This window comes from Salarias fasciatus (genome assembly GCF_902148845.1).
Source record: "Salarias fasciatus chromosome 23 unlocalized genomic scaffold, fSalaFa1.1 super_scaffold_20, whole genome shotgun sequence".
NCBI classification, from domain to species: domain Eukaryota; kingdom Metazoa; phylum Chordata; class Actinopteri; order Blenniiformes; family Blenniidae; genus Salarias; species Salarias fasciatus.
The window spans coordinates 2,489,408-2,541,410 of NW_021941230.1; the positions used below are offsets into that span (position 1 = coordinate 2,489,408).

The 52,003-nt window shown below is 44.3% G+C and overlaps 5 non-coding genes across 5 annotated transcripts; 3 read left to right on the forward strand and 2 right to left on the reverse strand.

Annotated features, from left to right (window-relative positions):
- Positions 1 to 22,801: 22,801 nt before the first annotated feature.
- trnaa-ugc (transfer RNA alanine (anticodon UGC)) lies at positions 22,802 to 22,873 on the forward strand. Its single transcript has one exon. It is a non-coding gene; the product is annotated as a tRNA-Ala (tRNA).
- An 828-nt stretch (positions 22,874 to 23,701) lies between these two features.
- On the reverse strand, positions 23,702 to 23,773 carry trnap-cgg (transfer RNA proline (anticodon CGG)). The gene has a single exon. It is a non-coding gene; the product is annotated as a tRNA-Pro (tRNA).
- A 492-nt stretch (positions 23,774 to 24,265) lies between these two features.
- On the reverse strand, positions 24,266 to 24,338 carry trnak-uuu (transfer RNA lysine (anticodon UUU)). Its single transcript has one exon. It is a non-coding gene; the product is annotated as a tRNA-Lys (tRNA).
- Positions 24,339 to 26,296: 1,958 nt separating this feature from the next.
- trnan-guu (transfer RNA asparagine (anticodon GUU)) lies at positions 26,297 to 26,370 on the forward strand. The gene has a single exon. It is a non-coding gene; the product is annotated as a tRNA-Asn (tRNA).
- A 2,822-nt stretch (positions 26,371 to 29,192) lies between these two features.
- trnaa-agc (transfer RNA alanine (anticodon AGC)) lies at positions 29,193 to 29,264 on the forward strand. Its single transcript has one exon. It is a non-coding gene; the product is annotated as a tRNA-Ala (tRNA).
- The last annotated feature ends 22,739 nt before the right edge of the window (positions 29,265 to 52,003 follow it).

Sequence of the window (52,003 nt, forward strand, 5' to 3'; positions counted from 1 at the left end):
ATACTCATTCCTCCAGCGGCCCCAGAATTCATTTGCAAGCGCCTGCACCTGCTTCCACTGGTTCTTGAGTAGATCTTTGGCAGTGAAATCTCCTGGCGGAGGAGGCACATGTTGCTTTTGGGTCAAGAGCATTGCTGGGCAGAGCAAGAATGGAGATGACGGATCTGTTGAGATGGGAACTAGAGGTCTCGCGTTGATGATGGAGGATACCTCAGCCATTAAGGTACAAAGCACCTCATGTGTCAGACGGGTGTGTTTGTTCTGCAAAAGCATAGAGTCCAGTATTTTACGTGTCACCCCGATCATCCTCTCCCAGACACCTCCCATGTGGGACGCATGAGGAGGGTTAAACTCCCACGTGCAGCCGTTGGTGTGGAGGTAGTTGAGGATGTTTGGCTGATTGTCGTTCGATTGCGTCATGCCGAGTTCCACGCTGGCTGCAATGAAGTTTGTGCCTCTGTCTGATCGGAGTTGCTTTGCTGGCCCTCTAATAGCAAAGAATCGGCGTAATGCGTTTATGCAGCTGTTGACATCCATAGACTCAATGACTTCCATGTGGACACCTCTTGTAGTCATGCATGTGAACAATATGGCCCATCTCTTGCTGTCAGCTGCACCGCCTCGTGTGCGTCGTGTGATGACCGTCCATGGACCGAATACATCCAGACCGACGTAGGAGAAAGGTGGGGAGGTGTCGAGTCTTTCAGGGGGGAGATCCGCCATTTTTTGAGTCTCTAATTTGCCCCTGAGTTTTCGGCATGTTACACAGTGGTGGATAATGGATGACACCAGTCTTTTACCAGCCACAACCCACAGTCCAGCTTGTCGAATGGCTCCCTCTGTGAACTGTCTTCCTTGGTGCATTACCATTGTGTGGTAGTGTTTTGCTACCAGCTTAGTGACATGGTGGTTGTTAGGGAGAATGACAGGGTATTTGACCTCTGTCTTCAGAGACGAGTGTCTGAGACGGCCCCCAACTCTGATGAGGCCTTCACTCATATAAGGGTCAAGAGGTAAGATGGTACTTGAACTCGTGACAGGTTTTTTGGCTTGGAGAGCAGCATACTCCTCAGGATAGGTAGTTCTTTGAACAGACTGGAGAATGAGCTCCTGAGCTTTTTGCAGTTCTTCAGGAGTGTGTGGCTTGTTACACTGATGCCAGCCTTTGCACGAGTGATGAGATGAATTGACAGTTGAGTGAGAGCAGGCTTGATGAATGAGAAAGGCAATGGCACGCACTGATGACTTCCATGTCGAGAAGCGGTTGAAGCGTTCTGGTGTGAGGCCCTTTTTTTGAATGTTTGTGGCAAGAGTAGTGACTTGTCTGATTTCGATGTCTTTTTCAGGGTGCATGAGATCAAAGGGCTGAAATGTCTCTGGTTCAGGAGGTTTGTGGAGGAAGTCAGGCCCTTTGAACCACATAGTGTCCATGAGCTGTGACGGGGGAACAGATCTGGTCGCTAGATCTGCAGGGTTTTGCTCTGATACGACATAGTGCCACTGTTCAGGGGTAGTAGTCTGACGTATCTGGTGGACACGGTTGTGGACGTACACGTAGAAGCGCTTCGCCTCGTTGCAGATGTAACCGAGGACCACTTTGCTATCACAATAGAATTTGACAGCATTTGGTTTGTGATCCAGTTCATCCAAGATGAGCTCAGCTATCTCGACCCCGAGAACAGCTCCACATAGTTCAAGGCGAGGTATTGTGGGCTCTGGGCGTGGTGACAGTTTTGCTTTTCCAAGCACAAATCCGACTTCACAATGTCCTTGTTCGTTGACTGTTCTTAGGTATGCCACTGCTGCAATCGCCCAGCTCGAAGCATCAGAAAAGATGCACAGTTCAGTGTAGGTGGACTCTGAGAGCGAAGTCGGTACATAGCAGCGTGGGACTTGAAGACTGCACAGATCTTGGAGGGACGTTTTCCATGCTTCCCATGTGTTCTTTTTGTCCTCGTGAAGAGGAGCATCCCAATCTTGAACACCGTTGGCAAGTTCACGCAGCAGCAGTCTGCCTTTTATTGTCACAGGTGCTGCTAATCCCAAGGGGTCAAAGATGCTGTTAATCACTGAGAGCACGCCGCGGCGGGTGTAGGGTTTGTCATTCACCGCTACCTTGAACGTAAAGGTGTCTGAGTTTATGTCCCAGCAGAGGCCCAAGCTTCTTTGTGCTGGTAGAGTGTCGTCGTCAAGGCTTAGGTCTTTGATACCTGTGGCTAGATCGTCGGGCTCAAATGCTTGCATGACCGAAACACTGTTTGAGGCGATCTTGTGGAGCTTGACATTAGACTCGGCTAGGGATGCACATGTGCGCTTGAGCAGGTCTATTGCTGCAGACTCAGTGGGAAGCGAAATCAACCCGTCGTCCACGTAGAAATGTCTCTCAACAAAGTGCCTTGTGTCACTTCCAAACTTTGGCTCGCCCTTCTGGATCGCTCTCCAAAGGCAGTGGATTGCTACTGCTGGCGATGGGCTGTTTCCGAAAACGTGTACGCGCATGCGATACTCCTGCACTTCTTTTGATAGGTCGTGGTCCTTGTGCCATAAGAACCTGAGATAATCCCTGTGGTCGGGTCTCACAAGAAATCCATAAAACATTTGCTGGATGTCGGCCGTGATTGCAATAGGCTCCTTCCTAAACCGAATGAGTACACCGAGCAAGGTGTTGTTGAGGTCTGGGCCTGTCAGTAGCACTGAGTTGAGGGACACACCAAACTGTTCGGCGCTGGAATCGAAGACAACCCTTATCTGACCGGGTTTCTGGGGGTGATATACCCCAAAGGTAGGCAGGTACCAACATTCAGCATCATCATTGATGGGTGGTGCAATTTCTGCATGCTTGTTCTCAAACAGCTTTTCCATAAACTCTGAGAACTGTCGTTGCATCTGTGTGTTTTTTGTTAGGTTGCGTCTTAGGGAGCTGAGTCTCGACACTGCTTGCTCTCTGTTGTTAGGGAGTGGCAAACGGGGAGACCGGAATGGCAAGGGAGCAACCCAGTTGCTGTTTTCATCCTGATAGACCTCTTTCTCCATTATTTTTAGAAAGGTCTCATCCTCGAAGGACATGGCACATTTGTTATCACTCTCTGTACGTTCGAAGACATTCTGTCCAAGCTTCTCTTCAGCTGTGGGTGTCTTTCGAATGTGTTTAGAGAGGCCTGTCCCATGCTCCCCGCCGTAGCATGATTTCTCTTTGATGTTGATGCTGTTATGGCAAGGAGTGAGGTGAGATGGACGGCCGTTAGGAAGCACGTGAGTTTTGTACACACTGACAGTTGGTTTATGAGCACTGACACATACTTCACCCACGATCACCCACCCTAAGTCCAGTCTCTGCGCAAAGGGGGCATTGTGGGGCCCGTTGACGTGTTGCCGCACCTTGTGGACTTGAATGATGTCTCTGCCCAGTAGGACTGCTATCTGGGCATCAGGATCGCGTTTGGGAATGTGGGGGGCCAGATGTTTTAAGTGGGCATGTGCAAGGGCGATTTCAGGTGTTGGTATTTCATCTCGATTAAACATTATTTCATCACATTCGATGAGAGGGGGAAGATCCAGACGTAAACCTCCGTTGACTGGCTCGATTTGGAACCCCACTGCCTTTCTGCCAAGCATTTCCCTTAGACCAGTACACGTCCTCATATTGTATGTTAGCGGGCTGCCTTTTATGCCAAAGAGTTCAAAGAATTCTGGGTTCGCTAATGAACAATTGCTCTGATCGTCAAGGATCACATACATCTTGACAGAGCGTTCTGGGTGGTCTTTGGGGAACACTTTGACTAAGCACACCTTAGAGCAGGAACGTGGAGGGCTGCCTTCACCGCAGATCTCAGTGCACCGTGATGTCACCTCAGGTGGAGCGCTTTCATGGGATTCTGCCTCTAGCTCAGGTGTGGGTGGTGACTGAGGTTGTTGGGTTGTGTCGGGGTGCAAGGCAGAGCAGTGTTTTTCACTTTGACACTCATCACATTTAAGTGTTATTTGACAGTCTCTGACAGTGTGATTGGGAGAGCAACATTTGAAGCAGCGCCTGTGTTCTTTGAGTATGTTGCGTCTTTCTTGTAATGGTTTCATCCGAAAGGCCCTGCACTTGTTTAAGGGATGTGGTTTCTTGTGAACTGGGCAGTAACGTGTCAGATCCTCATCTTTGTTACTTGTGGCAGTGGTTGCATTGATGTCAGTTTTGTGGACAGAAATGGGTGTTTTGTAACTGTTTGGTTTGAATGGAGCTCTCTCACCTTTGCTGTAGGGTTGGCTGTTGTATGTTAAGGCAAAACTTGGGTCGTTTCTGGCTTTGGCCTGCTGCTGAATGAATGTCACGAAGAATGAAAAAGGGGGGAATGTGACCTCATAAGTTTGCTTGTATTTTGAGCCTGTATGGACCCACTTATCCTGTAGGCTTGGAGGTAGTTTTTCAACAATTGGCCTGATGCCACGTGGTGTGTCGAGATAAGCCAAACCTGGAAGATAGCCCTCATTTTTAGCAACCAACAGCTCCATAAGCAAATCACTGAGCTCCCTGAGTTTTACATTGTCTCTGTTTGTAAGGCGAGGGAAAGCGTCGAGCTTTTTGAAGAGGGCATTTTCAACAATCTCTGGAGTCGCATAGCACTCATGGAGTCTGTCCCATGACATTTCTAATGCAGCTTTGGGGTCAGTGATGTAGACAGCTCGAATTCTTTTAACATGGTCAGAGGACTCTTTACCGAGCCACTTGACAAGGAGGTCTAACTCCTCACTGTATGTGAGCCCCGCTTCTTCAGTTGCATTTAGGAAAGATGACTGCCACGCTCTAAAGTTCTCTGGGGTGTCGTCAAACTTGAAAAGTCCCGTTGTGATTAGCTCTCTGCGTGCGAGGAATTTGGCAAAGTCCACCATAGGTGAGTTGTTGCGATCATTGGGATGAGGGTTGTGTGGACTTACTTTGTCTCTTTGTTGGCTGAAAGACTGATTTACTGTGGGTGTCTCATTGTACATTGGGGGAGAGCGGCTTTGTGCAGGTGTCATCGATGGGAATGTCAGCAGTGTTTTTGGAGGGGGATTTTCATCATGTTGAGGTGCTTTATCTTGTGGCGGTTCAGCTGGAGCATGCTGATTTTGATGCTGCACATACTCTGCTGTTCTTTGTTGGATGAGTTGTGGTGGGACTGAACTACTTGAGCTGCTTTGGTCATCCTGTTGTGCGACTGCTTCCAAGAATTCGGCTTTTGCTGTTGCAGCTGCTGCTTCCTTTTTAATTTCTAATAATTCCATATCTGCTTCCAGCGCTGCCTGTTGTTGTTTGATTTCTAATTGCTTTTTGATGTAGGCTGTTTTGGCGAGTGCAGCTTCTGCTGAGGCCCGGGCCATGGCAGCTGCTTCAGCCATGCTGGACTTTGTAGAGGATGAGTGTTTGGACTGAGCTTTAGATGCTGCCTTCGATGAAGCTGGGCGGGTCTGTGCGGCTTCAGGGACAGCTGATTCCTCTTTGTGACTGCTTGCTTGATTGTTGTCCATTGCTGCATCTCGATTTTCACCTTTCGCCAACTGCTGGAACGGCTTTTCACTATACTGCTACCACTACGTGTTGTATACTCCGTGTATGTTAACGCAGATGAACAGCAAGCCAAACTCGTTGTCACAAGCCAGGATCTGAGCGTCTTGCTCCTTTAATACAGTCTGCTGAAGACAGCTTACAATACAAATTGTGGCTTGAAAGGATCGAGTGAAACTGAAATACATGAAATGGAAAAGAAAAAAAACACATCAGTTTGTAATCAGAAAAATAACACATAATGAGCATCAAACAGTGCATTAAACTTAATCAAACTGCCATCCTCAAAGTCACAGATTCTTTCAACAGCAAGATCGATTCATTCATATGCTAATTAGATCGTCAACACATGAGAAAAGCTGCATTAACATGCTTCAGCATTACAACAGGCTAGAGAATGAATGGGCTCTGTCTACTTCCTGGTAACACACAGCAGAAAAACGATCTCTAGCAGAGCTTCCACAGCTTACAAAGATAACACATTCTCATTTCTTTAATTATTAAACACTTTTTTAACTTACAGCCGTTGTTTTCGGAGGCTTAGATGAGCTTTGAGACACAGGAGAAACTCAGATGATAGCAGACAGACTGATAGTTTCCTAGGCTGAGCTTCTGATTCCCACAATGCATCAACTTCATTTCAAAATAAAAGGCAGATAAACACACATTGACTGTATAACATTTTCTTCTTTTTAGCATGTACTTTTTAATATGAATTTCAACAAATGAACTCTGAAATATTTATTAGAATTTATGAACTTTTTTAAACTTATTTATCAGACACATTTTACTGAGGGCAGAACAGATGGGTAAATTAATGTAAATTTAAAATAATTTGTTGCAAACAAGTTGTTTTAATCATAAAGTTAAAAAATAGTATTGCTTTGCTCCATTCCAGATAGCTGTGACTAAATGATTTGCACCTTTTACAGATGAACTGTGATCTTAATGTGTATGTGTTAAACTGAGTCCTAATATTGTTCTTCTTAAGACATTCCAGCTTGTTCAAATTGTTGCTCAAAAAGACCTGAGCCACCTGGGATCAAATGGGCTTGTATGTGGCCCCTGAACTAAAACTGGTTTGACATCACTGCATTAAAACTGAAGTGAAACAACCATGAAATCAAGACTGAGGAGGGATTAGTGACTGCTTGATGGTCAAAAACAAGTTTCACTCTCAAATAACAGCAATCAAGTACGTGATCGATGTCAGCCTGTAAGTCAAATGCCAGCAGTGTGTGCAATTTACTTCACAAAAGACTGTCATTAAGCACATGAATACCACCACTTGTGAGTTCCTGCTCCGGTTCTGCATTTTTTCAGGTGATGCTCATTGTGTCAATTCAGGGACCGATGATGATCACTGAGGTGGAGTGTGATAATCCTTATTCTGTTGATATGTAGAGAGCATAATAGGCTATTGCAACAACACATCATCAGTAGGGTAAAACGAACCTGTCTCACGACGGTCTAATCCCAGCTCACGTTCCCTATTGGTGGGTGAACAATCCAACGCTTGGTGAATTCTGCTTCACAATGATAGGAAGAGCCGACATCGAAGGATCAAAAAGCGACGTCGCTATGAACGCTTGGCCGCCACAAGCCAGTTATCAATTGTGTGAATTTGGTTGAATGGACAAGTACAATTAGAATGCATATGGATTGAAGTGTAATGCATTTGTAATGCTTTGTGTGTTCTATGTCAACCATGCTCACCACATAAAGGTTTACTCCCTCATCCCCCTCTGAATCAGATTCACTGGAGTCAAGAAAAAGATGAATGCTTTGGTCATCTGCGATGTCATCTGAAAAAAAAAGAAACACATAAGAAGTTCTGTAGGGACACATCAAATTAGATGTTAAACATTTGTGACTCGCTAATACACCAATTTGTAGGTGCATCTGTGTTATATGCTGTGCTTTATTCTCAAATATGTATATTACTTTTTAGCAGTGATGGCAAGTAACAAAGTACAAATACTTTGTTACTGTACTTAAGTAAAATTTTCAGGTACTTTTTACTTTTAGAAGCATTTATTTTTCTGACAACTTTTTACTTTTACTCCCTACATTTTGAATACGAATATCTGTAATTTCTACTCCTTACATTTTCCCAAAAAGCTTGTTACTTCTTTAAATATCTATTATTTATTTATTTATTTTTGGCTGTGACGAAAACTGGTTTCCGCTGAAATGCTGAAAGACGCGGCTGACATGGCGGCCTTCACGCCAGTCAGTCACAATTAGAGCGTCTGCAGGATGAAGCCAGAAGAAGTATAGAAGATGGACAGCAGAGAGGACCGTGAAGGACAAAAGAGTGTGTTGTGTAACTCAGGTTAAAAATATGAAAAAACAAAAATTAGTTCATTGTGAATTAAAAGAGATCTCTTTGAATTAATTATATTATTTTGTTAAAAAAGAAAGCTGTTTGAATTACACAGTAAATCATTGCATTTTATGTTAATCTTATTTCATTTTGTTAAAAAAAAAGCTGAATTAAAAGCAAATGCTTTAATGTTTTTGTTAATTATAAACATGTACATGGTGCATTGACGTACTATTAAAAAAAGTTGAAGGGTTCGGTCTATGAGATGAGTTTTGACACTACAGTTTAGAAACCAGGTCCATCTAAGTTTCATGAGTCAATATTCATACAACGTTGAAATGGTTTCTAACTTTGTAGTGAAGCGTGCAATAAAAATACTTTTTACTTTTCATAATTCTTTTGAGTACATTTCAGGGCCTGTACTCTTTACTTTTACTTGAGTAGATATGTGGACCAGCACTTTCATGTTTGCCAAAGTAATTTTTGACACAGATACGTTTACTTCCACTCAAAGAATTGGGGTACTTTTGCCATCTCTGCTTTTTAGTATCAGTATCCAGTGCTACTTTTGAACACACTATTATGCAGTAATGCAGCGTGAAATTGTGTAGCAAGCTTACCGCCGTCTGAAGGGTCAGTTGATGGTATTTCGTCCACTGCATCTCTCTCACCGACAACATTAATACTCTGGTCCTCTGTGGTTTCATCTAAAGAAAATCACACAAAGACATGCAGGAGATCATGACGGTGGCCATAGGCCTTGAGAATTACTATTCTCATCTCGACAACATTAAAAATATAAATATGTACGATGTCGCACGTTTACATTTTCAAGAACAGACCATTGTTACTCGGAGGGTCACTCTGAAGGACGCTCCAAAGGATTTCCTATCTTCGAGAATACGTCTCATAAATGTAACTAAAAGTTGAAATAAATTGAAGTTGCGTAACTTACTGTTGTCTGATGGATGATTATTCGGTTCTTCACCTCCTCCGACATCATCATTGGACAAGACGGGGTCCTTCACAGAGTCTGGGCCAGCCCTTTTAATATTTTTTTTTCCCCAAACTCCGTTTTTAAAATAGAATTTTTTGTGCAAAAAATACGTGCTATGGCCGAGCTCATTGTCAGAATGCCCACAGAGGCGACAAGGCCTTTTCTTCTTGGGCCCGGAGACGTTCATCTTCAGCTCAGTGAAACTCTGTACAACTGAGGGAGCCGGCATGTTTGTTTACTTCTTGATATTCGGCGTCACTCACATCATTACGTTGCAGTGTCCGTCCCTATGGTCCGTCCAATCACATGTGAAGTCACGATCACATGGTAGCCTCGCGAGACTTCTTAACCGCGCGAAACGCAGATAAACAAATAATTTTGGAAAGTGTTCCTGCAATGGCTGCGCGTTATCTTCCATTCGACTCGCCACAAACTCGATCGGGACGGGGTGATTTTGTTACGGTCAGTCCCGCGACAGAGACTGAAAAACATTTGGATCTGTATCAGCAGGCCGTCTCGTCAGGTCTCACAGACTGAGGCAAAGCTGGAGGAGAAGCTGGAAACGACTGTCGCAGCATCGCAGCTCAGGCTGCAGGAGCGAATAGACGGCCTGGAAGCCAAACTGAACAGCTTCTCCTGCGGGCAAGTGGTGAAGCGTAAAAGATGAGCCCACAGTCCGAAAATTGCGGTAAGAATGAACCAATTTGAAGGATGTTTTTAATCATTTTTACTGCAATGATATCAAATGGCAACGTTAAGTAGTGATATCATGTAGTCCTCCATCTTTGCTCACAAACATGCCTTTTTCTCTCTCGTACTTTTAGGAAACCGTTTGTAGGCTTCACAACTCGGAAGGAAACGTCTTGCTTTACGAACCGGAGCAAGGGTGAGACTTTTTGAAAATGATTTATACAACTGTAAGATTCTGCTTTGAGTGGAGAATGAAAGTTCTGATCTGTTTTCACAGACTGGGCTCGCGTCACAATGAGGCCGTGACTACATGTTTGGTGAAAACCATCATCACAAGTCCAGATTTTCAGGATGTGCACTCAGATGTAATTTTATGTAAGTAGCCAGTTTAAAATGGGTTTAGACCCCCCCCCCACCCCCCCTTCGAAAAAAAAGGGTTCTAACATCTTCGTTTTGCCATTTACAGCTGCCTGTAAAACATATTTTGAAACTCTACGGAGGAGCTTCCGCCTCAGCCAACAGGACAGGGCAGATCAGAAGGACGCCATGAAGTCTGCTGCACGGAGTCGTCAGCAGTGGTGAAAGTAAGATAAGATTCTTGCAGGAACTGTGAAACTCAAAAAAATGTTTTAGTTTGTGCACAAAGCGTGCGAGCATCGTACAAAACAGATATTGATAAAGCCTGCTCTTTTTGACATCCTTGAAAGCATGATGTTTGTTTTTTAATTGTTCAAATATTATTTTGAATGTTTAAATATAACACATATTGTGACGGCGGCCTCTTCACGACGGAGGCAACAATCGACGAGGACTGCTGCGCTTCAGCTCAACTAAAGGTTTTGTTGTTGTTACAACTAATGTATACTGGGAGTATGTCGCTCACATCAAACAATGTCGGCACAGAGGCCGGGTCACTCTCACACCGACCCCTGTAACTGTTGGTCCAACATAACGTAAATGAAACTTAACATGAAAAGACCGGAAAAACGGCATCAACACATAGAAAAACAATAACTTAACACATCTATAACAAAACGAAGTACATTTTAACACATTTTAACACAAAATACATCTTGAAACGGGCCGAACAATCCCCTCCCATGATGCCTTGCGGCACCAAACAGTATGGCGGCCCCCAGCGGCGCCTGCCACCGCAACAATATGTATAATATATATATAATAAATGTTGTTTTTAGTTAAATTTTTTTTTTTTCTTTGCATTTTTGACCTGTCCTGGTTGTCTCTTGAGACGGGGACGGGGGAAGGGGTCCTTACATCACCTAGGCAACCAGCCATCCAATGAAAAGAACGCATTGCGTTTACCTCACTTCCACGTGTGCTTGTTTGCGGAAGGAGTGATGCTGCTAGCATGACAGAGAGATGGAGAATATTTTACGACGCGTGAACCCTCACAATTTATTACTTGTGGTTTTATGTTGTTTATTTTGCAAAAATGACGACCCTGTTGTCTGCAAAAAACACACAACAGTGGACATTGGATTAACGTTACGCTACAGCGAGTGACTGCCGCTACAAGCTGCAACCTGTCACGGTAAGCGAGTACTCCAGTGCTCGTCAGGCACATTAACCTTGTTCAACACGTCACAGAAGATGTAGTCTGGAGATGAGTTTTATGTATTCATCAATTTTACACTTATTCCGGTAAAATTTGCTTGAAAAAAGAAAGGGCTCGCTTTGTATGCATGAGTGAAAGTTGCTTTTCAGAGGCGTTCCGGAGCGTTCCTGTAGAAGAGGCCAGTATATTTCTTACTGGCACGGTGTTCCGGTGCGTTCCGGCTTACTTTCACCTATGGTCGTCAGAGAAGACAGAGAGTAAGATATTTTAATTGAATTCATTACATTGTGTGTTTTGTATACGATGTGGTTAGAATACTATTGCTGGTCCCTAAGACTTTATTTTTCTGTTCCAGCTGTGAAGCATTGACTGGTATTGATCTCCGAATCTTGAGTTTGTTCAGCTGAATAAAAGCTCTTCTTTTTCAACATGTCTGCAGCATTTTGTCTCTCTGAATACATTCTCATGATCTGTAGGATAGCTCATTGTTTAATGGCAAGTATGAAGGTGAAATAATTGTACGTAATTTACATGGTTCATATTATTTTTTATTGGTGATGACTGGAGGGGGGTCGGGGGGGGGGGGGGGATGAGCGTGGGGAGGGGGGTGGCGGGATGAGGGGGCGGGGGTCGAATTCAGATAATTCATGAGCCGAAGTTGACCAATAGCAACAGATCTCTTAACCAATCAGGACACAGGGTTTTTTGTTACCCTGTGTCTTTCCATCCAATGGGTGTTCAGAATGAAGCTGGACAGGCTGGCGGAGTGCTAATCAGTTTTTCACACCTCTCCGGTGCGGCGTGTATTCCCCGCTTCCCTGCTCCGCCCGCCCCCCGTCCCCTCACCCCTCCCTCTCCTCCACACAAGAGAGCACCTTACCAACAATTAATGCCACAGGCAAAGGAGAAGTGCAGAACCTGGAGACGCACATACATTGTCGCAAACGAGGCACGTTTACAACGATGTAAAGACCCGAATATCTGGCTTTTCATGCAGTGATGTCATTTATCCTCATTTTGAGAAAAAACATCCAGACCAGAATTTTCTCACTGCCTGAGTTCAGCTGGGAGCCAGAGAGAGAAGTGGAGCCCCGGCCTTGGATTGGTCTTCCCCTTATAGACAGTCCCATCAGCCTCCGTCCAATCCGTGGCCAGCCTGAACCTCCTGCTTCACACACATAACATGAGCAGAGAACCCTGACCCAGGAGGGAGGGGAAGCGTCACACAGCCATGAGTCCTGCTGGCCGCTGTGCTGCTGAGTCCCTCACATCCTAAATGAAACCACTGGAGGACTCAGCTCTGCTTCTCTCCAGGAACCATGTCCTCCAGCTCTTCTGTCTGACAACACTGTTTTGGTCTGCTGCCTGAAAATAAGGCCGTTTACACTGCAGAGGCTTCAAGAGGAAACACTGAACTCTCACTGTGTTCTGGTGTCTGTTTACACCACAACAGTGCTGGAGACACTGAAAACACTACTTTTTAGAAACTGCTCCAAGGTGGAACTTTCTGAGAGCTCTCAGGCTCCGTCTCCTTGTTGACAGTGGAAATGCTGCTGCTGGTCATGAACATGAGATCAGACAAACCTCCAACACAAAGTCAGAGAAGCTTCTCCACCTTAACTCTAAGGGCTCGTCCGGGAATTGAACCTGGGACCTCTCACACCCAAAGTGACAATCATACTCCAAGACCAACGAGCCGACATGTTCATCACACTGAATCAGGCAGGTGATCCAGACTCCTGACAGCCTGGACAGTGCTCATAAAATGACGACATCCTGACTGAAAGAAATGAAAACATGAGTCATGATGACTTGAGTGATGGTCAGTTTGACCTTAGACACTTCAAACAGTCCTCCAGGATGTAAACAGGCCGTTAATGAGTCCCAGGGCATGCTGGGAGAGCTGAAGAAGCCACAGTCCTGGGAACAGAGTTCCAGCAGGGGACCAGTTCACCTTTTCGTAGCCACATCTCTGTGAGGAAAATCACGTTCAGCTCATGGGAGTCAAAGAAGTCATTGAGGAAGACTCTCTCCTAATCAGCAGAACCTCAGAGATTTCTCACACTTCAAGGCCATCTGCAAGTAGAATTAGTTTGAACAGGGATCCTATCAACACAGGGACTTGAACCCTGGACCCTCAGATTAAAAGTCTGATGCTCTACCATCTGAGCTAACCAGGCCCGGTTGCAGAGGTCTTGGTGTCTGTATAGCACTCACTTATGAGTGAGACAGAGCGAACAGCTTTCCTGTCCACCATGGCTGAGAAACTGGAGCCTTGTGATCACGTCCTTATTCTTGGGGACTTCAACATTCATGTCTGCTGCCCTGGTAAACCTCTGGTAAAGGACTTCTTAACACTCACTGACTCTCTCCGTCTGGTTCAGTGTGTGTCTGGTCCCACACACGAACGGGGACACACACTCGGTCTTGTTCTCTGTGATGGTTTTTCTGTTAAAAATCCGGAGATATGCGACAGTGTTTTCTCCGACCATCTGCCTGTGGTATTTGAAGTCGGGTTGTTCTGTGCACCAGTTAAAAGCTGCGTCCCTGCTCGGCGCTGTTGGACCTTTAACCCTTCCACCGCTGCTCTCTTCTCTGCTGCCTTCAACCAGCTCTGTGCTCCCCTGATCTAACGGGTCCAGAGGAGCTCAGCTCATGGTTCCACTCCTCCTGCCAAACAATCCTGGACTCAGTGGCTCCATTAAAAACCAGGCAGCCCAAAGCCAAACCTGAGCCCTGGTTCAGGCAGAGAACTCGGCAGCTCGGAGGGAGTGTCGCAGAGCTGAGCGCAGGCGGAAGAGGGACAAGCTGCACGTTTCTTTTCAAATTTTAAAAGATGACTGGCGCAGATATCAGAACACCACTTTGTTTCCCAGAGATCAGTGTGGAGAAGCTTCCTGGACGACGCTGAGGAGAAACTGGACGTTTCCTTCCTGCTTCAACTGTCCAGAAACCTAAACTCAACATCTGAAGGCTGAAAAGCTTCATTCCTCCTCATCACATCATGAAACCTGCTGTCCAATAACGCTGCTTTTGGAGATCCAACACTCGCTGTCAATAAAGTACAGCTCACTCCACATTATTAACATGTTACTGCTGCTTACTGGTCAAGTTACTAGCCTGAGATCATATTTTGGCTGAAATACATCAAATACATGGATTACTTAGTCCTGCTGATCATGTTTTGTAACAAACCCTGAACATTACGCTGGGCTCACACTGGTTCCAGTCCAGCTCCAGTCCTGCTCCGGTCCTGCTCCGGTCCGGACGCTGCAGCTAATCAGTAGTCATGAAATTAATGTGGCGGCTCCCAGCAGCCACGGCACGGCTGCGGTCCGGAATGGTTCCACACACCGGCAATGATATGTGTCTGCAGCGCGGAGACGGCACTGTCAGGACCTCACCCTGAGCACCGCACTTTAGCGCCCCCTATCCAGACCAAGTGGAAGAGCCGAACAGCACTGTGAGAACCGTTCTCTTCATGGACAGAGTCCCCTGCTCTGTTCAAGACAAGTGTCCTACATGATTTACCGTTTTAAAGGATGATTTAGGTTTATTATTCTGTGGAAAGATTTCATTCACAATAAACTCAAAACATTACTGTTGTACAGTCAAAATGTACTGTTTAGAAAGATAACTGTTTTAAGGAGGATTTCACTCCAAATAAACCAACACCTGCCTCTGCTGCTTGGCTGTCAGTGTTCCTGTGTTTCTGCCGTTTATATTTCTCTGGTTTTTCGGACTCTGCTCGTTGTTTTGACCCGGCTCTGGATTTGTCTTCCTGTTCTCCTGCTTCCTTGTTCAGGAACTCTGTTCTGGATCGGCCTCTACCTCCTGGTTTGTTCCTGTGATTCTGTGGCTTTGGCTCTAATTAAACCCTGTTAACCAGATCCTCCTGCTTTTGGGTTCCCCGATGGTCCTGACAGAGCTAACTGTCCTGGGACTGACAGCTTTCCTAATGACTGGTATGAATTGTTGAAAGAAGATCTGGCTGAGGGACTGCTGGAGTCCTCAGCTGTGAAATCAGTCTTCACTGTCGGCAAGGGCAAAGAACACTGTGAATCCTATTGCCCAATTTCTAGATTAAATGTAGACTACAAACTATTTCCATCTCTGATCTCTAAAGGAATGGAACAGAGTTCATCACTGAGGATCAGACTGGGGTCATGAAGGGTCAAACACAGGGTCACATCAGGAGAAGCACACACCACCCAACAGGCCGGATGCAGAGAAGGCTTTCCAGAGTCAGCTGGTTTTTCTGGAGAAAGTGCTGGAGCGGTTTGACTTCAACGATCAATGAACAGATGTTTGTCTGAAAGCATCACACTTGATCACTAATTCAGTCACCATTGATACTCAGTCAGTAGGATTCTTTGACATGAATTAATTTATTCATAAGTTTTGAGTGAAACAAGGATTTAACCAGTGAAGGGCGAAGCTGAGATGCTCATTAAATCTGTCTCTCTCTTCAGGATGTCAGCCCCTTTCTGTGTGTATATCTATCTGCCAAAGTCTGTCTATCTACCTATCAACCTACCAAAATCTAACTACATTAAAAAAACTAACTACCTACCATGGCCGTTTCTTCCTATAGGCGAACTAGGCGAATGCCTAGGGCCCCCAAGCCACCAGGGGGCCCCAAAGCTGCATGTTCAACCTCTTCTGAAGATAATTAAAATGTCCTGTTTTTATCTGTAGCTAGCTCTTGTGTTTATTACACCTCTTATATGCTTAAAAATAAACGTTGGATATAATAAACTGCAGTGATAAGCTGTGGCTGGTGCTTTGTGGCATTATTAGTCTGTTGGACTTGGACCGCACTGTCACACAGCAAGTGACGTCACGTAGCAGCCGCAGACAGGTACCATGGGAATGATTGACAGCTCCCCGTCATTAGCAAGAGGATTAACAAAACAAACCATAATGGCATCAACAAGAAATTATACCAGCGGCAAGGAAAAACGGAAGAAAAAGAAGACCGAGGAAGAAAAACGTTCAAAGGATAAAGGTAAGTCATTTTGTTGGTGATGTGGGCTGGAGAGGTGGAGGTGACACAAAGTTTGTTTTGTTTTGTTTTGTTTTTTTGCAAGTTTGTTTATTTGTCCCACTTGCCAGCTAGCTAGCGTCGGATAAATGTTAGCCTGCTGCTGGCTATTACCTGTTCGTCACAAACTCAGCTTTAAGGTTTGTCTCATGAAAGTTGGCCTGTCTTGCCGGGAATGAGTGGCTGACTCCGGACCGTAGAGCCGTTTATTCAGATTATAAGGAGGGAGGGCATGTTGTTGTAGTAGTCTGCTCTGTCATTGTTCAGTGGAAGTTGTCTCACATATTTTACATGTTATTTTATGATTAGTTAGAATTAATTTACTAAGTTTAGTGTTATTGTATCGGGCTCTAATTAGGGACCGAGCCTGGAGGGCAAGGTCTCTACATTGTTCTTAAAACTGCTACTGTTTTGTTTAGTTTTTAATTTAAAGAACTGTTTTAAAGGTTTGTTTTTAATCTATTAATCAATCAACATTTATTTAACAGAGCCCTTTACAACACATACAGTGACCAAAGTGTATTCTACGGTGGCCGACAGGTGCAAACGCGCTGCAAACACAGAAAACACATGCAAGAAAGAAACGCTGCAAGAAAAAAACGCCGCAAACACAGAAAACACCTGCAAGAGAAAAATGCTGCAATCACAGAAAACACATGCAAGAAAAAAAAACACTTGAAAGAAAAAAAAAAACACTTGAAAGAAAAAAAAAAACACTTACAAGAAAAAAAACACTTGCAAGAAAAAAAAAACACTTACAAGAAAAAAAACACTTGCAAGAAAAAAAAAACGCTGCAAGAGAAAAAACCGCTGCAAACACAGAAAACACTTGCAAGAGAAAAATGCTGCAAATTCAATCCACAACGGAAGTGCGCCAGGTCGCTCCAAGAAGAAGAAGAGAAAAGTACGGAAGCCCTACAAGGACATGGTTAAATACTTTTTTTTTTAATTTCCTCCGCTTTGCCGTGATAACGAGTTAATTTCAGTGGTTTATCGAGAAGTCGACTTGTTTTTCCACGTTGTCTCGACAAAACGACAATACGGTGAACCGGGAGTCCCAGTCTTTCACCAGACAGCGACGCTCCGCTCCACTGACCACAGACAGAGGTGAGTTCAGCCTGTTTATGAGTTTTTTGTACTGTTACTAATTTCTGAATAACTTATATGATGCACGCAAATGAAACAGCTGTCTGTCCAGCATTTGCACAGTGGAACTGCGATATTCAGCCTCCTGATGCAGGACCTGTGTGTTTTCTAGTGTCTGACCCAGACTGTGTCTGTTCTGGAGCAGCTCAAAGAACTGCAACAACCTCATCAAATTCACCAGGTCAGCTTTTCCATGCTGCTTCATGCAGACAGACATGTGACTTGTAAGAAAAATAGTGGAGCAGTGAGTTAAAAGTGGATGGCGACAAAATCAAAGACAGCAAGCAGACTGCTGGAGAAACCTGTTGCAGGAGTTCTAATCAGTGTAAAACTTAAGTGGGCATGTGGTTGATAAGGGTCTCATTCAGTTCTGCTTTGTTTCATTTTTTCCCACAATACTTTTATTGATTTTCAAGTTTTATAGTGAAAGATAAACAAAAGATAGCATAAGAACAAAGCTCAAAACTCAAACACACCCATTCACACCTGGTAGACCTGCACCAAATGACTCTTATATGCACATACATGTACACACACACACACACACACACACACACACACACACACACACACACACACACACACACAAAACCAAGTGGCATGCACAGAACACTGATAATGGCGAGAAAGAAAATAGTAGTAGTTTGAATGTCATGTCCAGTTCTGCTGTAACGTCTCCTTTCATTAACTCACTCACATGCTCACTAACTCACTTTCATTTACTCACTTATTCACTTTTACTGACCGATGTCTTGTGTCTTTTTTATTTTACAGAAGGAGCTGGACGTCGTGATGACAATGTGGAACACCGGGATCCAGCCAGGCACTAAAAGATACGATCCCTTCCATGGAAAACCTTTCCTCTGTATCATGTACCAGAACTTTACTGAGCACAGGACGACCTCCAGCCAGTGGACAGAGGGAACATTGTCTTGGAGGAGGACATCTGTCTTTGGAAAACTGACTTTGTCTGTGATCCAGATCTTCACCAGCTCTGCCTTGTGGTCATAAATAAACTGAGTCTTGAGGCAGGTCATCATGCTGCTGAGGCAACCAGACTGTACAGACAGCTGAAGACTTAATGAGAACACAGCTGTCAGTCAGATTAACCCCCACCTACCAAAACTGTTGCCACAACAGCCAATGTTAAAAACTTTAGCCTACCGCTTTGAGCACACTTCCATTTCCAGTGTTTTATACACCCGTTTTCTGATTTTTTTCATTTTTTACAGTGTTAGTTTGTATGAAACGTATCATGGATGCACTGAAACAATTAAATGTGTTCAGTTTTAATGTGGGATGTTTGCATGTCCTCTAAGTCCAACTATGCTTCACACATATCCATTTTCTTAAAGAAAAAATCCATTTAATATGCTGAACTTACACTGTCGAGACAACGTGGAAAAACAAGTCGACTTCTCGATAAACCACCGAAATTAACTCGTTATCACGGCAAAGCGGAGGAAATTAAAAAAAAGTATTTGACCATGTCCTTGTAGGGCTTCCGTACTTTTCTCTTCTTCTTCTTGGAGTGACCTGGCGCACTTCCGTTGTGGATTGAATTTGCAGCATTTTTCTCTTGCAAGTGTTTTCTGTGTTTGCAGCGGGTTTTTCTCTTGCAGCGTTTTTTTTCTTGCAAGTGTTTTTTTTTCTTGCAAGTGTTTTTTTTCTTGCATGTGTTTTCTGTGATTGCAGCATTTTTCTCTTGCAGGTGTTTTCTGTGTTTGCGGCGTTTTTTTCTCTTGCAGCATTTTTTTCTCGCAGCGTTTCTTTCTTGCATGTGTTTTCTGTGTTTGCAGTGCGTTTGCACCTGTCGGCCACCGTAGTATTCCAATAAAATTAAAGCATATGAATAAAAATAACTACATAATTTAAAGACAATAAAGCAAATAATAAAACAAGATTAAACCAATAAAAACAAATACAAGAAATGTATTTGATTATTGTGTTTTAATTGATGTATAAATATTATTCAAGGCGTTATATTCTTATTTCAGACTGTTGTGGCAGTGGTTTATTTGTCTCAGTTTTATTACTTTAGTACAATTTGTAAACTATTGCAGAAAACCCTTAAAAGTGGCAACTTTGTAACTGGATACAAACTTTAAAGGGACACTGTACATCACAATGTTTAATATAAAAACAGATTACCAGTAATTTTAATTTTCTGTATTATTGCAACAACACTAATAATAAAATAGAATATGTACTCAGGATCTATTTTTTGCTTGATAACCTAATGAGTTTCGTCTTTGCAGGAGCAATTCTAAAATATTTCGGAGCTCCAGACATCGAGCCTGCATTGTCTGAACATCCTGACCAGGAAGCCCCAGGGCCATCACGTGCCTCCGAACCTCCTTCTGTCCAGGAAGCTCCAAAACAATCACTAACATCAGAACCTCTTTCTGCCCAGGAAGCATCGGAGCAGAGGAAGATACAAATACAACCTCTTAGAGCAACTCCCTGTGTTGTGTCTTCCTTGGCAAGTGTGCTCACACCCGGTCAGACCCCTTTCATTGATAGAGAACTTCAACCAGGTCAAATTTTTCCTTTACTCACCTTTCCATAACCCCACCTCACAATTTTAAGCGGTGGTTTGTTTTGATTGTTGCACTTTAAAATACATGTTGATTTGTTATGTTTTCTTATTTAAAATAAACGTGTTTCTTTTTATAAACACTCAATCTGTTTTATTTATTGACATATAGAGGATGGTTTTTCTCATATTATAGTTTTATCGGTTTCACTTGCCTGAGTGGCTCAACTCTTAAGACGTTTGATTTTAACTGTAGGCTTAGTAGACCATCTAAAGGGTTAGGAATCTCTTCTTCACAGTCTGACAAAATAGGGGCCCCCAGACAATATCTGGCCTAGGGCCCCCATGAAGCTAGAAACGGCCCTGCTACCTACTAAAGTCTAACAATCTAAAATAAACTAACTGCCTATCAAAATCTAACTACCTTAAAAAAAACTAACTACCTACTAAAGTCTAACAATCTAAAATAAACTAACTACCTATCAAAATCTAACTACCTTAAAAAAACTAACTACTTATCAAAGTCTATCTACCAACTAAAGTCTAACTCCATTAAAAAACTACAAAAGTCTAACTCCATTAAAAAACTAACTACCTACCAAAATCTAACTACATTAAAAAAAAACTAACTACCTACTGAAGCCTATATACCTACTAAAGTCTAACTACATGAAAAAAACTACCTATCACAATCTAGCTACCTTAAAAAAAAACAATATACCAATATACCTAAAAAAACTACCTACCTACCAAAATCTAACTACATAAAATAAAGTAACTAACTACCCAAGTCTATCCATCTCTCTCCTTTCTGACTCCCTGCTGCCTCTCCTCACCCCCTCCTCGCCCCTCCTGGCTCCTCCTCTTCAGGTCTTGTCTCCTGTGGAGGATCTTGTCCTCCCTGGCGTCCAGGTTCCTGGGCCTCCATTCACTGTTTTTCTTTTTAAGCTGGAATGAAAATAGTGAAAATGGTCATTGAGGGACTTTCTAAACCGCTCAGTGGCCTGGAACTCATGGTTCCAAACCAGTTCTTATCCAAACCACATAACAGAGCTGAGGTTGATGGAATGTTGTCAACAGAAAGGGGTCTGTACCTTGATGAGCTGGGCCTGGTTCTCCTGGTGGGCCTCAGTCAGAGGCAGCCTCTCCAGTCGGTGCTGCTCTTTAAGAGAAGCCCCCTCTGCTGCGGCAGAACACCTCTCCTGGCTGTCCTGGGCTGCCTTCAGCTGTCTGGAGAGCGCCTCCTTCTGGGCTCTCAGCTGGACCACCTGCTCCTCATGTTTAACCAGAGCTGCCTCCTTCTCAGCAGAAGAAGGGAAGCGTCCAGAACGTTCTGCTGCTGCTGCTGGCTGACGCTGCCACCAGGTGAAACTTGATCAGACGCCTGAAGTGATGGAACAGCTGAACCATGGGAACGGCGGCGGGGGCCTCACTGAACCACTTCCCAGACTGGCCCAGGAAGACGGGGGTCCCACATGGAGGGCCGGGTCACTGTGTGTGGCTGAGAGGAAGACATGAGACGTTTTCAACCAGGAGAAGCATCTTTTCAGAGTCACAACAGGAGGAAGTGAAGCCAAAACTCTCATTTCATCTCTCTCCTCTCCGGTCTGAAGGGAAACCTGTCATTTAGAAAGACACTCTCAGGACTGACGTGTGGCGTCACTGTGGTGCTAACAGGACCTTCAGAGGAGCTTCATGCTTTTCCAATGATTGAACCACAAATGGATAACATGAAGGAAACTGACTCCTTCTCTTTCCCCGTGTCAGACATGTCGGATATCAGGAGAACACAGAGCAAAACACTGTTCAGCATGGCGAAATCCTCCAACTGAGAAAAGGGAAAAAGCTTGTGGGGGTCGTTTTGTGTCTGCGTTTATTACTGAGCTGTGCTTTCAGAGGAGGAAGATCAGTTATCAATTCCATTCCTGTAAAGTCTCCTGATCCTCTCTGGATCCTCAGCGGTTCATGAAGCTTCATGAAGCCTCATCTGCCCATCACGAGATAAAACATACACAGCCCGAGAAAAAAAACCCTTTTCTTTTTAATAAAAATTCTGTGCCAGGATATATATGATTATCATGATATAAGATGAGCTATATCGAGATCTAAAATTTGTTTAATATCACACAGGTCCAGTACCTGGTACCAGGCACTAACCAGTGGAGACGCTTCCCGTGGAGTGCTGACTTTGTCAGGATTCTGTTCAGGCAGGCAGCGGGCAGTCTCTGTCTCCCTGGGTCCGTCTGATTGCTGATTGCCACTCTTTACTGTGACTGATTGGTCAGTCAGCAACATTCACCCTGACTGGACTCACCGTCCACCAGATACACCCCCTCCTCCTGGAGCCCAACCAGGCTCTCCAGCCACACCTGGGCACCCGCTCTTAAGCACCCTTTCTCAAACTAAACCCTCTGAACCCCCACCCCATGTCCAGCCCCTGGTACTCCAGAATCTCCACTCAGTCTTTTTTTTTTCCACTCTCCACTCATGATCTTTATTTTACTGTAAAATGTGTTTTGATAATAAAAGACAAAACACTTCAACATAATAGATGTCTTGATGAAACTCAACCTCCTGGTTATTTAGCAGACAGTAACCCTGCTGTCACTTTCCAGATGTAGTAACTGACTGATGATGTTTGGAGCCAGGACCTCCTGTTGATGAGACAGGCTCTCTGAGCAGCTGAGCCACAGCGCCTCCTTCAGCATGGTTTTAGTGCTGCACTACCTGGCTGTCAGATGGACCATCAACCATCAGACCCCCATGAACAGAAAACACCTGACCTGGACCAGTGATGGATCCACTTCCATCAATACTGACCTCCAGCAACCAGCCACACTCCACAGTCCAGACTGTCCTGCTGAGAGAGGAACAGGCTTCTCAGGAGTTTTCCTCCTGGACTCACTGAGCTGATTCACTTCAGTCGTAATCAGCAGAACAGCTGAAGGAAACAGGGGATGTAGCTCAGTGGAAGAGCGCCTGCTTTGCATGTAGGAGGTCCTGGGTTCAATCCCCAGCATCTCCAGACTTTATGTCTAACATCAATATCATCAAGCTCATGAATCAAGGCTGAGTCTGTCTTGATGGCTGTGAGATAAAATCAATCTCTGAACATCCCAGAGGATTCTTCCATCAAGATCGAACACAGAACTGTTGTGGAAGTCTTTCTGTCGTTGGCATAAAGAACTTCTGAAAAATCATATTTCCCTCAACAAGTCAATGTAGAAGTTGTTGAAATTCCTTCTCCTTGTCTTCTCTGCCATGACTGAGAGTAAAACTCCAGCGATCAGCAGCTTATTGAGATCAAATCTTCCTGAGGTACTTTGACCATTCATGGTAGAAAGTGTGTGTGTGGAGGGTGATATGAGGTGAATCCACCTGCACAGCCTTCCAGCTGGACTGGATTTATAAAGGGAAAGAGCTGCATGGTTTATAAATCAGAGGATGTTTCTGCTTTTGGTGCTGGTAGACTTTTAGTGTGGATCCTCCACAGTGTGTGATCAACGAGGCCCCTGGCCTGCAGAGTCCAACATCTGGTTCTTCCTCCTCTGAGTGAGCAGCATGGAGCCGGAGCTCCTTCAGCAGCTGTGTCACGTTGGTAAAGCCAGGTGTGGCTTCGTTCAGCAGTCTGAACCTGTGCTGACGCTACGGGGTTTCCCTCCACGTCACTGGGGGCCGGTCGCTCCTCCACCAACCAGATCATCACTCTGAATCTGAGGAGGGTTTCCACACTCGTTACCCTCACTTTGAACTGGAATATATCAAATTAATCACGTTATTTTCCTCTGGTGGACAAACTTCTTCTTTAAACAAACCTGAAAACCATTGGTAGAAGAGAGTAATGACAATTGAAGGGCTCGTCCGGGATTTGAACCCGGGACCTCTCACACCCGAAGTGAGAATCATACTCCTAGACCAACAAGCCCACATACTAATGAAACAAAAAGACTCAACTGATTGTCATGAATCAGGCAGGTGATCCAGACTCCTGACAGCCTGGACAGTGCTCATCCAATGACCACATCCTGACTAAAGGAAATGAAAACATGAGTCATGAGGACTTGAATGATAGTCAACTTGACCTCAATCACTTCAAACAGTCCAGAAAGACAGAAACGGGCCCCAAGTGAGCCCAATGGCATGCTGGGAGAGCTGAAGAAGCCACAGTCCTGGGGACAGAGTTCCATCAGGAGGCCAGTTCACCTTTAAGCAGCCACGTCTCTGTTAGGAACATCACATCCAGCTCATGGCAGTCAGAGAAGTCACAGAGGAAGATGGTCTCAATGTCAACAGAGCCTGTGAGACTTCTCGAAAAACGGCATCATCAGGACGCAAATTTTGTGTGTTTTGGCCATTGACACAGAGCAGCACTGTGTCCCTCTGCTGTATGGATCCATACATAAACCATCCCTTACTACACCTGGGCAGGGATTTGAACCCTGGACCCACAGATTAAAAGTCTGATGCGCTGCCATCTGAGCTACCCAGGCCTGACAGCAGAGGGTTTGGAGTTTCTATACCACTCATTTATGATTGAGACAGAGCTGACAGCTTTCCTGTTCTCCATGGCTCAGAAAGTGGAGCCTTGTCTGACTGACTTACGTTTATTGACCAGGAGTGATGCAGACTTCTTCCTAAAGTTAATAAGATGATGTACAAGAAGCACTGTGGTGGAAAAACACATTGTGAGTTTTTATCTACATTTAACAAAAAGTGTCATGTCCACAATTATTCACTCTTCTCAATAATCAATAGTAAAGCCTTCATTCACTATTACAGTGATCAAACTCTTCCTATCATTGCCGAGCAGCTTCTTGCATGTCACCACTGGGATGTTTAGCTATTTAGATTCAGCAATGAACTCTTTTTTGTGTTCTTTTTATGCCACAAAAACTTTTAAATAGTTTTCGTGGCAGCATTTTGGGTCCCAGTGGAAATAATGAACGGCAACCGAGTGACAGGAAAGACAAGGACAATATGTAAGAACTGTCAGAGAATAGTCCTGAACACCGTGACTAACAGGAGCACTGTGCTCTCTGCACTGATAGAGGAGGACTTTGGTTACAGTTTTACATCTGGTGTTTGCACTTTAATAAAAATAAAAAATCATTTGAGGAAAGAAGTTCATGCTCATGCTGAGGCCATGAATGGATGCAAATGATAAAACATTTCAAAATGCACCTTTATTGTTCAGTGACTGTTTCATAAAAAGTCTGTTTTTCTTGTCATATATTTTGTCATTTTAATTTTCTGAAAAGTAAAGTGGAAATCTGGTCTGATCTCATGATGGTGAACCAAATGCTGTGTCTCGTCTCATGAGCTGAGTGTCTCGTCTCACCCCAAGAAAAGAAAAATTAATCAACCCAGCAATTGTCCTCTGGGCTGGGCCTGTCCTGACAGACAGGTTGGACTTTATTCCCACCTGGACAGTTTGGTATTGAGGTCAGCTGCCAGCCGAGAGCTGAGATCATGATCAGGATGTTTGAGACGTTAATGTGTGAGTGCTGATCTCCCCATTTACATTTTAGCAGAACATCCTACGAGCTTGTGTGTGTGTGTGTGTGTGTGTGTGTGTGTGTGTGTGTGTGTGTGTGTGTGTGTATGTGTGTGTGTGTGTGTGTGTGTGTGTTCTGATGCATCTATATGCCTAAATGTGTCATTCTCACCAAGTCCCTCACAGCTGTATTCAGTTGATGCTTCAGCACCATGGACAGCTCTATCAGTCCTTTTCCACTGGTTCCTTCTCAGCTTTACAATCAGACAATCAACCCTGAACATGAACAATACATGTGTTATGACAGTTAGGGTCGAACACCAATGTAAGAAAAAGACAATGATTAAGCTAATTTGTTGACATGATGTCAGTTTTGAACATTGGGCTTCAGCAGTAAACCACTTGTTAGAGTCACTTGTTGTTTGTGGTAAACTTCTCTTTCTTTCAAAGCTACAGGACTCCAGATGTTCAGTTAACCTACTCTAGTACAGCATTTTATGAAAGTCAGTCAAAATCATTGGTGGCACCATCATCACCAGTGGCAGCAGATGATCCAGACGACTTTAATTGAATATCATGTAAAATAGAGCAAGTCCTGGAAACAGTGGTTTCATTATCAAACTCATTATCAAACCTCATTTATCAAACGGTAGTACGACGGTATATGGGCGTACGCCCGTCGTACGTTGACATGTACGCGCAGGGGGCAGGTCGAACGGCGAAAGGATTTGATTGGTTTAAAAAAAGGTGTCCCCTCAAGACTATTGGTTGCTGTTTTTCCCGTTTTACTCCTGCTGGAGATAGCAGATATTTTCCGCTCTACTTTAAAAACACGCTATGAATTGCTTCCCATCGGGTCATAAAGATCATTTTAATAAGTATTTTTAAAAATGTATCTTATTCAAATCACCTTTAAGTTGGAAAAATGGGCCATGCCTATTCTATCAGTCAGCTGTCTCTGTGGCGCAATTGGTCAGCACAGTCGGCTGTTAACTGAAAGGTTGGTGGTTCGAGTCCACCCAGGGATGGGGAGGTTCTTCTTCTTGGAACAACTTGTGTTTAAAAACCACTTACCTTTGATGGGGGTGAAGTTCAGGAACATGACGTCACATGAGGGCATGTTCATACCATCTTGGGTGGAGCCAGGACCCCTTTCTGGAAATAATTAGGTGCGTTCGACATGAGAAAGCCAGAGGCAGACCTTTAAGACTTTTGAGCCGCCCCGCCCAGATTTGGCCCGGCGTCACTGATACGTAGGACCTACGTAGGGCATCGAAAACTCACGAGACCCAAACGAGATCGGTCACAGAGGAGCCGCTGTGAGCTGCTGGAGAGCAACTCACCGCGGCTACCTGGCCCACCTCTCTGTTTCATACAGGCAGGGGATTGGACCCGAGCCCACTCCTCATCAGTTTGATGACAACAGGCTTTATTTGCATAAATAAACATCCAGTCCCCGCTCCAGCCCAGTGTGTGTGTGTGTGTGTGTGTGTGTGTGTGTGTGTGTGTGTGTGTGTGTGGGGGGGGGGGGGGGGCATTGGTGGCAAAAAAGTAACGGAGCAACACAAAAACGGCATCCACAGATCAGATCAACCACAGTTCTACCGTGTCCAACAACGTATGATCATTAACCACATTGCTAAAAAGCACAAATAGTAAAAAAACAAATGATAAAATAAGCAGCTCTCACCTTCAGCAGAGCTGCAGTCTCCTCTTTTTTGGAATTTTGAATAGCACAACACTTCATATTGATTTGACCCAACCAGCCGAGTTCGCTGTTGTTTTTTAAGGACATAATAGACTGAAAACTTTTTTTTTTTTTTTAATGAAATACTATATTTTGACTGAGGGGGCGAGGCAGTCTGCCCCCCCTTGACGCCTGGTCTGCACTTGCAGCAGCACGCACGCGTCACATGACAGAAGTCGAAACGTAACTTAAAATTATTGGTTTTTTTACATTTTATTTATTTCAGTTAACTGAATATTAATTAACACAATGTGACACACGAAAGAAATTCTTTTGTTTTTAATAAGAAAAAATAAATTACCCTCTGACAGCCAGGGGGGGCAAGGAGGCACAGGCGGGGGGGCATTGACACCCCGGACACCCCCCACTGTGGGAGTCATGAGAAACACGACCATGGAGAACAAAGCTTTGTCCGAGTTGGAGGCAGACTGATAACTCCGCCCCATGGCTGCGCCGTCTGCTTCGTCTAGCTCCGTCTACCTCTGGCTTTCGTGAACACACCTACTGAATCGTGTTCTCACCGTCGAACCAGAAGGGTGGAGCGGGATGAGCTATGACTCAAATGACATGGTGGGGGGCGTCATGGCGTCACGCTGACGTAATGGTCACGTGCTCGCGTTCTTCACCGCGAGCGCCAGACTATTTCAAGTTTTCAATTTCTGGGTTGAAGCTCAGAGCAGAATGTTCGGAAACTGAGGTCTCAGTCAGAAAGGAGTGTTTTACTGATCCAGACAGTTTGAAGCAGGATCCTGGGTTGACGACCCTCACTGTGGATGATTGACAGACATTTACTGTTATCTGGTGGAAACACCGGGACACTTTACTCTCCATAGTTTAAAGGTTCTCCTGAAGAACGCTGAATTTCTTTACGCTCTGGAACACTCTCAACATGTTTTCTCACCTCAACCTCCAGTGTTGTGCTGAGTTCTGCCTGCTCTCAGAGATCTGCTGCAGGTTTCAGGACCAGTGGAAACTTCATGAGACCAGACTTTATGTGGAGTTTATCAGGAACTACTAAACACCCAGAGTTCACAGTGAAAGTCTGGATTTCTCAGCATTAGAATTCTCATTTTACTGGAGCTTCATCTGAAACAGAACTTTTACTGTTGCTGATCAGTGTGTTTCCACAGACCACCCAGATTAGCTTCTCCTGGTTTCTGCATGCAGATCTCTGTGTGCAGACTTTACTGGACACAACACTGTTCTCCCTCCATCTCTTCTGACTGAGTTAGAGTCTCCCTCTAGTGGAAGCAGAGAGATCCAGCTGAGCTCCCCGAGCAGCAGAAGAAAGAACAGAGTGAGGAGCAACAACCAAGCTGGACAACATGAACCTAAACACACACACACACACACACACACACACACACACACACACACACACACACACACACACACACACACACACACACACACACACACACACACACACACACACACACACACACACAGAGTATCTATCTATCTATCTAACCATCATGTTCCTCTAAAGCTGTTGTAAACACATGTATCAGAACTCAGGCTGTCAGTGTTGATGCGTTATTCATGATTAGATTAATTGAGAACACATTAAATATTTGAATTGCATTTTAATCACAAGCCTTTTTGTCCCTTCTATTCACCCGTAGTCGGCTGCTAAAAAAACAAACAAAAAAAAAAAACAAATCTTGTAAATCGAGATGTATCACAACCATAGTAGTGACTTACTTTATCGCTGATGGCCACTCCTCCTCCCAGCTTGCTGTGCTGATCATTCAACCAAGCCTGTGTGACCATCTGTTGGCTTCTCCTCATTAGTCTCTCAGACAACGTTTTTTTTTTTTTTTTGTGTTTAAATGAGGCAGTTTTCTCATTATAAAGAGCTTTTACAGTTTTCTCATTACAGTTCACAGTAACAACAGTCCAGCTTGGTGGTCTGTCCATACGAATGTCCAATCCTCCCATTGTTAACAGTGAACCCAGAGCCTTCCACCAATACACACCTACAGCAACCAGACACACAACACAATCACACCTTTGACAGTGAATGGTGAAGATCTGCTTCTCAGGAGTTTTCCTCACTGTGAGCTCATTCAGTTAAAGAGGAAATCCAAGAATGGAAAGACAGGGGATGTAGCTCAGTGGTAGAGCACATGCTTAGCATGTATGAGGTCCTGGGATCAATCCCCAGCATCTGAAAGCTTTATGTCAGTGTATGACTGTAAAACATCAGCAGAGGAACTCACTCCAGCTCAGCATCAACTCTTCCAGCTCTCCACTGACAGTCATTCAGCAGCAGAGCTCTGGAGAAGATCAGTCTTCATTCTGGTTCTCAGGAAGCATGAACCCAGGTCAACAATGACTTCAGACCAGTGGCTCTCACCTCTCATCTTCTCAAACCACTGGAGAAACTGTTAATTCAGGAGCTTCATATGGAGCTGGAGCCACATCTGGATCAACATCAGTTCACATACAAAAGGAACTGGAGGACGAGTGAAGCTGTTTTAACTCTAATGCAGCTGCTTTAAAACAGCTGGAAAGTCCCTCTGCATACGCCACATTAGTCTTTATTGATCTGCAGAGGACGGCTTTGCTGACTGGAGTGATGCTCACCAGCTGCAGATCAACAGAGGAGAAGCAGTGGAGATGCTGGAGGAGTCCAGGACAACGGGAGACCACAGCTCTGTGGACGGACATGGGGACAACACTGAGCAGGTCCGCTCAGACATACAGCCAGGTGTGCACATCCACAGTGACTGAAGCTGGAACACACAAGGGCCAAGTGTGTGTGTATGTGTGCATGTGTGCGTGTGTGTGTGTGTTCTCGTGTTTCTATCCTTGTTGGGACCAAATGTCCCCACAAGGATAGCAAAACGTGGAACGACGTGCCTTGTGGGGACCTTTTTCTGGTCCTAAGTAGGAGAAACAGTGTTTTCTTGACCATGTTGTTGTTACTGAAAACAGTAAAAGTGCAAAAACATTTCTTTAGGGTTAGGCTTTGTTGTGGTGTGGGTTAGGGTTAGGGGCTAGACATGAATGGGAGTCAATGGAAGGTCCCCACAAGGATAGAAATACGAGACTGTGCGTGTGTGTGTGTGTGTGTGTGTGTGTGTGTGTGTGTGTGTGTGTGTGTGTGTGTGTGTGTGTGTGTGTGTGTGTGTGTGTGTGTGTGTGTGTGTGTGAATCCACCAGCAGCTGCATCTCCTCCGTCCTCTCAGGCTGTTTGCTGTCTGTCAAGACATGAGGCAGATTTTTGACACAGCAACAGCTGAGTGTTTGTTGTGATCTGGTATCAACTCCAACCCATCAAGCTGAACAGCCTCATAAAGCTGTTGGCAGATTTAAAATTTGACTGCTTCCTTTTGCTGGTCTGTGACATTTTCCAGCTCGTCATCAACAGCAGAGCCACATCTTGTGTTTTCAGGCTCCCTGTAAGAGTTTTTCTCCTTTTCTAGATTTTCTAGTCTCTTTCAAACCAAATCTTCAGTACTCTGCAGCTTCTCCCCTTTTTTCTGTATGTCTTTCTCTGCAGTTAGAAAAATTGGAGGTGGATGGAGTAGAAACTGTTTAAATGAGGGGGCGTGGCAGCTGAGTGGGCGTGGCTGCTGATGGGATCATGGTTGCTGAGGGGCGTGGCTGCTGAAATGATGTCACTTTCCTCAGGCAGACGCATTCAGCATAAAACAGGTTTTAGAGTCACCAAAACAACTGACTGAGCAGTGAAAAGTTTCTCTTGGCCTCTGTTCAGACTCTCAGCCTGGAACAGTGGAACTCCAAATAGAAAGCATGAGGAGAGTCACAGCAGGTGAAAGCACAGCATGTTCTGTTGGAGGATTCTACTGGGTTCTGTGAGTTCAGTGAAACACTGACAAAACCCTTGCAAGAATCACATTAATATGACGACTGGTGGTCCAAGACTGTCCTCCCCTAGAAAACGAGCACAGTGGTTGTAAATTCATGCCTCAAATGCGACCATGAGGTACATTTTGACAACATCAAGCACCTCCTAGTGGTCATGTAAATAATGTCACAAAGACACGTGATGGACTGACAGTTTCTTTTCTTTTTTTGTTTATTTAGAGGTGTGATTTGTGCTTAATAGTTAGATTTGACCAGAAATATGATTCTCTGCATTAAATAATGACTTCAATATGATTTTCAAAACATAACAAACTAGAAATTGGCACTCAGAGAGCACAGACCTCTACCACAGCTCAACTCAGTCACCAACAACCATAAGAACACCATATATAATCACACAACATTGTGATCGGGGGTGTGATCGGAGCGGAGCGCTGCAGCGTGCGGTGCCTCTGTCTGTCGCCCTGTCGCCCTTTCTCCCTGTGTGTGTGTGTGTGTGTGTGTGTGTGTGTGTGTGTGTGTGTGTTTATCTGAAAAAGAAAACCAAAAAGCAATATAATGTATGTAATTTTACTTCATTTTAATTTGAAAGTTGACTTAATCCTCTCGTATTTTCCGTTCCCGACTTCCTGTCTGGTCTGGTGCGATCTGCTCTGTCCAGCTTTACAACTGGCGGTGCACGGTACGTGCAGCTCGCAGAGAAAATAGAGAGGAGCGGAGCAGCCTTGGTCCACGGCGCAAGTCGCTGTATGAACCATCAGATAGTAAACAGGGGCGCCGGTCTGAAACTCGCTGCGCGGCGCGTCCTGTGTGAACCGGTTTTGGTTTTGTCTCTCTCATTTCTGCATGCCCTGTCTCTCCTGATTGTCTGTTCCTCATGTTCTCCTGCCTGGTCTCCTACCTCGTTAGTGCCCTAATGTGCCTCACCTGTGTCTACCTTATTTAAAGCCTGCATCCCTCACTTGTCCTGGTCGGTGTGTTGTGGGTTGTCCGTGTACTCCTGTGTCCCTGCCTGTGCCCTGCATTCCTGTTTCCTGCTAATAAAGCAAGCTCAACTGTGCCTGGCTGCCTGCGCGTGGGTCCTTCCATCTTCGCACCGTGACACAATTATTTGAAAGATAAAGTAAAAGGGCAGCTGCCCTATGTTTACAATTTATACAGTTTGGGTTGAATATTGTGTATGTGTGTATGTGTATACAAGTGTGCATCTACATGTATGCACATGTGTATGTCTATGTACGTGTGCATGTGTGTGCTTGACTCTATATAAACTTCCTGAATTTTGGTCTTGATAAGATATTACATTAAATAAAGCCTCTTTTCTCTTCTTCATGCTCTGAGGCTTAGATGAAGATGAGTGCCAGACGGTCCTGTGAAGGAACTCCAAAAGGTCACTTGTCTGTCTAAGGCTTGGGGAGGAAAAATTAAACGGTCTGTGTTGCACCTGTGCTGGCAAACTGACGTTACATTGGTGCCCAACACACCAGCAGGAGATTTCAGAGACGCAGCCGGTGCAGCCTGTGGAGGTGCTGGCCAGAATGACGGCAGACGTGGCCAGGATACAGCAGGAACAGCCTGCCATGAACCAGGGATGCCTGAAGTCAGTGTTGGTACGGAAAAGCAGATCCAGTTCCCAGATGGTCTTCTGTCCCAGTCGGAAGGTTCACAAACAGAGTCTCTCCATTTGCCGGCCTCGCTCTTCTCAAGATGACAGTGACAGACGATCCCCAGACGTTCATTGAGACGTTTGAGGCCACAGTGGAAGCATGCGGGTGGCCAGCGACTGAGTGGGCAGTGAAGCTGCTCCCCTTTCTGACTCAGGAAGTGCAGACAGTAGCCCGGAGCTTCCAAGATGACAAGAGGGCAGTTCTGGACAGACTTGGACTCACACCGGAGGACCAGCACCACACATTCTAGGGAAGAAGCCTCGGAAAGGCGGGGCAACTCTTTGCCTTCGCCTTCAAGCTCAGAGATGCCATGCCTCGGTGGTTGTGGCTGAGCGTGGCAACCAAGGAGAAGAGGATCATGGACACAATCATTACAGAGCAGTTCCTGAATGGGCTGCTGATGAGGACGGCAGAGTGCGTGTGCTGGCATTAGCCCAGCGACCTGGACACAGCCGTCACCCTGGCCGAGGACCACCTGGTGGTCCATTCCCAGGAGCTGTTGAAGAGCCCATCTCAGAGCTTGGGACAGCCAGTCCTGGGTACACGCAGGAGGGCAGGGTAACCTGGGGTTCAGCGGTAAACAGACTCTGCTCCCATCCCTACGAACATGGGCCCTGTGCTGCTTCCTCCTCCTCACGTCCCAGACACTGAGCGTTCTTCCCAACCCACCGGGGGCCCCTCAGAGGACAGGCCAGGAGTGTTGGATGTGTAGATGGACCAACCATCACTGCCCCAACTGTCCCCTCAAGATCGATCTAACTACCTACCTACCTACCTACCTACCTACCTACCTACCTACCTACCTGCCTATCTCCCTCCTATATTGAAAGCTCCATATTATGCTAGTTTCCGTGATGTTTCAGTTGGTGACAAAGTCCTGAGACAGACTGAAAGAATTCAGGGAGCATGAGATAGCTAACTGGGATGTCGCTGCCTCTCATGAACACAAGGTGCCTTCAAAGTTCGACACTTCTATTGTCACCAGTACACTGGGGTAAAACATCATAGCTAGGCAGCTTAGCGATATGATGGGGACCGACTTGACAAAAGTGTCAAACTTTGTGAGGCAATACTGTAGACCCTACTTATTAATTTTTTGCTAGGCCCCATCAAATTTGGCCAATGGCCAATTGACGTCATCAATTTTTCCATACCATTAATAGAGGAAAATACTGCATATACATGTCTAAGCAAGATGTTTTAAAAATTTAAAGGCAATATGATCAATTCAGTGAATAAAATCAGAAAAGGATACATTTCAAATCATTTTTTAATCAATAAACATAAATGTTTTGTGAGATATTTGTTTATGGTTTGACAAAACTCAAAAAAAAAAGGCCAAAAAATCATGTTGCGACATTGTATAGAACTTGCTTCCTTAGCATCAATTAACATGACAATTAAACATTAATTTGTTTCAGAAATATTAGTGTTTATAACTGCTTATTCAGCCCCTTAAAGTTTTCAACATTTAGGAAAACGTCTTTAAAGCAATTCTGGCATGTACATCGGCAACCGCAGCTGGTACAAGTATGTGTATATCTATTGATCTATTTGTCACAGCTACACTTGCACCATCTTGTGCATTGCCATTAAGTTTTCCTGCAACCACATCTGGTGCCACATCCTCTTGCACCCTTGCATGCACATTTGAATAGTTGGCTGCAAGCTTCAGATGCTATTGGTAAATGGTAAATGGACTACACTTATAAAGCGCTTTTTCATCTGCATTAGCAGAGCCCAAAGCGCTTTACACTGCAATATCCCATTCACACCATACTGGGTGGTGGTAAGCTACTATTGTAGCCACAGCTGCCCTGGGGCAGACTGACAGAAGCGAGACTGCCAATCTGCGCCATCGGCTCCTCCGACCACCACCAACCATTCACTCTCACACTACTTTCATACATGCAAGGTGGGTGAAGTGTCTTGCCCAAGGACACAACGACAGTTTTACGCCTGCGGGAGCGGGGATCGAACCGCTCTACCGTCTGAGCTGCTGTCCCCCCTATTGGCAGTGTCCAAAAAGTGAGCCAAGCCTTGCTGTCCTTGTCCAGAGTCCATCCCAATCCCTCTGGGGATGGTGCTTGCTGCTGGGGCTGGTCAGCAGTGGTCCAAATGCTTGCCTGGTAGACAGCACGGTTTGAATGCTGTAACACCAAAACCCTGGACGAAAAGGCTGACTCTTAGGTGGACTAGAGTCGTGATTGAGGGATCGCAGACAGAACATCAATCGCGGCTGATCCATTGAGACAGCCTGGATTCAATGGGTGCAATTCTAATTGGGCATCAATCAAAAAAGCTGCTCCACTGATTAATCGAGGTAACCCGGGCCCAGTGAGTGTAAGCATTTACTGAACCCCGGGCTCCGACCATGTGGAACCGGCTTCCAGTTCTGCTCCTCTCATTTCAATGTAATTTCATTGTACTACTGTAATTTCATTGTATTGCTACATGCCATTGATGATTGTTCCTCTTGTAAACTATGTACCCTGTGTTTATACATGAAATGTATGTAGATACAAGAACCTGTCTGTCCTATCTCCTTCTCTTTCTGTCCCCTCACCCCAACTGGAATAGCAGAAAGCCGTTACCTCTGAGCCTGGTTCTGCAAATGTTTCTTCCTGTTAAAAGGGAGTTTTTTTTCTTTCCACAGTCGCTTATGCTGCTCATGTGGATCTGTTGGGTTTTCTCTGTAAAAGTGTCTAGAAACGACTATGTTGTAATTGCTACTTCATAAATAAAGCTGAATTGAATTGAATTGAATTAATAATGCTCCCTGTGTGGGAGGAAGGGCTTCCATCATCTTGTCTCTGGAGTATCCTCAGAGTCACTGTTTCAATACAGAAATGTACAATAACCATTGTGCATCATACATCTACCACCAGATAGCGATGCAGCTTATGTCAATTTTTAAGAGTTCCAACTTGCCACTTACTATTTCATCATTTCCATGTAACGACGATTTTTCCCTATTCTCGGAGTGCGAAACCTCAAAAATTGCATTTTGCCGTGTACATGCTGTCCGTATGACCTGTGCATGTGGGGCCTAGCAAAAATTGAAAGTATTTTGGATGTAGATAGCTAGGAAAAAATTTCACACTTTTATCAGATCTGTCCCCATCCAGTCAAAAAAATTGACTTAAGCTGCCTAACTATCAGCTATTAAAAGGAAAAGCTCTGTGTATCAGTGTTCTGGACAGACAGACATCAGACTTAAAGGAATACTCCACCCAAAAAACGATTTAGCCTCATTTTCTACTCACCCTCATGCTGAGAAACACTCTGGAGCACTTTTTTGACGATTCAAATGCAGTTGGAGATGTTTGGGGATTTTCGTGGTCAACAAACAGGGACCGACAGAGCCCGACAGAAAAAATGGTCCATAAAATCGACAAAACGTTACCATTTTCCTTCATACTGCTCGTCCGCTGTAATCCAAGTGTCCTGAGCGCGTAACGTCCATAATTAATTCTTAACGAGGTCATTTAGTACATTTTAAGAGCCCAAACAGGGCGCTCTCATACAGCTCCATTGCATGTCTGCGCGCGCACCCTGAACTACGGAAGCCGCGGCAGACCAAGCAACACGCTTGTGCCCTTTCAGCAGGACACCGAATTCAAAGCTTTAAAACAGTAGCCAATCACTTTTGTGATTGTCCACAGCTCGGTCACTCACAGCAGAATATAAACAGCGGAACTTCTTCTTCTACGCTTGCAATTTTGAAAAGTAGTCGCTGAAAGCGCGCAAGCGTCTGGCTTGGTCTGCCGCGGCTTCCGTAGTTCAGGGTGCGCGCGCAGACATGCAATGGAGCTGTATGAGAGTGCCCTGTTTGGGCTCTTAAAATGTACTAAATGACCTCGTTAAGAATTAATTATGGACGTTACGCGCTCAGGACACTTGGATTACAGCGGACGAGCAGTATGAAGGAAAATGGGAACGTTTTGTGGATTTTATGGACCATTTTTTCTGTCGGGCTCTGTCGGTCCCTGTTTGTTGACAACGAAAATCCCCAAACATCTCCAACTGCATTTGAAACGTCAAAAAGTGCTCCAGAGTGTTTCTCAGCATGAGGGTGAGTAGAAAATGAGGCCAAATCGTTTTTTGGGTGGAGTATTCCTTTAAAGGTTGTATAGAAGATCTTTATTACTAACAAAAATGAATTAAAGCTAAAAAATGGCGTTACTAAGCTGCAGCAGCCTTGTTTTTATCATGATCAAAAAAAATAAAATGAAAATTAATCAACTCTGGAGGTTGTAAAATCAATATTACTTTAGCCAATCAATAACGAGGTAGCCTCGTTATCTATTGGTTTTCTAACGTGTCAATCAACCTCTCTACATTTTTAGCGTAACTGTCATGCTCCTACGCACTTTACGTACCCCCCTCCTGTTGTCGGCACAACACTCCCCCGTGCGCTCCACCCCACTCCCCCCATGCTAAGCTCTGCTGCCGCAATCAACACCTTTTCACATGTAGACTTGAGACAATTTTTCTTAATCATAGCTACAACGTGCTGCCATTTGGTGAAAATGTATGTTTAATCTTAAAACAAGACTTGTATGAAAAAGTCCGGAGAGTGAGAGGAGGAGGGGGGGTTTGTTCACGTCTGCAGGCTGCAGCGCACACAGACCAGCTGTGAGCTCTGAGCGTGAGTCTGCTCCAGTCCTGCAGCTCCACACAAACCTCCCCGTCCTCCTCTGATCCACCCGAGAGCAGGGACGGGTCAGGGACAGGATTTGGCACAAGTACAGGATTTTACTCATATTCGCTGTGTTTTGTGTTGTTCAAAAGGACACGCTGGTAGCTATGTGTTAGCGCTATGATGCTAAGTTGCTACATGCTACTTGCTACTTTCTGTGTAAGGAGGAGGCGGTCCTCCGGAGAGAGCAGGGGAGGAGGGGGTGTAGGTCACGCATGCGCAGCATTTCAAAAAGGACTAACTGTCAATGGATTTCTCCCTCCGTGGAAAATCCTCTATACAACCTTTAAACCATGGATTTAAAAAGGACACATACGGAGTCATGAGAGGACGGGCCTCTCTTTTGCACCTGGATCTGCCACGTTTGGTGACAAAGACATTTGTAAGGCTCTCTGTGACTTCTATGGGACTGAATACCTGATACTGAACATACTGTGATCACTCACCCAATCAGAAGGAAAATGGATCGGTGCCAACGCTGATGAAAACACTGGCTAGCTGCCCTTGTGATATTTCTCCCAATATGAAGAGTCTGACGTCAGCCACCATAATGCTCCCTTTAACCTCCTCCAGCATCAAGAGACGCATCTCTGGTTTCATTGTATAAATTCTGGCCAGCCTGCATGTAATGACTGTGGTTATATAGGACGTTCAGTTCCTTCAGCTGCTTGCAGTGAGGCTCATGATCAGCCTTTCTGCTGGACATGGTGAGGAGCCTTCAGCTGTGTTGAAGCAGGGAGACGTGGAAAACATGTGGGGCTGTGGCCTTCCATGAACTTGGTGTGTGTGTGTGTGTGTGTGTGTGTGTGTGTGTGTGTGTGTGTGTGTGTCCATCCCTTCGAGGGATCAAAGCATTTTCAGGTCAAAATGAGTTGAATTTTGGTCTCAATATGAAGTGAAAAGGTGAAAAAGAAGAAAGGAGCAGTCAGCAGTTTGAAATGAGAGGATGAAAAGTCTTCTGCTCTGTTCTGGAAGCTTCTCACCTTCTTTCCTTCATGAGGAAATGTTTTCTCACCCTTCAGAGAAATCACGTGTCCTGCAGAGCGCTGGAGGAAGGAGGGCTGAGAAAGGAACTAGGAAGTGACGTCTTGTGTCAGTGGTCTGCTTCTCAGCAACAGTCACCGTGACCTGAACGTGAACTCACTTCTGCTTCTCACCGCAAACCAGAGCCGACAAACACACACACAGTTCACACACCGTCAGCTCTCTCAGCTCAGCCTCTACAGAGATCAGTAAAACTATCTGTTGACAAGGATTATTCCTGCATATAGCTGATGGTACATCTACATGTGACGCATGTGAGACTATAAAAGGTTGATCTAATGTGTTCTAATCTAATCTGCATGTACATATTTATTTATATGATCATTGATTTTCTCTGCATCACAGTGTGTATTTGGAAGCCAATCAACTTTTAGTTACTCAGATTTTTTGCATGTGCACTGAGAATAAATTTGAATCCTAATCCTCGTAACATCAGCAGTGAAGGTAAAACAACTGTCAGAAAGTTTCTTGTTCTCCGTTGTTTCATGGGAACTGTCATCTATTTCCCTCAGTACTGAGAGGAAACACACTCAGGTGACTTGTTGTGCTCCAAATATTTTCAGGGCTGTTTGTTCTGCTGGATATTGTTTGGTCTCAAGGTCCGACCTTCTCTGGAGGGAGACAAGAAGTAACAGAGGCTTCCCTTCAGATCACCGTCTGCATCTGCACTGTTGAAGGATCAGTCTTTGTTTTGTCTTTTGTAGACAGGAAATGGAGTGGTAAACAGGGAACAAGATGGTAGACAGGGAACAAGGTGGTAGACAGGGAACAAGGTGGTAGACAGGGAACTAGGTGGTAGACAGGGAACAAGATGGTAGGCAGGGAACAAGATGGTAGACAGGGAACAAGATGGTAAACAGAGAACAAGGTGGTAGACAGGGAACAAGGTGGTAGACAGGGAACAAGGTGGTAGACAGGGAACAAGGTGGTAGACAGGGAACAAGATGGTAGACAAGGAACAAGGTGGTAGACAGGGAACAAGGTGGTAGACAGGGAACAAGATGGTAGACAAGGAACAAGATGGTAAACAGGGAAGAAGGTGGTACACAGGGAATGGTTTGATAGACATTGAACCAGGTGGTAGACAGGAAAGGAGGTGGCAGACAGGAAACGGGGTGGTTAACAGGGAACAAGATGGTAAAGAGAGAACTAGGTGGTATTCAGGGAACGAGGTGGTAGACAGGGAGAATGACCTCATCACAGCTGATCACTGTGAAATATTGAGGTAATGAGTACATGTTATTACCTCTGCCAGGAAGTTATGTAATCATGTCGGTTTGTTGGTTGGTTGGTTGGTTTGTTAGCAAGATCCCGGAAAAAGTAATGGACCGATTGCATGGAAACTTTGTGGAAAGGTGGGTCTTGGGCTAACTTAGAATCCATTAAATTTTGGTGAAGATCCGGATCACTGTCTGGATCCAGGAATTTTTTGAAGGATTCTTTATCACTGAGAGATAGGGAGTCTTTCACATAGTTGGCCAGGCCAGCTGACAGGTGGGGACAAACGCCTGGTTCACACAGGACACGCTGCGCGCGGAAGCAGAAGCGCCGCGCACCGACTTTCAGATCGGCGCCCCTGTTAACCTATCTGATGGTTCATACAGGAGGCGCATAGCGGCTCGTACCGTGGACCGCGGCCGCTCTGCTCCTCTCTATTTTCTCCGCGAGCCTCGCGCGCCGTGGACCACCAGCTGTAAAGCTGGACAGAGTAGATCACACCAGACAGGAAGTCGGGAATGGAAAATACGAGAGAATCCGGTCAATTTTCAAATTAAAATCAAGTTAATTAACATAAATTATGCTGCTTTTCGGTTTTCCTTTTCAGATTAACACACACACACACACACACACACACACACACACACACACACACACACACACAGGGAGAGAGGGCGACAGGGCGACAGAGAGAGGCGCCGCAGGCCACAGCGCTCTGCTCCGATCACACCCCCGATCACAATGCTGTGTGATTATATATGGTGTTCTTATTGTTGTTGGTGACTGAGTTGAGCTGTGGTGGAGGTCTGCGCTCTCTGAGTGCCATTTCTAATTGTTTGATGAGATTATACTCTTTCAGACCAGAGCATCAGATTTACTCGTTTACATGAACAGTGAATAAAGTCACTGGAATATTGAGCCAGTTTATATGGATCAAGATGTGACCTGATTCATTTCAGTGGATCAATCCCATAATGCTTTGCATGTTGAGGACATTACTCATGCTGTTCAACCAACAGTGATACTTTCATCTTGATACTATTTAAAAATGAGTATAGATTACATTATGAGCTCCTTCTCCATCAATAAATGATTTTTGAATATTTTCTGGCTGCAGGTTGTCTTTTCTTTGAATGTCATTGATCTGTCTGCAGTTCCACCAGATCCAGGAGATTTGGCATTTTGACAGTAAAAATCATGAATGTGTGTGCTCTACATTTAATAACATGGATATTGTGATCCCTGATGAAAGTTTGGTTTATAAATGTTTAACATGTGACTCACAGGATGACTGTTCATCTATTGTGACCCCAAGAAATCTGATCTTATTGATTCTTTCAGTGTTAGCTCCTCTATCAGTGTTGTTTCAAATCAAATTTATAAAACCCTTTACAATAACCAAAAGGGTTTGATTCAAGTTGACTGATTCTGAAGTGTTTTCATCTCTGTTATTGATTTCAGGTCAGAACCAGAACAGGTGTTTTAATGTGTAAACATAGTGATGCTGCCACTTCAAGAAACAGACTATTATGGGATGCCTGTGCCCTACATGTTATGTTGTTGTTCACTAAAGGAAGTACTCCTCAGCAACTCACTGTCATTGTGTCTTATTTTATGTCTGATAGAGCAACATACAGACATCACAGGTGTTGTTGTCAGCTGTCGGTCACAAACTGATGCTGTTATCACAGATGTGTCCACATCGTTCATCACTGTTGTTATTTCACAACATCTGTGTGTCTGTTTCCTGTTTCTCGCCATGTCGACGTTTCACAATACATTTTGTGAGCTGAGTCGGCCGTTCAGCACCAGAAACAAGTCTGAGCCTGGGGAGGGACTTTTAGGAGGGACATTCAGTTCTGTCAGTCAGGGTCCTGTGTCCCGTCTGTCCAGCCCTGTCCTCTGTCTGTGTCCTTCAGTCCTGTCCCCTGTCTACGTCTCCTGGTCTGCCACACCTGGTGTGTCCAGTCTTCTTGTTTTCCAGTCGTGTCCCGTCTCTTTGGGCTGCCCAGGAGTTAGTCTTGTCTCTTCAGTTTGTTTGTGTCGGTTCGTCTCATCAGACTCATCAATCAGATGAGCTTAATTAGTCTTTGACCTCTCTCTCTCTCTCTCCCTCTCTCTCTCTCTCTCTCTCTCTCTCTCACCCCTTTCACACTGCAACTAGCGGGTCGACCCGTCTTTTCGACCCGCTAATAATCGCCTTTTGTGTCCTTTCACACTGCATGCAGACCCGCGTCTAACCGCCTGCTGACGAGTGCGTCACTGCGTCTTCCCGCGCTGATAGTGTCCCGCGTTGATGACATCATCAGCGCGACGGAGCAAAGCGAAAGTAAACAATGCAGCGGAACACAGTCCCCGTTACCTGTAGACGAATCTCCTCTTACCCACGGATCCAGAGGAGCTCTCTGGTCTCGCTATCTTGCCAATACTGGGTCATCTTGACGAAGGAAATCTCAGGCTGTGTCCAGAAACAACAACTAGCGCGCTAACGTCGCCACGCAGCATCGACGTCATCACGTAAGTTACCGCGTCAACTCGCATCTGCCTTTCACACTCCCTTTCGCCCCTCCCACTAAAAAGCCGATAGCAGCGACCCGCTAAAAACCCGGGTCGATTGCAGGGTTGAAAAACCCGGGTCTAATGCCGAGTGAACGCTTTCACACTGCCACGAGGACCCGGTTAGTTAGCGGGTTTAAAGGTCCCATATTATGGTAAGTTTCAGCAAGTTCCAATGGGTCTCAGAGGTCCAACACCAGTCTATTTGTTGTTTTTTGCCTAAAAATCCAGTTTTTTCCTGGACTTCAGCCAGCCTGAAGTCCCCTCTCCTGAGCTCTGCTGAGAACAGGCTGTTTCTGGTCTGTAGCTTTACATTCTAATGAGCTTCTCTGACCACGCCTCCTCCACACCATACATGGGAGAGGGCATGGCTCTCGCTCTGGTATCACGCTGTAATGTTGACACACGCAGAGCCGGCATGTCTGCTATGAACTCTGTGGTTCAGCCATACCAATTTGATCCAGAGTCTGACCCAGAAGGAGAGGCCCCTGAAGAAATTCAAACTCTGCGGCTGCAGCAGGACGTTTCTGAATGGTAAGTTCTCAATAGTATGTCTCCCTGATATTTTTCTTTTTACTTTTTTTGTGTGTGTTGTTGCAAAGTAACTTATGCAGCTAGGTTACGTTAGCTCCTGCTAACGGTTACATCTCCGCTGTCGTCTCGTTACTTGGAGCTCTTTTGTTTAATGAGCACGATTGTGAAAAGCTGATAGTTATCTGTCATGACTGTATTCTTGCAGATTACGGAGAAAAGGTATGTGTCAGAGGACTGTTACAAGCCTCCGCTGTCTGTTGACAAAGAAGGCCAGAAAAAATCTTGTTTTGTGATGTTTAGAGCAGAGTCGTTTGTCATAACAGTTCCCTGCCATTTCTTTTTCACATTATGTACTAATTTAGCGTAAATATGACTGTATCAATAATCTTTTAGTCAGTTTTCATAATTGGAGTCGGTGCACAGTGTTCTGGAAGCTACACTGTTCTCCATGTCCACATTAGTCACATGCTATAAATTAGATATTTCTTGCACCTGAAGTGGTTAGGCTAAGGTTACTTCTGATCCACCTCTGCTTGTCCACTCATTTTTTGTTGACATGTTCACTTTTCTCATTGGATAGGTGCACCTGTGGAAACTGTGCTACCACGCCCACAGAAGCTGAGAATATCTGCTGTTTGGAGATACCACAGGTAACTTCATCTATACCCAAACTGAAAATAATTGTGTGAATGCTGAAGGCATTCACACGATTAAATTCCTCCTCTGACTTCTTCCGCTGTTTTTTGGCACGCTTCTCCTCCTACAAATTTTGTCCGATTTGAACCGTTCAAATACCATTTTGTGCAGCTTTTTAAGGACATGGGTGCTATGTTCTAGCTTTTTAATATCTCTTCAACTTTTTGAAATATTTCAACTTTTGTGCAACTTTTTGCCCCGTGTTAATGGATGGAGATTTTTTCAAACTTTGGAACCTTATAACTTCTTCAAATCTTAACCGATTTTAACCATTCAACTTTTAAACTATTCAACTTTTTAAACCCTTTCTTCAACCTTTTTAAACTTTTTCAAATTTTATAAACTTTTTGAAATATTTCAACTTTTTAAAATTATTTTTAACATTGAAGTGGATGGGAAAACCCTTCAACTGACTCTACAACTCCTTCAACTTTCAACCATTTTAACTTTGTCATACTTTCACGTAGACAAGTCATTCAACTTTTAAAACGTAGGCATTTTTGTCCTCTATTCAGGTATGTTGTATCAGTTCAAGATCTTTTACCAAATTTAAACTTTGAGCCTTCAAGTATGGAGAGAATTTCAGCCATTTTTGGAGTTTATAATGGGTGTGTATTGGAAAAGCTCGAGTGGGAGAGTGGCAGTTAGAGTGCGGAAGGCTCTGAATTTTAACCAAAAAAAAAATTCTTTTCTCATCCGTACGGCCACATTTCTGGCTCAATCTGCACAATAACCCCTCAAAACGTAGGAATTTTTCTTGTGACCCGTACAATTGAATCATTTTGTCTCTATCATAAACGGTTCTCTCTCCAGAGGCATTTGTTTGAGGAGAGTGCAAAATTTTCTCCCATCCGCTCCAATGCATTTTGGAGACGCCCGAATCCAAAACTTCACTCGTGTTCGCACCATCGCCGTGGCTGAATGGATGATCCTACAGACATGATTCCTGCACCATTAAATTCATGAAAGGCTTCTGAATCTGACTGTGTGAAAATCTTTTTCAATTGCACATCTCGGCCCCCGAGAAATGCCATTTCTTCAACCATGCCCACTCCATTAAAAAGTGCTGATTCACTGTCATGGCTGCTGTGCAGCTGGTCTCCATAGCAACAGACACACCTGTTGTGCTGACTGCTGCTTGATGAGTCTGGATTTTTCCATTAAGACTGGAGCTCTGTTGATCCTCTGTTACTCTGACACTGACTCCACTGCTCCTTCTACCTCTGTCAACTGTTTTAAGTTTTTGCAGTGTTTTCAAACTTTTCAATCTTTTCAACTTTTTTAAAACTTTTTCAACTTTTTGCAGTGTTTTCAACATTTTTCAACCTCATTCAACCTTTTTCAACATTTTCAAGTTTTTTTTGCGGTGTTTCAAACATTTTTTCAACTTTTTGCAGTGTTTTCAAACTTTTTCAACTTTTTTTAAACTTTTTCAACTTTTTGCAGTGTTTTCAACAGTTTTCAACTTTTTGCGGTGTTTTTCAACCTTTTTCAACCTTTTTCGACTTTTTGCCGTGTTTTCAAAGTTTTTCAACCTTTTTAACTTTTTTAACCTTTTTCAACTTTTTTCAGTGTTTTCAACATTTTTCAACCTCATTCAACTTTTTTCACCTTTTTGCAGTGCTTTCAACCTTTTTCAACATTTTTCAACCTTTTTCAACTTTTTTCAACCCTTTTCAACTTTTTGCAGTGTTTTCAACATTTTTCAACCTTTTTCAACTTTTTGAAGTGTTTTCAACCTTTTTCAACATTTTCAAGTTTTGTTGCAGTGTTTTCAACCTTTTTTAAACTTTTTCAACTTTTTGCAGTGTTTTCAACCTTTTTCAACATTTTTCAACTTTTTGCAGTGTTTTCAATCTTTTTCAACTTTTTGCCGTGTTTTCAAACTTTTTCAACCTTTTTCAACTTTATTTCAGGGGTTTTCACCTTTTCTTATTCAGTTTTTCTGCATTACAGTTTAACATTTTCAGCTCAGCATTCACACTTGCAGTTTCTTCAGGAACTGCAAATTTTTTCTAGTTTGTCTTGATTAAGCTACATGTTACATTTACAGTATAAATACAGTACATTTACCTTCTGTAATTCCCTGTAGGTTACCAGACGGCTGCGGGAGGTGGAGGAGCAGCCGTCCTGTATGGTGGACCATCCTGGTTTGGAGCCTGTTTGCCTCAATGGGCACATTTACATGGACCACGTATAAGCGGATTGTACATGGAGCGGATTGTAAAATGTGTCATGTAAACGACCGAGTGGATCCGCTTCACTCTGAGAGGATTGTATTTTGGAGCCCATTGTATGAGGTGGTCTACGCCGATCGACAATCCGCTCCGTGTCCCTTATAAACGAGTCTGACAGCGGAGCAGATTGTACTGGGGGAGTGTTTGTTCTGCACATGTATGTAGTGACGTGTGACGTGCCAATAAACGGGAAGCAGCACAGTCAAAAAACCAGCAGGGAACGCCACGGTGGTTGAAAAACACTTTTTTAGTAAAAATCCCCGACAGAAAAAACATTGGAGAGGCGAGATGGAACCAAATCGCGCAATAGCGAGTTATATAAAGAGCTCTATAGCAGAATACAAGCGATCGCCGGTTGGTGTTATGGATTAACTGGTTCCCGTGTTAACGAATGACGGCGGAGGTCTGTGTAAACACATTTTGATTACAGCAGTTGTTAAAGTAAGACTCACAAATGACTTTAAACGTATACACTCACTGTAACTGTCGATAACCGACGTTCGCCAGAACGACATTTTTCAATCATGCATTGGTCACAAGTTAACACGGGCACCAGTTAATTCGAAACATCGACACGCGGAGCAGAGGCAGAGCTCACACCGAGACGTGCCGCTCGGTGCAGCGGTGCTGCAGCCAGGGGAGCAGCTGCTCCTTCAGCAGCGTATCATGGACTTTTGGGACATTATTTGAGCAGATATCAGCAGATAAAAACTCTCTGCTCGGCGCTGAGGACTGCTGCTGCGGAGCTAAAGACCTACAAGTTCCTCGTGAGATTTTGTGCGCATGTCACAGGACGCTGTATAATCCGCTTCACCCAGGGTCCTTGTAAACGAGGATTCATCGTGGATCACTTCATGAATACACTCCGTTTAATACGATTGTTTACAATCCGATTGAAAAAAACACCCATGTAAACGGCCAATGTGTAATCTCTTCAGAATGCCTGCCAAATATATCGTGCTGACGATGGTCCTTTACAGCTGAGAGGAATACACCAGTATGTTATGCTTTGTATCTAAATCAAAAATGTAGTCTTACTTTGCTTCAGTGAGCATAATCTTACAACTGTAACAAAACGTGATGAATGTGAATTGATTTTGCTTTTTTTAAAACTGCATATTTCTTCCAAAAGCCGTTGATCTGTGCATCATTCATGTAATCCCAGAGTCACTTCTGTAGAGAAGCATTTATTGACATCACACACTTTACATATAACCCATAACATGGGGCCAGCCTATGACTGGCAGTGACCTCCTCTGTGTCAGGCCGCTAAACTGTGCAGTCAGGTCCTCTGGAACGGGGATGGCCATGACTGCCTCTGTGTATGATGTCGGATCCTTGAATTTTCTTCAGAAATGAGGTCCATCATCTCAGCAACATACCCTGTTTTAGAAAAGACATGCACAAAGAAACTGTTGTTTTTGTTTTGTTTTTTTAATTTTACAATGACAGATTTCTTTCCTAAATACATCCTGGTGTTTGACATAGTAGCCTGGACACCTGTGAAAAAATACAATTTTTACTAAAGGAAGTCTTTCCATGACACATAAAGACAGTAACACATTACATTATCGGTGAATAGTATTATAACAGGTGAATGATTACTAACTTCATCAACAGTAAATGAACTGCACTTGGCCACAGACCTTTACTTCTGACATGAGACTGTAGAGTCCTCCAGGACAGCTGTGTGCCTCCAGAACAGGTCTCCACTGGGTCAGTCTGGCCGGCAGCATCCCTCCATGCAGGAACATCTGTGGTTGCAGTTGATGTGCTGGCCTGCATTCAGGAAACAGAGGTTACACCTGCATCTTCTCAAATACATAGTTACAACAGCAACAAATACTGTAAAAATGACATGTGCACAGCTCCATTACTTCCTGGAGTTCTGACAGCACCTTTGTTTACAGTCTTTCATGATAGGATGAACTGATTCATCCAGGTGTGTCTGACCAGTTCATCCTATCATGAAAGACTGGAAATAAAGGTTCTGTCAGAACTTCAGGGAGTAGTGGAGCTGTGCATCTCGACCACTGTATCCCCCCTTTCACTTATTCCCTGTAATTCAACTACTACTACTATCAGGGAACAAAAACTATCGTTAGCATCTTGGTGCTAAGTAAAGGCTAACGCCTGATGAGGTGTACATTATCACCGTCCGCATCGTCCATACATTATCCCTTACGTACCGTATTGGCCCGAATATAGGACGACTCTGAATATAACACGACCCCTATTTTTCAAATATCATTTTGTGAAAATATGTTGAAGACAATAAGGTTACTCATGAGAGAACTTATTATTGTACAATTATTTAAACTCAAAAACTCACAACAGAGATAATATTTCACGTGATTTAAGATTAAAAGAAATATTACTGCAGTATTAAATAAAAATATATTCTCTTTCTCAAAAAAAGCAACAATAAACTAAAATTAAGAACCTCAAAGATAATGATGTAAATAACTTTATAACCATCAAATTCAAGTTCTGTTCAGCTTCATGAACATTAACAATTCAGCCTCCGTGAATGTTGGGTTCAGTTTGGCCTGTAGAGAACAGTTCTTCATATAGAAAGCAGGAGATTTCAGCTGGTCTGAGCTTTAATTACTTTCTCCTGAAGACACTGTAAAACTGAAACACACCAGATATACACAGAAGTGAACAAATACACAAGATGTATCACAACATACATCACTGTCTATAAACAGAACAAGTCAGTATTTAAAATCTAAGCCACTAGCTCAATGCTAACTAATAATGGAAACGCCATTAACATGCTAACGGAATTAGCATCTCCGTTGAAACTTCAAAACAAACTGACAAACTCACAAGTTTCACCTCTATCCTGAACATCAACTAAGTATACTCGAGTACTTACAGGCAGATATTTTCGATGCGCTGTTTGAAATGAACCTTAGAAAAACACACAGCAGCCACACTGCTCAGTCTTCTTCTCACACTGCTACAGGCTGACACTCTATCCAGCTCACTACCTCCCCCTGACGGGGTGGCTGAGTCACTGCATGCAAGCAGAGGCAGTGCAGGTCACCGGGACTTTGGCTCCATCTAGTCCTCGATTATAACACGACCCCATTTTTGAGAATACCGTTCCTGGAAAAAAATATCGTGTTATATTCGGGCCAATACGGTATATAATACTCGTTTTACATGAAATATATGTTCATACGGCAGTGTTTCCTGCAAGGAAAGAAGTTTGGCCGGGGGGGGGGGGGGGGGGGGGTGTCACCGCTAACACTGCTAACTGCTAATGCTGCTGACACTGCCGTGTTCGACTGTCGGAGAGTTTTTTTTTTCTCTCTCTCTGGTGGAAACCCTGATATGTCTTCTGTTCAACGTCCCCTGATATTATTTACCGTTGTGTGTTAAAGTAATATGAGGAGAGGACTCTATGTTAGCAACAGTAACTTACGTTAGCTGCCATGCTAAAACCACTTTCAACAGGCTATAACACTTGGAAGGACGATATAGTAAAGCAACATAACATGGTAAAACTTACAGCTTCCACGTTTGTAGCTTGGTCACGGACAGTTGGAACCGATCCAGGCTTTAGCTTCAGCTTCTTGGCGAATCCTGATGTAAACTGGCCCTCGTTGTGAAAGCAGTCCGGAGTGAAGTGGTGAGCGCACATATACAACTTCTTAGGCGTTCTTGCGGGTGCGTCTCCCTCGAAAATGAAATGAATCCACTGGGCCCTCAAACCCTCAGACAAAGGAGGCAAAAACAGACTGCGGTGCTGGCTAGTGCAGCTGCCGGGCTTCGCATGTTCGTTCACCATGTTTACTGAACCAGCAGTGTTTTCCGGGGTGCTGAATAAACATTAGTGTGGGTGGTGTTACCAACCCCGAGGAGGAGCGCTTTGGGTTTATGACGTCACAAACCAGGGAATTTCAAAACGGAGCGTTTGAGCACACATTTTCAGAAAGGTGGAGCAAGCAAGAGAAGGAGAGAATGGATTTTTCTCATTTTGGGAGGGTTTGTGCACAGGCTCAGGACGCATATTGCTGTTACAAAACCATTGTAAAGTGGATTTTGCATAATATGGGACCTTTAAACGGGTTTTTTGGCCAGTGTGAAAGGGGTATCTCTCTCTCTCTCTCTCTCTCTCCCTTCCTGTTGAACTTCCTGTTTCAAGCCTCCATCATGTTACAGTCAATGAAATAGAGACAATCTTTCTCTGTCCTCTCCTTTCTTCTCTTCTGTACCCTCAATATAAATAAGAAGAGCAGAAAGTCTCCTCTGAGTCTGGTTCTACAGGTTTCTTCCCATCAGATCAGTCTTTCCTGTCCACTGTCTCCTGCTGCTCATGTTGATTTCTTCTTCTTTTTTTTTGGTTTTTTTTATTGAATTCTTTGCTGATAAACGGTGTAGAAATTAAACTACATGAAAAAAACTGAATAGAAGTTTTGTGTCATTCTACAGACCTGTGTCCCACGAGTGTGTGCATGTCTGTGTGTGTGCAAATGTGCTTGTGTTTGTTTGTGCATGTGTGCAACCAAGTATGTGTGTGTATGCATGTCTGGGGTGTCTGTGCATGCATGTGTGAATGTGCACATGTGTGTATGCCTGATTGAGTGTTTATGCATGTGCGTGTGTGTGTGTGTGTGTGTGTCCTTCCTTTTGTTAGCGTTACACTCCCATAATTCACACTCAGTGTTGAACCATCAGATTGTTTCCTGTGTCAAACCTGCTCACCTCCATGAGAAACTGTTCAGGTCTCCACCTCTGCAGAAAGTCAAGCTAAAACCATCAAACAGGCGATAAACACACAACTGAACTGAATAAAAAGAAAACTGAACAACAACCTCAATACAAGCAGGCAATCAGCTAACCATGTGCGTGTGTGTGTGTGTGTGTGTGTGTGTGTGTGTGTGTGTGTGAGGGCTGAGAGAGGAACCAGGAAGTAACTTCCTGCACTCACTTCTGTTTCTCACCACAGACCACAGCAGAAGAACACACACACAGTTCACACACCGTCAGCTCTCAGCTCAGCCTCTGCAGTGTGTTACAGTCTTCACTAATCGCTGGCTCTGCTGCAGGCGGTGCTGACTGGAGGTGATTATCTGAGTTTCAGCGCCTTAGAGTAATCTTTCGTCCCTTTTCGACCAAACTGGTTCCTGGGCCAAATGGGAGCCGTCCCCCAACTTTGAACTGGTTTTTGTGTTCGCACCAACCGCGGCCCCGGCTCCAGGGCCCAAAAACCGGGCTTTTGAGGCACCACTTCTGTGCTGGGCCAGATCAGCCAGATCAGGGCCTCGGCCACGTGTCGACTACATCAGGCCCTGGGGGGCGGGGTTAACCGGAGAGACCGGGGCATCCTGGTGCTGTGGTCTGCAGCAGAAGTTCAGGAGGAACTTGGCGGGGCAGCGCAGACCCAGTCTGGGATCCAATGAGAGATTTTGGAGATGGGAGATGATAAGTTTTATTTATAAAGCACAGAGCTGTTAGCCTGCTGTGAATATGAAGCTAGAAATGATCCAAAACTTTGAAACGCAGTCATTTGTGTTGATTCTGTTTTGTAGAGTTGTTGGTTGCAGTTCACCAGAGCGTCGCTGCAGCTCATCAGCCCCATTAAGCTCACCGTCCAGCAGTTCTCCGGTACAGTCCTGCAGGACATCTGGATGACGTCCTCCCAGACCCGCCCCATAAGATTTGTTTACAGTAACAACTCATAAACGCACTGTACAACATTTCAGAATCAGAATCAGAATCAGAATCAGTTTATTGTCATTGCACAAAGTGCAACGAAATTTCAAGCAGCATCCGTGTATATATAATTTAAAAGAACAACCAACAATAGTGCAAATTTAAAAGGAAAACATAAATAGAAAAAAAAAAAAAAAAAAAAAAAAATCATTCATTTTCTTGTGAATGTAGAGAATATTTATTAAAAGCTGTTCTTGTTTCTGTGCTTTTATTCAGCAAAACAAAGCGCGGTTCTGACTGCAGTCCGGTGGAGCATGGGGACCTGCAGCAGCTGGAGCAGGCAGGGCAGGGGGAGCTCATGTCAGTGTTACTGGAAACAACATGAACAGAATGAACTGCTTTCCCTTTGTCTATATAGTATTTATCTTTGGTGTGTTTTGGTGGTGTGGTGTGAATAAAAGCAGCTGGAATAATAGATGCATGTTTTGTGTCATATTTGTGTTACCATCGCACCGTGCAGGTAAAAAATAACCTACAGCTACACAGTAATGTGATTACATGATCTGTCTACATGTGCTACTTACAGAAAATTAATTCAGTTTTCAGGAGAGGTTTATGAAAAATGTGGAATTTAATGGCATCATGACAGCGGAGCGTTTAAGAACAAACACACCGTGGTGATTTCCTCACTTCAATGTATTTAATGGAACGACAGTAACAGCAGCGGTGGAGACAGAACAATGACATTATCCCTAT